Below are 72089 nucleotides of genomic sequence, written 5' to 3'. Positions count from 1 at the left end.
CAAACAGGTGAGCTGCATTGCTGAGCGATCTCCCAGTTAAAGACTAACAGAATTTCGTAATTCATAGTGTAAATCGTTTGTTTCATTATAAAACTATTTTCTTTTTTGGCTACTTAAATAAAATTACTTGAAATGAACTATTAAATTTCGGTGTAGCTCTGTTGAACCACCATTACTTATAAGTAGTTTTCTTTTACTCAGACTATGTCTTTCTTTTAAATTTGTGCACTTCAGTCGCATGTGGATTCCGTGCCTTTTGAGGGGTTGTGTTACTGAAGTGTGTGCAATGTTATTTTCGTAGTGAGTTCGCATATCTTGATGTCTGATATCGTCGTGAGCGTAAATCGCGGCGTCCGCCATTAGCTTTTGGGCTGCTTGTTTGCTATTGGTCTAAACTTCACAGCAATGGCGATTTGAATATAACAGCTGTCAAACCACGGATGTTATGTTTACATCGTATTTAGAGTTATGTTACCACACCTTCGCGACTAATAACTTCGTTGTTGATGATTACAGGGATGCACAGTCTAATCCTAAATTGTTTACAGCATTAGTGACAGAATTGTGTGTGTTTTACATTCTCCACATCCACACAGTTCAGAAGTAAAACGAGTTCTTCTGGGGCGAAACAGTCAGACGTGAACTGATTTGTTATTTATGACAATACTTCCTATAAATATTCGCGAAGTATGCCCCAGAGAACCGTTTTCTCCACAAACAGTACGTTTTATATGATACAGCGCTTGCTGGAGTAAAAGGAATGCATTGTAGTCTGTTTATTATCTTTGTAATCAGGCGGCAAATTTTGAACGAATATTTAAGTGTGCTAGAGCCATCTGAATTGCTAACAGGTAAAATCTCAACTGAAAACTATATCTCTCTTTCAAAAGCTATTCCAATAATCAGACAGCCAATGCTAACTGTATCCAAAAGCAAGTGGGTTACTACGACAGTGTAAGAATTACCGCAGCATCTGCACAACTCACAAATAGCTAGGCTAGGATTTATATAAACAGAACAATGCAATTGCTACCTTCCCAGCCCAAGATTCAAAACGACACCATTTATGAATCCCATTCATTCAAAAAATGTTGTTGCATCCCTAATTATAGAGTTAAAGCACGTGATAGAGATCTCAAGATCTACTTATCCCACCGCTGTCGATAAGGGCCACAAGTAACAATTTGAACAAAACGTCAGTAGTTCCTTATGGGCTTCTTTCGATTAAGAATTTTCCAATAAAAATCTACTGAAAAGCAGTCGTCAGAGTATAAACCTGGAGGTCCAACGAGATTTTTGGAAAAAATCTTACCTACAATGCACAGAGAATCCTATACAGTTCTGGACGAAAACTGATAACAGTTACCCAGGTCTAACTGTCGTGGCAAAAAAATATGTTGCAACATGTGCAAGTTCAGTTCCCAGTAAGAGAATCAAACAGGATTAGTTATAAATACATAAAGAAGCAGACTAAAAGGCCAATTGGTTAATAAAATAATTTTTCTAAACAAACCTCTACGGCAGTGCAGTAATGGGAAATGAAAATGGATTCAGATGAGCCACATTTTTTTTCCCCTTTCTACTATAAGTAAATGTATACAAGCAGTATCTGGGTGTAATAGAGTATAGCAATTCTACTGTATTTTATGTCAGTATACACACGTTCAGACGACATAAGGTATTTTTTCTTGTAAAGAAAAAAAATTTTATTTCGTGCAAGATCTGTGTTTTTAAAATAACAATTCTATGATTTTTGTCTTCCTAGAAATATACTACCACTTCAGTAAAAATAAATGGAAGTGCTCGAAATACAATTCGAAATATTTCTTCCTTGCACATGCTGAATGCAATGATTATGACTGCCGCAGCATACTGCTTCATTGTACAGAAGCTTCGAGCAGTCTGTCAGCGAGTGCAGCACCGTCAACAACTTCTCAAGAATGCCCGAGAAGTTCTCCAGAATTTGCCTTAGCATCGCTTGTTTCTCGACACCTGGGGCTTCTGGCCAAACGCAACCAGGAAAATCCAAAGTGGTACAGTTTAGAAAGTGATGCTGCTGCCCTCCCTGCTCGCTCTCACTCTCTAGGAGGTTAGAATATGTCCAGAGTATGGGGTGCATGATTTCCATACGTCACAGCGCCACCATCCAGTTCCAACTGTGGTCACCAGCTGCCCTGATCAGTCATCGTGTTTCATAATCTCACACACCTGTCCAGTTGCAGTGCATTTGTTGACATGTCAGCATGAGCTTGGACAAAACGAGCAGGGCATCATTGGTGAAGCTCCATTACCAAAACAACATTTATACTGAAGCTGCACTTCGAGAATATCGCCAGCTGAAATGACTATGGAAGGATCCTCTTTCTCCGCCTGCTGTGTGCAGCATGATGAAGTTCGAATTAACTGGTGAACTGAGCAACGCTCCGTGAAGAGGCTGACAACCATAGGTCGTTGATGAAATTAGTGTTGCTATGGGAGACAACGCTGCGCACTATTCCCGATCGTCAGGCAGCGCGAGTGCTGTGCCACTGTTAGTTAACGAGCATTTCACTCTCATTTAAAAATATGGCCGAAAGAGTCAGCCCACAGGAACTGTGAAATGAACCCTGTCGTTCAGGACCGTGTGCCACAAAGGGCGCAGATTCACCACGAGATGGGGAAACTCACAGGTGTCTATTGTCTATTGAGGCCTAAGCGCTGTAGTGCGTGCGTGGGACAGCCGTTTGTGGCTGAGGAGACCTAGCAGTGTGAGGAGACCTAGCAGTGTTAAATATGGTGAACCTATGACCCGCTTATAAAGGGAAACATTTATGGAAACTATTTAATTCTGTAGTAATGCAGGGAATCAAGAGACACTAATTTTAATCTGCCATCCTCCATAAATTTTCATGGTGATCCCAATAAAACTTGAATGTTGATCATATCTGTAATACTTTAGCATTTACTGTCATAGTGAAATTCACACGTTTCGTAACGAAGACCTGAGTGCTAAAATCTGAACGCTATAGTCAAACTTAACGACCGACATTTCATATAGAAGCGCATCATTGAAATGACAAACGCTGTAAATATCAACTCTGTAACTTTCTTTGTTTAAAAGATATAGTAAATTTAAATTATAAATATTTTCAGTTGAGCATCAAATCATCATTTCCTTCACACAAAACATATTGAAAGATGACAACATGACACCATTGAATCATTAGGTAATAGAATACTTGTTGTAAAGTTTAGTGCATAATAGTTACTTTTGTTCTTTATATATTTATCAAAAAGCACATTGGTGCAAGGCTACTGGCCATGACATTCAAAGTTAGAGGGAAATTGTACTGGATGTATGTAAAATAATTTAACAATGGATATTATTGTTACTTTATTTAGCATGTGAAAGTGCTCAAGCTTTGATTATTTGAATATGTTTAAATGTAAAATAATGTAGAATAAGCTGTAGCCAATCAGATGGACGGCTTCAGTCAGTTGAGCGAGAGTATTCGGCGCGCGGGAAACGCAGCTGGGGATGGACAAAGTGGACAGTGCTGGTGCAGATGCGAAAGGGGACAGTTCGGCTGGAGACACCAAAGGGAACAGTTCGGATTGAGATGCGAAAGCGGACAATCCGTCTTTGTGCAGCTAGGAAGTGAAACGACTTAAAAAATTTCGCGTTATGTGTTATCACAGGACTTAGTCTCTGAGCGGTGAGCAGCCATGCACCTGGTGTGAAATCTAATTTTTCGCATAGATAACTTGTACATCTCGATGAGATTGTAAATGATCGAACTGTGTCAAATGGATATGCACTCGAGTGTAACAGTAACTCTAAATATGACCACTTTCGCTATTAGTTTGCTTTCTGAATAAAAATTATTCTAACCAAATCTCAACTGTGTGGTGTACATCATTTATGGGTTATTAATTTAGTTCCCAATATTATTAATACTCTTATTATATGTTATGTTAACTTTGTATTTCGCAAAATTGCTATCAGCCAGACAATTTAACCAAAGGGTCACAAGTGTCTAATTTAGGGCGTGTAATTCCACCACATGCGGTTCAACCCCTGAGCCAAGACATTTCGACGAAGAGGAACCGCATGTGAGCCAGAACATCTTTGGGATGTTAGCTCGTAATTGAGGGCTCATCTGGGATAAGAATTTGGAAAGTGTTAGTTGAGGGATAACAATCTTGCAAAGTGTTGGAACAGGATTGGATTTTGGAAAATGTTAGTTGCAAAATGGACCTCTGGAAAGTTTAGAATTGGATTTGAATTCTGCAGAGTGTTTCCAAAAGTATTATCTGAACTTCAATAGGCAGAACCTCTCGCAAAAGTTAAATGTGAGATCGGTTCAGGACTGAATATTAGGTTCCTTTAATAGTTGTGAAATTACAATAGTAATTCTCAGAGTTAACGACATTCTTGACCTACGTCCCAATTTTGTGGCAGTTTATCCAGTTTGCGTGGGGGCTCTGAGCTACGAATTTTGCAACAGTTGTGTGCACCAAGTTTTAGCAGTGGTTAGGAGTATTAAAAAAATAGTAACGCAGAAGAAGAGGCGACATCAAAAGCATGTGGTTCCAGCCAGCAGCAGCATCTTCAACGGCGATTTATCGCGCAACGGCGGTTGCAGTACCACAGCAGAGGCTACGAGATCTTCAGCGTCGGCTTCCACTGCAACATTAACAGCCGAAGGATCCAGGACGACAAAGCTAAGTACATGCGCTTATACTGAGATTATGTATGGCTCTGTAGTTCAATCGCCAATAATAGACATCACTAATATTAAGCAGTCAGCCAGTTTGCGTGGGTCCGAAAATTCTGGTGAGCCGCTTACCCAAAGTCGGAGTGGGAGAGTGTTATCAGGCGTGAATTTATTAGAGCAAGTAGTCCGAAATCAGGCAAGGGAGATGAATTTGGGGGAGACACGATGTCGCAATTAATGCAAATGATAAGAGGATTGGGATCCAAAACTGACTCTGTTAAAACCGATATGGGATCCAAAATTGATTCTGTTAGAACCGATATGGGTGACGTAGATTTAAACATTGACTCTGCTAAAACCGATATGATTGACGTAAATTTGAAAATTGATTCGGTTCAATCTGGAATAGCTTCGGTTGTGAAAGACGAAGTAGGTAAAATGGCTAGTGGAATCGAGGAACTGATAGAAAATTAAAAACCGTTCGAATGAAATGGGCAAATTACTGATGAAGTTGGGATACTTGACTGTAAGGTAGATCAAGCGGAGAAAAATTTCAGTGATAAGGTGGAGAAGTTGCAGGCAGATCTGGGAGGCAACGTAAGAAATTGTATGAGTAGGCAAGATGCTCTAATGGCTGAGACGACAGAGGCTATTAGCAACTGATCCCTTCCAATAGGTGAAGTGGAGAAAGAAGTAGATAAAATAAAGGAATAAGTAGAATCTGGCATTAAAACTGAAAATAGTGAAGTTAAAAAGCAGATCAATGAAATAAAAAACGAACTGAGTTCTTTAGCTGCACGTAAAACCTCTATAGTGATCAGTGTGCTGTGGATGAACTCGGGATCGGTCAAATGTTTTGCTGACAACGGGAAATATCACCCAGTAAATTTTCTATCAGCATGCAGGGATGGTTTTGTAAGGGGAATGTCTGACGAGGAGAAGATAAAATTCGTGAAGAGACATTTGGAAGGTGAGCTGCAGTCGTGGGCAAATATACACAGTGATACATTTACTACCTACGAAATATTTGAAAGCTGCTTACTGAACAAGTTATGGAGTGAAGCAGAGCAAACATGACTCCAAAATGTGTTTCTGAATGGGCCAACATTTAAATATGGGAACGGCTCGATGCGAGAATTTTGTAAACGTGAACTTGGAAGATAAATGCATGTGAAATGTCCATTGGGTGTGCTTACTGAAGTTACGACGTAGAAAAGGCGGTTACCGGAAAATTTGCAGTGGGATCTAGTGCACAGTCTTAGGAACTCAATAGAAGAGTTTTTGAACTTTGTACAAAAATTAGGACGGGGGTGAAATTTAGCCTGCAAAGTAAGTGGACAAATAATTTTCAGAGTGGAAATCATAACTACAGTCAGAGTAACTACTATGAAAGTCATCTGGGAAGTTATCAACAGAATGCAAACAACAGTTTTGATATGGGAGATGGTAGCAGGAACACATCCAATGATAACTTTCAAAGGAGTAATGGGAACGGATGCTTTCGTGACAGGGACCGACACCAAGAACGTAGATTTGAGGGACCGTCACCTGGCGAAATCAACCAGCGTAATGGGAGATCGGGAAACTAAGTTTCGCAGCATCTCAGGTCCGGAGATGGCAAAATAAACACGATGAATAGGGTGTGAGTAAACGAAAATATGATAGGTGTTAAGAAATCGGAAGAAAGGTGTCAGAATTTTGAAATGAAATTAGAACGAAATGAGAATCAAATAGGTAAATTTTCAAATCAGATAGTACATAATAGGCGTAATTCTAAGATAATGAAAAATGATGATAGTGGCGATGACAACGATTTAGGACTAAATGATTTGTTTGATGAATGTGAGGCAAAAGAGTGCATGCATGTTAATATAATCAAAGATTCTATGTGCCAAAAGGAGGCTGAGGTGGAGCTGAATTTGATGGAGTTAGATGGTATAGAAAATTCTAAAGAAGTACTAATCTGCGGTAACAATTATAGTGATGTTGTTTCAGGTGATATTGTGATGGCGAAAGTTGTTAAGGAGGTTAATAAGGGCGGTGTAGCATTATTCTCATCAGCTGTTGATGAATTTGTGTGTGTATTGGTGGATATTGGTGAATTATTTTGAATTATTTTTGAAGGAAGGTAGTAATGATGTTTTATGTGCTGAAGTTACGGAAGTTGAAGCTGCTGGTACTGATACTTCAGAGGAAGGAATCTGTGCATATCTTTCTACTAATGGAGGTGATAGATCTGTGGATCTTTGAATGTTTGTTTAAGAATGAATGTGGATCTGAATTTGATGTGCGATCTGCAGTTAATGTGGCGCAGAAACGTGTAGGAGAAGAAAAGGTATTATGCTCAGGTTTAAATTAAATTGCAGAGGAATTTAATGCTACTGTTGATTCTGAAATTGCACGGCACTGTACTTACAATTTATGTGATGTAACAGCTGAGGATGGTGAAACTATGAATCGTTATCATATTGGTGATTTGTTGACGGAGGTAAATGACGTTTTATGTAGCGCGTTCTATCATGTATCAGTGGCTGTTGAAAGTCCTGTTTGTGAAAGAGTTTGTACTGAAGTGGAAGTAAAAAGTACCGTAGTGCTTTATTTCATGATAATGATGTTGTAGCTACAAATGTCGATAATTTTAAGGGAGAATACAGTGAGTTTGATTCTAATATAGAAAGTGATATTTGGACAGAATGGTATCTTAAGGAGGAATGTGATTTTACTGTAACTGGTTGGCGATGGTACGGTAGAACATTACGATCGTTATTGCCTCATTTGTGGACTCGAGAGAAGTTTGATAACGAGAGGTCTAGAAGGGAGAAAAAATGTAATTGGGGCGAAAGAAGCATTAAGTGAATTATTTTGGGACAAGTACGAAATTGAGGGGTGGGTCGAACAGGATATGTATACTCTAGAAATGGAAGACAAGGGGAAAGTAGGTTAAGAAATAAATGTATCTGTGTTTAGATTATAAGATTATTTGGAGGGGTAATTTGCAATGTTTTATTTCAGGATTTATTTTGGCTTGTTTGCTGTTTCGTCACATAAGGATTTTTTTGGGCACAAGGTCTGTGCAGTTATAAAGAGATAGTTTAGACGCACATTTGGGTGTGAGGAGGTTGGAGAACTCGAATAATTGGTGAACGGTATCAACTCAAAAACCAGTGCACAATATCCATATAAATTAGGTTTTTGGGGGTATATAAGGGATTTATTTACGTGTATGTATGTGTTATGCTTAAGTTTTTGGATGGTTTTATGTTTGTTGTATTTTCCAAATTATAAGCTATGGTCGCACCAATTTGGGTGCATGGCGGTCAGAGAGATTTAGAAAATGAAAATTAATAATGCATACTTAGAAAGAAAGATGTATGTTTATCTCCTTATATGAGAATATTTTGGGGGAATAATTTATTGCTGTATGGAGTAACGATTTGTGTACGCAGCTTCATTGCACGAAGTTAAATGAGGGGTGAGATTTTTTCATATTTGTTGTTACTTTTGAGTCTAAAGGAGTTATTTAAATTAAAAGAAAATATTAATTTGCCGATGAAGTCGATTGGGAATCTATCACGAGGTGCATGTCTCTAGTGGAACTTGTACGATAGCGATGGAGTGCATAGCCGTACAGAATTTCGGCAGAATCATTGAAGAATTTACGAGAATCTTGCAAACGCTGTAAATGAATTGTTTACTGTTTAGTTTAGATCTGTTTATATCCATTCCACTGGGGGAAGCGTTCAGTGCAGCTCCTGGGTGGTTTCGGAAAGTGTTTGTTTTCTGGTATCTGCACCCGATTGGAATGTCAACAGATTTTGTCCCGCAAGACGATGGTGATGGAGTGTAGAACCATACAGAATTTCGGCAGGGTACTTGGCTCCAAATCTCTGGAGCGCCGCTGGAGACATCGTTGTGACAAAGTAAAAGTGAACGCAGTGGCGCTGATAATTCTGTGGTATTTCAATAGACAGTCGATTTTGATAAATGTGTAGTTTTATTTGGCATTTAATTAATATGCTGCAATTCATAAACCATGTTAGATATAAGTTTCTTTAAATTTAAATACAAATAATTACACTATTGATCTGGCGCTTAGGATATTTATGTTATTGTATTATAAAATTGTGTCTTGTAAGTTTGGGTGCTACTTCATAACTTATATGGCACGCCAACGTATTATGAAGTGGAGGTGTGTGAGTTAACGAGCGTTTCGCTCTCATTTAAAGATACGACCGACAGAGTCAGCCTACAGGAATTGTGAAACAGACCCTGTCGTTCAGGACCGTGTGCCACAAAGGGCGCAGATTCACCACGAGATGGGAAAACTCACAGGTGTCTATTGTCTATTGAGCGCTGTAGTGTGCGAGTGAGACAGACAAGAACCTATGTCACAGGCCGAGAAGACATAGCAGTGTTAAATATGGCGAACCTAAGATCAGCTATAAAGGGAAACCTTTATTGAATCTATTTAATTCTGTAGTAATGCAAGGAATCAAGCCACAGTAATCTGAATCTGCGATTCTCCATAAATTTTCATGGTGATCCCAATAAAACTTGAATATTGATCATATCTGTAATAGTTTAGGATTTACTGTTAAAGTTAAATTCACAAGTTTTGTAACAAAGACCTGAGTGCTAAAATCAGAACGCTTTAGTCAATCTTAACGATGGACATTTCATATAGAAGCGCATCAGTAAAATGGCAGACGCTGTAAATATCAACTCTGTAACTTTATTTGTTTAAAAGATACAATAAATTTAAATTATCAGTATTTTCAGTTGAGCATCAGATCATCATTTACTTCACACAAAACACATTGAACGATGACAACATGACATCTTATTGAATCATTAGGTAATAGAATATTTGTTGTGAAGTTTAGTGCATAATAGTTACTTTTGTTCTTTATTTATTTCATTGGTGCAATGCTACTGGCCATGGCATTCAAAGCTAAGTAGGAAATCGTATTGGTTTTTTGTAAAGGAATATGACGATGGATATTACTATTACGTTATTTAGAACGTGAAAGTGGTCAACCTTTGATTATTTAAATATGTTAAAATGTAAAATAATATTGAATGAGCTGTAGCCATTCAGATGGACGGCTTCAGTCAGTTGAGCGAGGATATTCGGCGCGCGGGATACACGGCTGGCGACGGGCAAAGTGGACAGTGCTGGTGCAGATGCGAAAGAGGACAGTTCCGGCTGGAGGCACCAAAGGGTACAGTTCGGATTGAGACTCGAAGGCGGACAATCTGCCTTTATGTAGCTAGGAAGTGAAGCGACTTAAAAAATTTCGCGTTATGTGGTATCACGGGACCTGGTCTCTGAACGGTGAGCAGCTACACATCTGGCGTGAAACCTAACTTTTCGTGTAGATAACTTGTATTTCGCGATGAGATTGTGAATGATCGAACTGTGTCAAATGGATATGCACTCGAGTATAACAGTAACTCTAAATACGGCCACTTTCGCTATTAGTTTGCTTTCAGAATAAACATTATTCTAACCAAATCGCAACTGTGTGGCCTACATCATTTATGGGTCGTTAAGTTAGTTCCCGATATTATTAATATTCTTATTATATATTACGTTAACTTTGTATTTCGCAAAATTGCTATCAGCCAGACAATTTAACCCAGGGTTACAAGTGTCTATTTTAGGGCGTGTGATGCGACACTTGCGGTTCAACCCCTAGACGATATTGAGCCAAGATATTTCGATGAAGAGGAACCACATGTGAGCCCGAACACCTTTGGGATGTTAGCACGCACCACGGCAGTTGAACATCCTGTGGTCCACTGTACAGAAGCTGCATCGAACCATTCTCAAATGGTATCCGAAGAAAATCCATATCGTTCTGCAGCTTGCACCACAGTATGCACAATGACATGTTGACTTCGCTCTCCACTTTCTCGCAAGGATTGAAGTTGAGGAGGGCTGGCCCTGTACCATCCTATGGGCAGATGAAGTTCATTTTCTCTGACGGGTGAAGTGAACACACACCATTGCTAAGTGTAGGGATCTCCACCTTCAGTCACTGTGCATGAAGTTCCTCTGGATGATGAACATGTCGCCGTATGATGTGGGTTTATGGCTGTGTACATCATTGGCCCATTATTTTTCGGACAGGCTGGCGCTCAAGGATCAAACCGTGCCGTGTGACTGGCCAGCGGTACTGCGATATATGCAGACGCGTTGAACTCTACAGTTTTCATGCAAGATGGGGCCCCACTGCACATCGCTTGTGAAGTTCATCTGCTTCTCCGAAACACACTTGGAAACAATCGAATTATCAGCCGATCAACTGATCTCACTCCCTGTGATTTCTGGTTGTGGGGCTACCGGAAGGACAGGTTTTATCTGGTGAACATTCACACATGTGCTGACCTGAAGCATATCAAAGAGGTAGCCAGCATACTTATGGACATGCTTCGTTTTGCTGTGCAGAATGCAATCCTGCGCTTTCAGACGCTTCCGGACACCGATGGGCGCCATATTGAGCCCGTTTTGTAGCAGTAATGGTGCCGGTGTGTAATGGTATGATGTCCCATAGCGCCACATTAAAAGCGTTTCAGTTAAATTGATTCTGCATTATTTCTCTACCCCATATTCTTGACATTAATGCTACCAAGTTATGTACTCATATGGTATTTAGCTTCTGTTTTATAACATGTTAAATAGGGAAAATTTAATCTTATAACCACCCGGTACATCTGTGGTATTGCCAATAAAATCCCTTTAAGCGCTTACTACATAAAATATGAAACTCGCTTTCTGATTTTCTACTTTAAGGAATTAAACTGTTCGAGGCAAGAATTACACTGAGAATTGCTGAAACCAGTGCTCCGCAACAGCTAGGCTTCACAATGATGCTACTAGTCTAGAGGTGTGGATCCGTGAAGTTAATAGACTAGAGGTGGTGTGCATTTTATAAGCTACCGGATACAGTTAATGAGTCACACCCCCATGGAGGAATTTTGCAGAAGTACGCATTTGTACAGATGGGACACACGGACTGGTAACTACGATTCTGAGCAAACGACATTACTGGTATTGGATGAGACAAGGATTCCTATGTGGCTTTCTCATACTAAAGTCCTGTCACTATTCTTTGACTATGTAAAAACTGAGGTTGGAATCATTTTACCGAAAGTTTTCACATCAGAAACCTTTCTTTAACGCGTGGACGATTTCAACGGGAGCTCCGAAAATGACGAAAATGTACATGGCACGTAAACAAGGCCTGGAGGGAATACATAAATATTAAAGTAAGAGGCCGAGAGAAACAAGTTAAGGCGTACAAGATCCCCACGGCTTTATTGTGGGAGCGACATGCTTCTGCACTTCAAATTATGCTCCCTGCTGAAATAACAAATTTAAAGCGTGATTCTCGTACAGTAGAGTTTGTAACCCACTTTCTGGAAAACAGTGACCATAATACGCACTGCTGGACGAATTGTTACTCACTGCAAGCCTGGATGAAGACGAATTATGCATATCGAAAGAGTGCATCACACTTTCAAATATACATTACCGAGCCAAAGAAACTGGTACACCAGCCTAACGTCGTGTAGGGCCCCCGCGAGCATGCAGAAGTGCCACAACACGACGTAGCATGGACTCGACTAACATCTGACATAGTGTTGGAGGGTATTGACGCGATGAAAACTGCAAGGCTGTCCATAAATCCGTAAGAGTACGTGGGGGTGGGGATCTCTTCAGAACAGCACATTGCAAGGCATCCCAGACGTTCTCAATAAAGTTCATGTCTGGAGAGTTTGATGGCCAGCAGATGCGCTTAACAACAGAGGAGTGTTCCTGCAGCCACTTTGTAGCATTTCTGGACGTGTGTGGTTTCGCATTGTCCAACTCTGTCAGAATGCACAATGGACATGAATGGATGCAAGTGATCAGACAGGATGCTTACGTATGTGTCACCTGTCAGAGTCGTATCTAGACTTATCAGGGGTCGCATATCACTCCAACTGCACAAGTCGCACACCATTACAGAGCCCCCACCAGCTTGAAGAATCTCCTGCTGACATGCAATGTCGATGAATCTGTGAGGTTTTCCCCATATGTCCATCTGCTCAATACAATTTGAAACGAGACTCGTCCAACCAGGCAAATGTTTCCAGTCATCAACACTCCATTGTTGGTGTTGATGGGCCCAGGCAAGGCATGCAACTTTGTGTTGTGGAGTCATCAAGGCTATACAAGTGAGCCTTCGGGTCCAAAAGCCGATATTGAAGATTTTTCGTTGAATGGTTTACAAGCTGACACTTGTTGATGGCCCAGTATTGCAATCTGCAGTAATTTTCAGAAGGGTTACAGGATCCTTTTCCGTCCTCTGATCTTGATAACCTGCCATTGTAGCAGCAGTAACCGATCTAACATCTGCGCCAGACATTTGATATCTTATACAGCCTTTGCAGACCGCAGCGCCATGTTCTGCCTGTTTACATATCTCTGTATTTGAATACGCAACCAAGATGGCCGCCGAGTCAGATCACGTATTTTCTTAGTCCGCTAAAAGAACTTATTTAAGAGGAAATAGTGTCAAATTAAAATTTTCTTGGTTTTGTATACTTGCTGTGGTGTCCGTTCCTGTCACACAACTGAATATTAGCGTCCCAGCAGCGCTTGTTCTTGAAAAAACTAGTTCTTTAGCTGAAGCCCCGATAATGGCGACATAACCCGAAATTTTGCGTGACATAAACACAAAAAATTCTATTCAAGTTTTCTTGATAGTGCAAATTCGTTTAAAAAAGACAGCTACTAGTTTCATCAGTGTCTATTGTTGCAATAAAAGTGTAATTAAACGTTTCTAAATAGTATTTAACTGACACATTTCTTATTGTTTACTAATTAGATAGACGTGAACTAGGCCTAAATTTTCCGAGTTATAAACGTGAAAAACCTGACCAAACACGCCTGATAACGTAAACTCTCTAAAAGCAAATTAATTACAAATTCATTCTTCTGTCACTGTATCTCTAAATCAGTACAAAAACAACAACCACCGCACGTAAGACCTTTCTGTCGTTTTTTGTTTACTCACACCCAATCTCACGTCCTTGACAAATTTAAAACATTCTTTAAACTTAATTATTCTTTCGAAACTGACCATGAGTGAGAAATGTGAGAGCTGTTATAGGGTAGTGAGTAGAGGGATTTGTTGCCAATCTTGTAGGACATATTTTCACTGGGGTTGGGGGGGGGGGGGGGCGGATGCAGTGGGGAGAATGTTGGAAGAACAGAAGAGGCTCTCTCCTGGAACTGCAGAGTATTCAGTAGGAACATTTTGATTAGGGAACAGGAAAGGAAAATCTGTGCCTTCAGGCACAGTTGGAGGAAGCAAGGAAGGAACTCATGAGAACCAAGGGAGATAGGGGGGAAAGGCAAACTCTTACTGCAGAACTACGTCAAGGGGTAGAGGATCACGCATTTATATTAGAAAAGAAACACAGTTCAAATCAAGACATGACCTTAGTACAGTAAGTGAAGACAAAACAATGAAATATCAGCTATTGAATTAACAGGACTTGATATCACCAAGAAATTAATCATTTTGTGTGTGTATAGATCTCCCAGTGGAAGTGTGGACACTTTTCAATAAGTTAACAGAAGTTCTAGATAAAGTCTCAGTGCGAAGGTCAACATAATTCTGTGTGGGGACATTAACATCAACACTAATATCATAAATGAATCCAGCAGCACCTTCATAAACATCTTTCAAAGTTTTGGCATGTCCCTATTGGTCAATAGTGCAATAGTGCTACAATGACTTCATCAGTAATTGACCAAATGGCCACAAATATGGACAGGGGAAAATGTGATGTACTGTAAAAGATCTCGGACTATCAGATCATCTCTGTCAAATAACAACACTAAAATCAGGCATCGAATCATTCCCTAAACTAAAAGCCTACAAACGACATCTATCAGAAATCAAAATAAAAGATTTTTCAAAAGAACTAGAAAAACAAAGCTGGGATGAAGTGTATAAGGAAACCAATGTGAATACGAAATTCTCTAGATTCTCCACACTGTTTAAATTGAACTTTGAAAAGGCATTTCCAAAAGTATGCATGTGTGAATCAACATCCCACAAAAACAGATGGATAACAGCAGGTATTAAGAAGTCCTCCCAAACACTTAAACACTTCAGTTCCACGAAAAAGATTCGCAATGATCAAAATAAAAGATTCTTCAAAAGAACTAGAAAACAAAGCTGGGATGAAGTGTATAAGGAAACAAATGTGAATATGAAATTCTAGAAATTTTCCACATTGTTTAAATTTGAACTTTGAAAAGGCATTTCCAATCCAAATTTCTATCATAGATACAAAAAGATCTATATGAAGGTGCTGATTGCTGCAAAAAAAGTCATTTAATGACAAAGTAATATATAATGCAGAGAATAAAAGCAAAGCAGTCTGGGATGTTATAAGAAAGCAAATGGGGAGAGGCAAACAAGTGCAGAATAACATACTGCTAAGGGAGAAGGATAAGGTAATAAATGATCCACAACACTTAGCAAACTATGTAAACGAGCATTTTTCAAGTATTGCACAGAAGTTACAGCAAAAATTCCCCCAAACAAATATAACACCTGTAAATAATGTTGCACTAAATACAATGATGTTACTTCCAACCACAGAGAATGAAGCCAATAAAACTGTTCAAAAATTTAAAAAAATAGAGTGTCAGTAGGCTTAGATGAAGTACCAATGTATGTACTGAAACAATGCATAGGAATTATACAGGGCCCCTTAACAAATATAATAAATGAATCCTTCACATCAGGGACATTTCCAGAGAAGTTAAAACAGGCAAGAGTTGTACCTTTGCTTAAGAAAGGTAATGCAGAAGACATAGAAAATTAATGGCCCATTTCCCTGCTGTCAGCATTCTCAAGAATAATAGAAGCAATTATGAAAGACAGATTAACGAATTACCTGAATAAATACAATCTTTCAAGCGAATCACAGTTTGGCTTCTGAAGTGTCAAAAATACGGAGTCAGCCATAGTAGAATTCACAACAGTAGTACTCGATGCTCTTGGTAAAGACTCGATGCTCTTGGTAAAGATGAGTGTGTCACAGGCATATTTTTGGATCTTTCTAAGGCATTTAATACAGTCGACCACAAGATTCTATCAAATAAATTAGAAACACTATGAATAAGAGGGGTAGCTACTGACTGGTTTCGATCTTACGTAACAGATACGGTGCAAAGAGTAGAGATAACACATACTTCAAATACATCTAAACATTTAGTAAAACACTTATCAGAAATAAAATACATTAATATAGGGGTTCTGCAAGGTAGCATATTAGGACCAATACTGTTCCTGATAGACATCAATGACTTTCCCAGTGGTGTTACTTTTGGTAAAAAATTTCTCTTCGCTGATGACAGCAATATTATAATCACTGAGAAAACATGAGAACTCCTTTCCGAGAAAGCAAATGAAATTCTCAAGGAAGTTTATGATTGGTCAGTAAGCAATAAAGTGACATTGAACATAAAGCACACTAATACCATGAATTTTAGTTTGAAGAGGAAAAATGACAATGTTAAATTAAATGTAGATGGCACCTCTATAGACTGTGTAACAAATGCAAAATTTCTAGGAATGAATGTTGCTTCTCAGTTGAAGTGGTGCGAACACATGTAGGTACTTGCAAACAGAATGTCAGAAAAGAGCCGTAAGAATAATAACCAAAAAAACTAGTTGAGCTCACTGTAAAGATCTGCTCAAAACACTGGGAATTTTAACTGCTCCATGTGAATACATTTACCAGTCAGTTGTACACATCAAAAATAACATTGGTAATTACTGCACAAACAGCTCTTTCCACAACCATGCAACAAGAGATAGACTCAACCTACATTTAGCAAGAAAAAATAAACATAAAACTCAAAACAGCATTTTCTACCAAGGAATAAAAGTGTACAATAAATTATCAAAAGAGATTAAAGAAATTGCAAAAATTCACTTATTTAAAATGGCAGCTATAAAGTACCTGTTATGCAATACATTTTATACATTGAAGGATTACATAGCTAAAACAGAGTAGGGGTTTGATTAAAAAAATCTTATTCAAACAAATAATAATAATAATGATTATAAAATATCCAACATTCCACATAACATCTTTACTTTGTGGCGTCGATAGGTCATATCGACCATGATTAACACCATCTTTGGACTCTAATTGCTCTGTTGAGCCTCCATGTTAGTTTTTAGTTCTGTTCTGTATCTCAAGCTGTGTTTACATATTTGACGTACTCTCTATGTGGGATTTATTGGGAACAGTTATTGAATTCGACCGATAATCGTATCCTGTTCCCACACTGGTGACCCTGAAGTTTCTACGTCTTCTGCGTCTTCCGCACCGGGTGTTGTAAATCAACAGGTTATGCGCATGATGCCATGGCTGCCTCACCCAATGCTTTGTTCGAGGATTTGGAGGCCCAACTATGACAACCGGGCCACTCCAATCCTCTGCCAATGGTCGGCTCTCCACTAATCGACAGTGATTCGCGATCTCCAACCAAGTTAACATCAAATTTTGTTGTTCCACAACAGTCGAGTGCTACACCGTTAACTCAAACAATGGACTCAGGTTTCATGTTGCCAGACTGTGCTCACCAACATTTGAAATGTGAAGTGGATAATTTTCAGAACTGTGTAACTACCTATCGATCATGTAATTTTCAAAGTGATCTACATTCGCACATGTACTTTGACTTTCAACAGGCAGCAATGTCGGTTACAGTCATGCCGTGTGTAACACCGCCATTTGTGCAAAACGCACACGCTATCAACCACTATGAACCTATTCCGGTTTTGCCTCACTCACAAACTAATGATGCACATTTTCATGCGTCAAATTCCCCTTGCTCACCCACCAGTCCTGTTGCTCAGTTTTTCGACCATGTGGGCTCGAGCACATCTTACGGCGCATCGCCTTCCAAGAATGTTTTACCGCAACAGTGTGATCTTTAGCAAGTTTCACCCGTAATTTATTGTCTGACCACACAGGGTGTGTTCCCGATGTACACAGAAAGCCCACACTGTTGTCACACAAAGTACCAACCCACCACCCCTACCCCCCCCCCCCCCACAGGCACGGGGGTGGAGCCCAGATTCTGACCATTAAGCCCCTCGCCTCTCCCACAGTTCCGCCTGTGTCTACCATGCTAGCCTTCCACATCATTTCTAGGGTGGACAATTTCAAATCTGTATCTTAACCTCCGGTCCAGTTTATGGGACCGCCACACGTGTTGTGCAACTGCTTGTTCCCACGGTACTGAATGTGGCAGCCATATCATGTTTTCGTGACACGTCAAGGACAATGCAACCCGCCGTTGCTTCGGACGTACTTGTCAATAACACACCTATGCCTAGGGCGCCATGCTGCAGTACAGCCCCTCCTACCATGGACCAGCATGCCTTCCAAGATACACCGAAACTGCCTTCATCCACCCCCCTGGCCGTCTGCTGAAGTGGCCCCCTTTATATGGGGACAAACCCGTATCATGGTTTATGCTTGTGGCGCATCTGTTCGAGTTACATCATGTGTCCAACGACAACTCTAAATTCCTATGTCTCGTCACGCACCTCCATGATCACTCAGACTTAATTTGTGTACTACTCCTCTTGCCACCACCTCCACCGAAGTACGAGTTCACAAAGAAAACAATATTGGACTGACTCGCCTGCTCAATACATGAATAAATCATCAAGATCTTGTATGAGGAGCACCAGGGGGACCGAACCCCATCACAACTGTGGTGTCACCTTCGATTACTTGTGAGTGAACATACGATGCCGGACGTTACTCTGTGGGCGGTATTGTCCACCAAGTTACCTACCGACCTATAGATTCACCTGCTACCGCACTCCTTTGAGTCAATCAGCTCTCGTCTTCGCATTGCAGACCAGCTGTATGCATTGCTATGACAACACCAACCAGCACACCGCTCACCACTGGTTTCCACAACTGCTCCTGTTTACCAGCCATCTGTGGGCAGAGGCAGAGCTCGCTCCACCTCTGCGCTGTCTACACTGCCTGGCAGTATCCGCTCACTCTCTCCTCCGTCCGAGCACTCATGAATCATCCACACACCATACATGCCAGTACACATCCTGGAACAAATCAATGAGGACAAGCCTCCTCCACTGCCGCAGTCACCACCGCCACCACCACATCCGGCTCATCCGTATCGTTGGTACCGTAAAATTTTCGGCGATGATGCCAAGAAGTGTCGATTACCTTGCCAGCACCCAAACGCCGAGCACAGGATCTAGAAGACGCCAAGTCCTGTGGGAAACCAATTCTCGGTATGGATTTTTTGTCACATTACAAACTCTCTCTGAACATGGTTCAGATCTCCGTGCTACATCATCCCACTGACACTCAGATACTGTGCTCCCGCACTTCTGTTCCATGTTCTGTTTCTCTTGCGACATGTGAGATAGCAAGCGAATGCTCCGCACTAACAGGCGACATTGTGACCTGCGTCACTAACCTACTGTCAGAATACGACTTGGCGGCACAACTCCGCCAGAAAAACGACGAGCTGAAACAACGAATAGCACACACAATGAGCTCGTCGCAGCTTGTACCTCGCTGCTGAGACTGCAGGCCACAGTGCCATCACCTAATCGTGTTTCTCCAGCAGACACAAGCTCGGACACTCAGCAGGTTAGTCGAAAAACATTAATTGCATGTGACGATTTGCGTCTGGTAGACACCGCACCCCCGACAAGCTCGCCACATTCAGTGCCATGTGTTTCAAACAGTGCTTCTAATGACAGTCGCGTGCACAATACGACCACGCCCACCGCATAGGCAGCCGCCCCGCGTATTGATAAACATGCCCTCTCTCTCGGGCGCCAGCCACATGACTCGGCGGCCATCACTGTTCCCCGTGCGATGCCAACGCCTCTCTCGCCCGCGCCGGTTACCCATGACAAGGCTGACAACAGTCACTGTGCACCCCGACCCGCTCCGTGCTGTGCGTGCAGCCGACCTCTCCAAACAAGCTCACGCTGCGCTCACGTAATAGGCATGTGACTTTCGTGCTGCCTTTTCCCACTCGTGCTAACGGTTACACCTCGTTGCGCCCCACTCCTCCAAAAACTTCACGTCAGGACATTGCTCAGAATCGTGCGCAGTTCTCAGTTCCTTCCGTCACTGACGGAACGACACACATGATAATTACCACTGCCAGCCATCCTATCAGGCACAAGGTTAGACGCCTCAACCCCCTTAAGTTGCGTGCAGCCCGGCAGCAAATTAACAAACTTTTGGAGGCAGGTATCCTGCAACCATCGGACAGCAACTGGTCTTCACTGATTCACCTGATCGCCAAACACGACGGTTCTTTCCGAATGTGCAGCAACTACAGACGCTTAAATGCTCGTACCATCTTGGACAATTACCCAGTGCTGAACATAAATGATTTCACTCATATCTTATCAGGCGCCACAATCTTCAGTGTTATTGACTGTAAATGCGCCTATCACCAGATTCCTGTAGCACCAGAAGACATTCCAAAGACAGCTATTATCACGCCGCTCGGTTTGCTCCAACACAACTTCATGCTGTTCGGCCTGATACATGCGGCACAAACATGGTAACGTTTCATCGACTCAATCTTACGACAGTTCGACTTTTGCTTTGCATATCTGGATGACACACTCATTTTCAGCAACTCAGCTGAGGAACACGAAAATCATTTATCCAAGGTCCTCCAGACCTCGAACTCCAATGGCGTCGACATCAACAAGGACAAATTCCAATTGCGCCAGTCTTCTGTCACATTTTTGGGTAACACCATCTCCACAGACGGAATACAGCCTCCTAAATCCCGCGTGCAGGCCATCATGTCACTGCCGTCTCAGGCTACTTAGAAAGAGCTCTGACGTTTCTTGGGTACAATAAATTACTACTGCCATGCAGGCTCTGCTGACAGACTCACTGTCGGGCAAACAGACTTCAAGCCTAAACCAGTTTGCTGGACTGAACCTATGCTGGAGGCCTTCGAGGCTCTAAAAACTTCCTTAGCTCACGGCGTGACACTCGTCCATCCTGACCCGTTGGCCGAGTTATTCATCACTCCGGACGCCAGCGACATCGTGGTGGGGGCAGTACTACAGCAATGCAAAAGCGACACGGTCTCTCCCCATCATTTCTGTCTACAGCTCAGAAGAAACGGTCCGCTTTTGATAGGGAACTTCTGGCGGTCCATGAAGCCATCAAACACTTTCGCCTTGATGTCGAGGGCCGTTCTTTCTTCATCCTTACTGATCACAAACCACTAGTAGATGCTTTCTGTAACCCTTCCTCGAGGATCCACCCTCTCGTCATTTCCGACACTTTGATTTAGTCTCTCAATTCACAACAGCCGTTCGCTACATCAAAGGCACAGAAAACATCCTTGCTGATTTTTTCTCACGGATCAATACTGTCTCACGCATCATTGACTTATCCAACCTGGCCACTCACCAGGCCTCTGACGAGGAATCTCAAGCTCTCCTCGCAAATCTTCTTGTGTTTACCAAAGCCAAGTTCCCCGGTGTTTTGGACGAGGTGTGGTGTGATTCTTCTACTGGCACCCTGCGGCCATTGCTCCCACCCACATTGCGCCGGCAAGTCTTCGACACCTTGGATAACCTTGCTCACTCTGGCATCTGCACCACCACACAGCTCGTATTTGAGCGTTTCATTTGGAAAAATATTAAACGGGACTGTCAGACCTGGGCATGCAGCTGTGTCTCCTGCCAATGCAACAAAATCGGCTGCCATACCTCCCCTCCACTAGGCAAGTTCGACATTCTGCAAGTAAGATTTTGTCATGTACATACCGACCTTATCGGTCCACTACCACCATCGGAAGGCCACAGGTTTATATTCTCCAGAATCGACCGCATGTTTCACGGGGTGGAAGCTGCTCCTTTACCCAACATCACCGCTGAAACCTTGGCCAAGGGTTTTGTCTCCTCATGGATTGCCAGGTTCGATTCCCTGACCACCATCACCACCGACCAAGGTCAGCAGTTTGAGTCTGCCCTGTTCACCATTTTATGTAACATCTGCAGCATTAAAAAAATTCATACAACAGCCTACCAGCCGCAAAGCAACGGATTCGTTGAACAGTCGCACTGCACCCTCAAAACTGCCCTCAGGTGCCATGTCTGCCTCTGGTCTGAGGCGCTTCCATGGGTGTTACTCGGTCTCAGTTCTACCTTTAAACAGGGAACCATCTCTGAATTCGTTTCTGGGGAGAACCCAGTCCTACCAGGGGAACTTATCCTGCCTCAAGCACCCGAGGATTTTGCCCCCTCACCGTGTTTCATTAGTCACATGCACACTCACTTCAGACATGCACAACTACACCCGCCTATCAGCCATTCCCCACTGGACACTTACGTGCCAACCGCACTCGACACTGGCTCCCACGTTATGCTCAGGGATGATTCCGTTAAACAACCCCTGCAATCACCCTGCCTCAGCCCCTTTTAAGTACTCCAGCGGGGCGAGACAACGTTCGACATTATGGTTAAGGATTGTCCTCAAACTGTTTCATTAAACAAGCTCAAACCTGCTTTCATGGACTCCGACGCCCCTCTACCATCTCAGTCAAACCCTCCTGACGACTTTTTCGCTACGGAGCCTGAAAATACTTTGTCTTATCCCACGGCGCTGTTTCCTCCAACCCATGATTCGTCATCGCCATTCGCAGGTTTTCCAGGTATGTCGCCATCCACCACATGTGCATGTTTCGCCGCCACTTCACCGACTGCGGAAACTCGCTCTCCCACATTCAACCTGTGCTGCAATGTGCCACCACACCGCGTGGACGATGTGTCGATCGTCACCTTCGATGACCGATTGCTCGTGCTCCTAACAGACACCGGGGCCTTGCTCTCCAATGGGCAGTTAAATATTAGTGTCGTGCATAGCCTGTCCTTCCCCAGCGAGTGCGACCTGTCAGAAATTCGCGCGTTTATCTCCTCAGATTGCTCTATCTGCATTCGGGGCAGGCACACCTGCACCTTGCCACACGCCGTTCCACAAGCATGCTCTCAGGCCGGCCAACGCATCGTCAGCCTCTGCTACTTGACTGACTACGAGGTGAACCTGCCACCAATCACTCTGCCTCTGCGCACCGTGTCGACCAAGATGGACATCCCCGTTGTACCCCTGCTGCCTCGCACGACTACTACCAACGCCGACACCCACTTGACCTCCACTCAAGCCTTACAGGTGGTACTGTGTACTGAGGGGGGGGGGGGGGGGGGGCTGTGTGGCGTCGATAGGTCGTATCGACCATGATTAACACCATCTTTGGACTCTTATTGCCCTGACGAGCCTCCATGTTAGTTTTTAGTCCTGTTCTGTATCTCGAGCTGTGTACACGTTTATGACTAACTACGAAATATATCCCTATGTGGAATTTAATGGGGACAGTTATTGCATTCGACCGATAATCGTATCCCATTCCCATAACTTTATGTTTTTTTCCTTCTTCTTTCCTTTCTAGAAATTCTTACCCCCCAAGCTATGCTAGCACAATACTAACACCTCTTCCTCTTTCTGAGCTCAAAATCTCACTCATTATGGAGGGATGCTGACTCAGTTTTTTCAGGACAGCAAATGGGAAGCTGTACAGAAAATGGCCCAGAGATCACCAGTGTATGTGTGTGTGTGTGTGTTATGAAACAATGTGTGTATAGTGTGTGCAGTGACTGATATGCCATAAAAATATTCTGATGAAAGTATCAAAGTCAATATCTATGTACTTAGGTACATAGTAAGTGCTGGTGATGTCCTGGATGTGTCCCATATTTATACAAATAACTGAGTCTAGTAGAGGGCATTAATGCTAGGGAACATGAGTAACAATTATTGTCAATTCAACAGTTAAAATGCAGTATGCACAGTCTTTTATTAAAATTACTTCATATGGCAAAATGAGCATCTGAGTGAGCAGTGTGGCATTACATTATTTAATAAGTTATTTGTAAAAAAAGTATTGTATACCAGGAGTAAATCTAACGATTTCTCTAGCTACAAGTCTGTAAATATATGTGTGTACGAATTAGCTTATTTTAAATTGATCTAAATTTGTAAATACTTTGACATGTCCTATATCCTTGTAAAAAGAAATCTACGGATGAATAAACCTACTACTACTACTACTACTACTACTACATACCACTTTCTTTGGCGCTTCAGTGTATCTAACTGGAGGGGAAGCGTACTAAGCGTCTTCATAAAAGTGTTTTTGCGTTTATGACTTTCGTTAAAGATAATTTGTTTGCCCAGCTAATAGTTATGACAAAAAGCATAAATAAAGTGCACCAGTAGACGAGGACCTCATTGCAGAGGAAGACAGTTGTTGTAAAGTGCCATCTGAATCAGAAGCCGTGGAAGTTTATTTGACCAAAGACAATCAAGTGGGATGCAGCTGTAAACTGATGCATCGCGACTGCAAAACTTGCATACATAGATATTCGTGCTCATGTGCCGATTAGAGCGTAAAATGGAACGTGTGCAGGCATGTACACAGTGTATGCCAAATGAGTGGCCAGTCGTTCTCAACCTCTGACGTTCACAAAAAATGACGAAACACATGCCGTAGCAAGCAACTATCTTTCCGCTCTGAACGAATGAGGTGCAACACTGGTGGATATCAGCAAACATCACACCTGTAGTAAGGTTGCTGTGATCGAAAAGATAAAATTGCTTCTGAGCTATTAAGGCCCGTCCACACGCAACGATCTGTCTGCGCAAATGTCTGCGCACAGCACATCTGCGCAGACAGATCGTTGCATGTGCACAGAAGATTTGCACCAATCTGAGGTGTGTGCAGACCTGGAAGTTGGAGTTGGAGGTTTGAGCGAAACCTCTCAAATCTGTGGGTTCAAACTACATCTGCGCAGACAAGTTGGAGCGTATGGACAGGCGATCGCTGCAAATCTGGCGCGAAACAGCTATTTGCTCAGTCTAGTGTTTGTATTTGTGCGCACAGGGCATTAAAATGGCTGATACTCGTCGGTGTTCTCGAGAGTCTGTGAGCGAATTCATTGAAATATATAGAAACCACCCATGTTTGTGGAAGATTAAAAGTAAAGAATATAGTGGCCTGAGACAAAAAGACAGCAGCATGCAATGCTCTAATTGAAAAATTGCGGGCAGTTGACGCCTCGGCAAACAGAGAAACGGTAATAAGAATAATAAAAAAAAAATCGTTGCGAACTGGCGAAATTATTTGCGGATGGATGTCGAAACTTATAATTATCTCTTAAAGTTTGTAACCCATCATATTATGAGAAAAAATACTTGTATGAAAAGGGCAATATCTCCTCATGAACGGCTGGCGGTAACATTAAGATTCCTAGCAACAGGAAGGAGCTACAAGGATTTGGAATTTTCAACTGCAGTATCGAAACAAGCGTTGAGTAAAATAATACCCAACACATGTGACGCTATTTACGCTGTCCTGAAGGATGAGTTCATGAAGGCAAGTCAAGTAAATTAAGTCTGTCAGCGAACTGTTTACCGAAAAGAGTTATCCAAAGTTCAGAAATCTAGAAGATCTGGTGTAAGAGTAGATCGAGTATACCAGCCAATGTTATGGTATTTTGATCTGCTTGGCTTTCTTAGTGATCAAGAAACACCAAGACCAAGCAGGAGTACAATTGAAGATGAAATTGGAGTGTCAATGTGCCAGGAAATGGAACATGAGGTAATGTAAGTAAAACAAAACAGGTTCGCCCTGCAACTAACTCTCGCAGTAAATGTACGTGAGAAAACTGCTTTTGCTTTAGCAGCCACTGTCTACACCATTTTGACCGCTTTCTCTGTTTCCTGCGGTTGGTCTGAATGTTTTTTGCAACACAAGTTGCGAACACAGACCACAACAGAACTTCCTCCAATTCTATATTTCAAAATAACTGAATTAAATTTTTGACGTTTACGGAGAGCGTACTCGCTTGCCACTGATATTTCTTTTCTACACCGACAGATAGCGGGCGAGTAGTAGATTGGGTTTTGTGTCGTGTGAACACACCACATTTGCACCGATCTTTTGCATGTACAGACAACTGCGCCGATGTCTGCGCAGCAGATCGTTGCGTGTGGACCGGGCTTTAGGCTTAACCTGCGAGACGTAGATGCTATCGAAAAACATGCAGCTTCCATAAAAGTAACGTTAACTGCTCTTCATTCCGAAACATGATAAGCACTTCATTCCGAAACATGTCAGACGAGAAAAATCATTCCTCAACGAAGACTGTTTTCATCAAAGCAGAAAACAGTTATCCTGCACATCCCCTTCGCAAGGCCTAATACAACGGAGAGTCTTTGTTGAATCATCGGAATGAAGCAACAGATGTTTCGCCGGATCACAACACAAACGTCTAACAGGAATAACGGATAAGAAAGATTACATATTAACTCCTCGGTGTACTCAACACAATGAAAGCTTGACCTTTTTTCCCAGATCGGTACACTGTCCATTTTCTCATAGACTTTAGTTGTGATAAAACAGCCTAGAGCAGTATTATCAAGTGTTTTCTATTTTACTTCTGTATTATTTGCATTATAGTTAGGCATGGATGTTGCCCGGGAGGGGGGGGGGGGCTGTCTGTGCCAGGTGGCAATTTCGGGGAGGGCCAAAATCATATTCTTGAAGGAAAAAAACTTGTTTCACGAAGCGCCTAGCACCCAGCGCACGTTGGTCTATCGATCATTCATATTATTTTGAAGTGCATCCCATTTGGTTTTTGAACATTTTTGAAGACATTGTAAGTTGATTTCTCAACGAATCATAAGTTGCTTTTTGAATGCGTGCATAGTGTACGTGACGTCTCTGCCGAGAGAACCTCTGTCGCATCTAGGAATACAAAGCATTACCGTAGACAAAAAGAGGCTAGGACTATACGAGCTGAACCGAATAAACCGAACGTGTGAATGCCAATCGCTGTTTGTCTCTATGGCTAAGTGGGCGTGCGAATGATTAGCGTTATTATAATTATTAGTGATATCGATAAACTCAGACTACCAGTATGGAAATAAACGTCTAACAGGAATAACGGATAAGAAAGATTACATATTAACTCCTCGGTGTACTCAACACAATGAAAGCTTGACGTTTTTTCCCAGATCGCTACACTATCGGTTGTACAGTCCCCGGTTAGCAGCCGCTAGGTTCTGTTCTCGGAATAGCGAGGGAAAACGCATTGTACGAACACGTAAAAACGCCCTACCAGAGAATAAATGAGGGATACCAGTGATTCTTGTGGGGTTAGTGAAATTAACTGGAGGATAAGTTTTGACAATGGCAGGAATAGTTACAGAATTAGAAATGCAAAGATTCACGGTAAATGATAAAGAATTATTTTTTCTTTATTGAGTTTCGATTCCCCCCGAAGGGGGCGGACTGGCAGCGGCGTAGTATGCCGCTCTTCAGCCTACAGACTTTGTTTTAAAAAGATGAAGATAATAAATAATAAAAACAGGCGATAAAATCGGAGACTTAAATGGTAACATGGCGAAAAAATCGTGGAACTTAAAACATAGAACAAAGGGATGTTGATGCTAATAAAATACATATGAAGCAGACAGGTAAAATAATAGGCAGGCAATTAAAAAACACGGCGACAGTCTGGTTTCTGTTCGCAAAAGACATAAAATTCACACCCAGCGAAAGCATGGTTTCTATTCGCAACACTTTGGAAAGACGAACAACACTGAACATTCACTTGAACACTACACTAAAAAGTTGACAAATATGACATACCACAGCCAAGAGCAGGTGCGGGAAACTGGACAGATGATGGGAAAAACGAAGGGGGGGGGGGGGGGGGGGAGGAGCCGATGGAGAATGAGGTCCCAGATGATACAGAAAAAAACACTATAGCTTAAGTAACTGTAAAATTACCAGAGTATTACAAGCACAAAAACTTTTAGTCACTTACTAAAATCACATCCTGCAGTGGAGATACATAAAACAATTGTGCCAAAGGCGTCGTCGTAGTTAAAACATCATCTCCACTTATACAACATAATTATGGACAGAGGGTTGATGCGAACACAGCATAGCATCATTACCTCGCCTGTGAACTAGCGTGAAGAGGGTGTGAAAGCCCTAGGGCAGACAGTTTTACCGAGAGAGGGCACTTGTGGTTCTTTCTCAGTTCCGATGCTACGTTTTTGCCATTGCAGGATTCTGCCTGTTCAGGTGTATTTTACTTCTGATGAAGGTATATTTAGATATTCCGGAACCGTAGTCAAGAATTTTAATAAATCTGTATCCTGCAACTGTTTGGCTGTTATTATTTACTGTGAAGAATTTCAACAGTTGCTTTTTCAGCAATCTGAAAGATGCAAAGATTGTTTGTTACAACGAGGTAGAAGAAGAAACGGGGACATCACACAAATCATGTGGAAGAATATGACGATTCCAAATTTATGTGAAAATTTCGGACTATTACTACTTTTCGATCTCGTGTTTCAGAGAATGGAGAGTATGAACGAAATGTGAAACTATTTCCTAACGTAAAACTTTTTGCTTGTAGTGGGCCTAATAGGCATTTCATGTTGGTACTTTGTGAATTGTATTCTCTCGTGTTATTCATGTAAATGAGGTAGTTAAAATGACCTTCTGTGCCAAAATAGTCTCTCTTATTTGGCATGTGTTACAACTGCTGCGATACTAGAAAGACCAATTTCGTTTTATCCAGCAGACAGTGACAAAATAGACGTAATCATATCGAGAAACCACATTAGTTCAAATGGTTATGAGCACTATGGGACTTGACATCTGAGGTCATCAGTCCCATAGAACTTAGAACTACTTAAACCTAACTACCATAAGGACATCACACACATCCATGCCCGAGGCAGGTTCGAATCTGCGACCGTAGCTTTCGCGCGGTTCTAGATTGACGCGCCTAGAGCCGCTCGGTCACACCGGCCGGCACTACACTAGCTTGGGTACTATTTGTATTAACAGCTTTTACACTACTGGACAACGACCTAAAGATTGAAGAAATGTGTACTGTCTTGCTTGTCTCTTGTCTTTACTGGTTTTATGTTTCTTATATTTAATTTTGTCACACAAAAGAGATTAGCTAACAGACAATAAAGAGTGATCGTGAGGTTTCTTTTTTTATTATTTTTTTTAAAGGGGTGGTAGGATGTCAAACCGGCCGACTGGCAGCAGGAGAGGCACCACAGAGGATATTTTAATTTCCACTGTCCTGAATGTAGGTTTGATGGCTTCCATTATGAAATATAAACGTTTGAATTCCACAGAACGAAATAAGAGTGTCGTGCGATAGAAGAATATCGTGTGAAGAGCCGTGGCACTGCACTTTGGCACACTTAAGACCAAATGACACGACTAACATTTCCTCGATCATAACTGTTTTATACAGCAAACTCTTCAGAAAGATGTGCGCAATAAAACGAAAATATTTTGGAAAAATCGATTTTTAAAATAATTTATGATGTACTATCTCAAACGCTCCTGTTCGGAAATATCGTAGATCTGGGGCTGAATATAGTATGGAAACTCATGAACGTCTCTCCAAACGCATTAAGTATGGTACAAGATCGCAGGCCAGCAACATTGATTCCAGCTACGCTGTCGCCACCAAACTGCGCGACTTGTAACTGTTCGGCTGTCTTCGGTGAGGTTCGCGAGCGGAGCCCAGGACGCCGTCTGTCAGTAATCAATAGTGATAGCCCGCTATGTAATGACACACGTCCGGCATAATTCGACAGTGAAATACGGAGGTGTGGCTCTAATCCATATCTCTTATTTGTAAGTGAACAAATATGTTCTTGTAATCGGTGGGACAGGCAATCGCTCGCATGCAATACCGCCCGTTTGTATGTTGTTTTATTATGTTCGACCGATAGCCACACCAAGCGGACTTACACCTGTTGTGCACCAAGACTTTACGTCGTTTTTGTAAAATGGGGTACGAAATCAGCTTTTTCGAAATATTGGGTACAATATCCTTGATCACAACTAACAGTTCCCAAATTTCGCTGTATATTTACTTGGAAGAGATATACTTGAACTGTAGCCCGAAAATCGTTGCAAATGTACGAAGCGTTTCAAAGTATGCTCTTTACACCAAAATGTGTAACGAAATTTGGGAACTGTTAGTTGTGAACGATGATATTGTCGCCAATAATTCTAAAAAGATCAGCCTTACAGTTGCCGATACAACACTGCACAATATAACGCATTCCCGAAACCTCAGTTTAGGTTTACAATTCATGTGTACTATATATGAACTGAGAAAGAGATTTATATGGACAAATAATTAAAATTTAATACTACTACACAGTATATCTCGACACTTGCTCGGACTAAAGTTATGTATTGGACCCCCCCCCCCCCCCTCCTCCTCGACTAAAATCTTTGTTTTATGTCGGTTTTAGCCATAAATGCCAAAAGACTGCTGATAGTATTTGGGGGTCAAGGGGAAACTAGTGTTGACCATTGCTGTGTATCCAATATTTGTTTCGTATCAAACCCATAAACTGAAAGAGAATCAGCAGGCTTAGCATAAAGTTATTTGTTTACTGTTCTGTCTTGTATAACAACTTGATCATTGGCAAATAACATCATGTTAATATATTTATTCATCCCGTTATTTATACCTGATGATGCCCAGTTAGCCATGCGGTCTAACGCACGGCTTTCCGGACTGGAAAAGAGCGCTTGGTCCCCGACACGAATCCGCCCAGCGGACTTGGGTCAAGGTCCGGTGAGCCGGCCAGTCTGTGGATGGGTTTTAGGTGGCTTTCCATCTGCCTTGGCGAATGCAGGCTGGTTCCCCTTATTCCGCCTCAGCTACACAATGTCAGAGGTTGCTGAGCAAATGAGTTCTCCACGTACGTGTACACCACCGTTACTCTACCACAGAAGCATAGGGGTTACACTCGTTTCACGTGATACGTTCCCCGAGGGGGGGGGGGGGGGGGGGAGGGCGGAGGGCGGAGGGTGGCCGAAACGCACAATAACCCTGAAGGAGTGGTTCGGTGTGGGGTGGCGGAGGGGTGATATGGACTGCGGTAGTCGCCGTGGGGTTGTGGACTACTGCGGCTGCAGTGGGAACAGAACCTCTCCATCATTTATAGACTCCCGGTTAACATACAATACAATATACCTGATGATGATCTGTTTCTTTTCCATTTGCTGATCATGTTATATATATAGGCTAGATACTGAATAATTTTGGTGACAAGCTACACCATAGTAGTACTTGTCAATTTGTTTGTATTTCAGATGTTATCACTTTACTCGTGTCAGTGCTAATTCTGATGTTCACATACAGGCTTTTTGCGACTTGGATCAGGTGTTTAGGGATTCCCATTATTGCTCATAACTTGTCTCTGTAAATTCTGTCGTATGCTTTTTCATAATACACAAATGCAATTCAGTCTGGAACCGCACGACCACTACAGTTGCAGGTTCGAATCCTGCCTCAGGCATGGATGTGTGTGATGTCCTTAGGTTAGTTAGGTTTAAGTAGTTTCAAGTTCTAGGGGACTGATGACATCAGATCTTAAGTTCCATAGTGCTCAGAGATATTTGAACCATTTTTGAACAAATGCAAGGTGAGTTTCCAGATTAAATTCTCATCTCTCATGAATTACCTGTTTCAGTGCAAAAATGTCCTGTATACATGATCTCCCCATCTGGAAACCTGCATGTTCCTCCACTAAGATCACACCAGTGATACTTTAGAATGTTTCATTTATTATTTTTCTGTAGATTTTATAAGCAATGTTCTGATTACTTATGCCCCTGTTGTTGGCTGTGTTACTTCTTTCATCTTTCTTACATATTGAAATGAGCTTAGCTAATTTCTATTCTTTTGATACCTCATATTTTACCCAGCACCTGTCAGAGAGGTGTAGTTACTTAATTCTACGAGACATTCTCTGTGTTTTTAATCGGTTTGGTATTTATTCCATCTAGTCCTGGTGATTTTTGGTTTTTCATTTATTTTAAATTGTCTTCGATCCTGTCAGATCAGTGTAGTCTATTCCTCGCAGTTGTTCTTTTTTATTTGTTTCTTTAATTTCTGGTTTGTACCATAGTTCTTTATAATGTGAAACATAGTCAGATGGTTGTATTACATTTAAATTTCCGGGTCTAGTGCAGCAGGGGATACAACCTGTCGGCTTTGGACAATGACGTCACAAGTCGCCAGATAGCAGTTTACCATTTTCGCTTTTGCTGTTATGTTTCAGTTTCGTTTTTTTACTGATTGCTTAATAAAGTGGATCTGTTTATTCTATCTCGTGAGATTTTTTTTTAAAAAGCCAAAAAACACTTATCAGCCACTGAAGGGAGCTACAACACTAAGAAGGATCGCTTCTTGATTGGCGACTTGTGACGTCAATGTCCAAAGCTGACTGGTTGTATCCCCTGCTACACTAGTCCCAAATTTCCAGTATCTCTTTCTTCTTTGTTGAAATGTTTCATTAATTTGGATGCTGTTTCTTTTCTCCCATGGATATCATGTTCAACTCAGCTTGCCGATGTGTCCCACAATCTCCTTTTTGTTTGTTTGTTTATTTATTTATTTTGTCATTTGTCTGTAGACAAATTTCTTTATGTGGACGTTGTCATTACACACACACACACACACACACACACACACACACACACACACACACACACACACACACTTATACGCATAATTTATAATAGAGGCGTGTAAGATAATGGATAAAACAGGATATACATAAGAAATTCATTATACAAAAAAATAAACACGATTGATCACTGAATTATACAAGGCAGAAAGAACAGGCTTTAAACGAGAGAAATGAATCATAAGACTCCTCTGATAAAATACCTTGGCTTTAGATTGTGTGGAGTAAATTACAAATTAAAATTTATTGTGTTGCTTACACATTTACTCAATCCTCTTTGTCTACATTGTAATTGGTCAATCTAATTATTTATTTGTAATAATTTTATGATACATAAATTCTTTAATGGATTAAAAACTATTTTTAGTAAGTATCCTTTAAGATATGTTTTAAATTTGTAGAGTTCCTTGTGTCTTTGTTCACTGTTGATAGTTTATTATATATCTTGAATCCTTGGTAAAACAGAGTGGTTTGACCCTTTGCTCCATTCATTCTGTCTAGGCAAAAGCGATCACTTTATCTGGTTTGATGATCATGTATGGAGCTGTTGCTGCATATTGCTTTTATTAAAAAAAAAAAAGTTTGAAATATGTATTCACTTGGAACTGCCAGAATACCCCATTTTTTGAATAGCCCAATGCAGTGGGCACTGTTTTGACTCTTGCTTATTGTTCTGATGGCTCATTTTTGCAGTTTGAGCACATTTTCCACATTCATAGCATTTGCACCTCAATCCCACGGGCCATTATTTTGTGGAGATCTGGGGAATTGCCCCAGTTACAATACCTTAACAACCACTTATCACAACAACCAAATAAGTGGCCAGTACCGACACCCCACTTGTCCCACTATGACACACACTAATTGCAGATATATGCAAGGGTGAAGGATATACTTGTGTCACAGCATTCTACAAGTATTATCATCCAGGCCTTCCAATGCAAAAGGATCCTAACCTAACTTAACCTAAAGTCTGCTAATAAGGGACACTTTCATAATCCCTGAAGTATAAAGTACGTGTGGTCCAATGCCTATTACTACTGTGGCATTAACAGAAATGGTAAGTATTGGCATTAGCTCCTGTCAATTCATGACTACCTTGAGGACCACCAGTGTCAACCTGTAGCCTTGCTAATCAACTCCAAAGCTGTTAGCTTGAGCTACATAGCAATTAAATTCATATTAATATATAACAAGCAGAATGTGTGGCATCATCAGCCCTGCCAGCAGTTGCATGGCTAATCTGTGCAGTATGTAAAACCTACAAAAATTCAGTCAATAAGTACAACTCAAATGAACTCAACAGCAGTCCAGCTGATTGCAGCAGCACCTAAAACCAGTGGTAAATTTAAATGACATACAGCTACAATGCAGACGAACACAATGGGTACCCAACTGATCTATGCAGCACTTAAAACCCATGAATATTCAATCAGCAACTGCAAAGACAACAAATGAATTCAACAGCTGCCCAGCTGATCCGAGCAGCATCTAAAACCGCTGGTAAATATAATCCACAAACAGCTAAGAAGCTAACAATCACAGTGGCTCCCAGCTAATCTGTGCAGCACTTAAAAATACATGAAAATTTAATCACAACTGCAACAACCCAAACGAATTCAGTAACTGCCCAACTGATCCTTGCAACACTTAAAACCACATTAACACCTGAACACAAGTCGAAAGAATTCCCTTCAAGGAAATGAAAAGCCAGCACAACCACCTCAAGGTGGCCCACAGCACAACCCACTGAAGCACGCACTCAACAACTTTCCGCTTCCGTGCCACCACCGGAGCTCCACATGTCCCCTGACCAATACAGGAGGGTATCACCTGTTTGCCCTGTGTGCAACAACTTAAACCAGCAGGTCTTTCAAATTAAACCTGTAGTTGACTTGTGCCAAAAGGAGAGATATGCTTGCAGCAAGTACCATATGGCACAAACTCCAGGGCACAGAATTTTTGGCCTGGCTAACTTGGGTAACCTAACCTGCTGCAACCAGCTTTAACTGAGATATATGATCCTAATTACATCACTGTGCTGCAGTCCAAGCAATTGAATTTTTGACAGGTGTCAAGAAATTGATTATTGAAACAGTTTCCTGAACTGTAGTAGTGGCTTCTTCATGATCTTGTCAATAGCCCTACTTTTTGCTTGATAATTCTTAACGAACACCATCCAATATTGATTTACCTGCCACCCTACAATGTATTTCTTACACTGCTATCAATACACACTACGGATGTTACCCTAAGCGGCCTTCACCTGCTGTGCAGTTATGTCAGCACTAATCATATCTGGCAATGAATCTGTTTTGCCTAAGAGGTTGCTGAGGGGCGAATTGGCAGTAAAAGTAAACATCCATTGGGCAGCAGTTGCCTGAGGGGCTTTGTGCCTGGCTATGTTAAAGGCACTGAGCCAGGGCACTGACTGATCCCACTTATTTTGACTGTCATGATGATAAGGATCAATGCTGCCCAAACATTCTGGTTAACTCTTTTGGCATATGAGGGGAGTGGGTAATAGGGTGTGGTTGTAATGTGCCTAATACTCAAACTAAAACATAGACTTCTGAAAAGATTGGAGTGAAAAGCAGTTGTGTTGTTGTTAACAAGTGTCCTACTAGGCTCAAATACAACACATATTTGTTGCAAACCCTGCACCGTGAATTCGGCAATAGCACCCTCGGTGGGAGATAACCAAACAAATCTGGAAAACACATAGAATCACCATAATATACTTGTCCATTACAAGTTGTAGGCAACAGCTCAACAAAGTCCACATATAATTTATGAAAGGGACTGCATCTGGGTTGAATGCCAGAAAAATGTACCTAGTGTTTTGCACTGGCTTACTCGTAGGACGAATCTGACAATTTCTTACTTCACCATTAATTTCTTTATCTATTCCTTTCCAAATAAACATGTTCAGATTTTTCTGAGTCCTTAAATGACCAAGATGTCCACCTACCAGACATTGATGAAAGAGTTGAAATATGTATGATATTTCCATCAACTCTTTCTGTACAGCACAACACATTTTCCTTAAGTGAATAGGGTGGCACAGACACACTGTTATGTAGCTGATCCTTAGCACCTTAATGGCTACAGCTTGGTCTTGACTCCCCAATCCCTTCACACAATGGCAGAAAGTCTATTACAATTAAATTAAGTTGTGAGAGGCATATGCTGTTCAGTTGTTTCCTGGTTAACCAATCTACTAAGACTGTCAGCAACATGATTTTCAGTCCCCTTAATGTGCACAAACTCAAACCTAAATGCTAATATCCATGTAGCCCATCACACTATTCGCTTGTTCTTAGTGTTTTCCCAGGATCCAGCTGAATGCCTGGTTATCTGTCTCAAGTTGAAAAGTAATATATTTGATATAATAACGAAACTTCTCCAGTGCAAAAAGAACCGCCAGCACTTCAAGCTCATAAAATGAGTATTTCTTCTCTGCATCAGATAATCCCCTCAATGTGTATGCAGCGGGTTGTTTATCTTAATAGCACATACAATGATTTTTTTTAAAACTGAGCAACGCTGATATTGGAGCCGAGGCGAAGGCCTGAAACACAGCTTTTTGTGCTGGACACCACTCAAATTTCTGCTCCAATCACTTACGTGATTCAGCAGGGCTGCCTTTTGGGCTATTTGAGGGACAAATTCCCCTCCTCACCCACAGAAAAAAAGGTAAGCTTGTAAAACTGGGAATGGCTTTGACGTCGGTAATTCTTGGACGACTGGGAACTGCATGCAATATCTTGGGATCGACAACTAGGCCCTAGACAGACACTATATGGCATAGAAACTAAATTGGTCTCTGTGCAAAGTTCACCTTACTGGATTAACAGTCAATGCTGCAATATGTAATCTACCAAAGATGTGGTTCACATGACCCCAATGCTCCTCCACAGTCCTATAAACAAGCACATCATCCAGATAGTGTAATGCGAACTTAATATCTGATAATTCTGCTGCCCCAGTGGTGAAACCAAGTGGCATCCTTGCAAAGTCAAGTAAATTCAAGTCTATAATAAATTCAGTGATTTTCATAGAGTATGTTGGTCACTTGCCTCAGGGCTCCTGGGGAGGGGAGAGGAAGATTGGAGGATGTGAGAGGGGAATGTTTTATTGTTTCTCTTCCAATACTTCCCAAGTCACAGGTGTACACGGCTTGTACTGATTAACTGCTATGATACAAATTTTGACACGGAAGTAACGTGGATTCACGAATGTGCATTGTAGAGACAGTCATCTTCAGACACTGTCCATATCCTTAACAAGGAATAAAAAATTAAATTAAGGATGATGTTATCCAACATAGTGAGTAGAAGAAGTATGACATACAAAACATTTAGAAAACATTTGTGCCTCATATTATGTTATATGGTTGAATATAAGTACAACTGCGATTCTCCCAAAGGCAACACAACAGTTCATCAAGCAGTTACTGTGACACAACTTTGTGGACAGTGAGGGTGGCAGCAATCTGAAACAGAGAACATTCTACACATCAGAGTCCATCAAACAAAGCTGATTGCTCAGCTGTGTTGGTAGGTTACATAAAGATTTAACTACAAGAATACTTTGTGCTTGATGAGTAGCACATTTGTTGAATACTCATTAAATGTGAAAACAAATGTTAGCACCATTTTAAGAAGAATACAACTGATTTGTAGGCTAGTTCGTTGCTGGGGGTGAAACTTGAGTTTGTGAATACACATTAGAAGTAAAACAATGATAAAAGCAGTGTGTGTAAGCTAGTTGCCCAGCATGAAAAGAAGGCCAAGTTGATTTCACCTCCTTGATTTGACGGCCATCTTTTCTGGGATGTAAAAAAGGAGCCTTGTGGATCAACAGAATGAAACAAATAGACAGACTTCCATATGCAGCAAGATATCATATGGTTTGTGGTGGGGGTACCTGTCATTTTCCCACTTGCTGTTCTGTTTGTGAATGGTGCGTGGGAATGTCGATTGCTGATAAACTGGCCAGAATTGTGAAAGAACAGAATAAAATAAAGTCTTAATTATACATGTATGCATAAAGTTGCTTTGAAAATTGGGATTTAAGTATGGATACTTGGAGCAACTTCACTATTATTGACTAGAAGTGTCCATAAATTCTCATATCCAAATAAATGTGTTGCTGGAAAATGTTTTTTTCAATATGTTGTAGCAGCTGTAAAGTAATATTTTGCCGATCAACCGGAATTCCATTTCAGGAATGGATCCAACACAAGTGAAGAATAGGCTAGAGTTTTACAGTGCTCCCCCCCCCCCCCCCTCCTCTCCTCCTCAACATCTTTACAATGATCTGTAACATAGTCTTAGGTCTAAGAGCATGAAATGTGCCAGCTTGGTTGGGAGTTAGCAAAGCTTATGAGTGGGTATGCAAAGTAAATATTTTGGTAACAGCCTTATCTGTAGTGTAGTTTGATGTTTATGTTTGTGCCACCTTTAACATACTTCTCATACAAACTGAAACTGCAAGATAAATTTAGAAAATCTGTATAATGGTCTAAAATCCAACAAGTTTTTTGGTGTATATTATGTACACATACTGCATATCAGCTGTGAAAAATGTAAAGGGTGTGGGGACATTACATAAGTCGTACCAAAAAATGTTGTGTAAAGTAAACTGACATGAAAGGACACTACATAACAAACTTGGTGTATTATTTTTCACCAGAAGGCACAATCTTTCACTGCAAAGTTGAGAGCTTGTCAAATTTCTCTTGTAACCACAAAATTAAGTAACACATGAAAATTTGTGCCATGGCTGACTGAAATGATGATATGGACAGCACAATGGACTTGCATTCAGGAGAACAATGATTCAAGTTCCTGCCTGGTCTTAAAGACATAGATTTTCCGTAGTTCCCTTAAATTGATTAGGATAAATGCTGGGATAGTTCCTTGCAAAAGACATCCCTACCCCGATCAACCAGCCTTTCACTCACTTCTCCACTTCATTGTGTTCCACAAACATCTTCCTCTGCCTGCACTAGAGTGAATTTACTTGTGCCACATTCCATCAAGTTCCCTTGCCACCTCTCCCACCTGGCCATCAGTCTCTCTTCCCTCCCAACCCTCCCTTCTCCTCCCTAACTGCTTTCTCCTCCCACCCACTCCACTCACCACAATCCCCCCCCCCCCCCCCCCCCCCCCCCCATTTTGGGCTGATATGCAGTGATAAAGTAGTTTTTCTTTCTTCCGTGTGAGTGTGACTGTGACTGACTGGCTGTGTGCCCACCATTTATGTAGTTAACCCTGAGAAGGACATTGTCCAAAAGATTTGCAACATTTTTAGTCTCATTCATGTGCTTTTCGAGTGTTCAATGCCTCAGTTGTATGCTGTGTGGTTACCATTACTTGCTTCTGTACAAGAACCAATTAAGATGTGTATCAGCAAAGTCACTATGGTATGACACAAAATTTACAGAATTCTTATTTTGAGGTTTGAGAAGCTGGAAAAGGTGATTTAAATAATTCTACTCCATACTGTTAGGTTGCCAAGAAAATGACATGCAACTTTTAATGGGATGTCAGCTGATAAACATATGTTGTGAAGACTGATAATGAATGTAGTGGCTAGGAAAGTTAGAGAAAGACAAAATACATTTAAAGTGGAGTCCTAGTTTTTATATTACTAGGATGGGGAGGGAAATTAGGCATACAGTTTTAAAAGGAATGTTACTGACATTTACCTTAAAGCAATTGGATGGGACTTGAATCCAGTTCTTTGTGAATGTTAATCCATTTCAGTAATCATTGTGTGAAGCAGAAAACTGTTATGCTGTTGTACACACTTCTGGAATTTACAGAAAAAAAATTCTGGAAAGATATCATTCTCATATGGGTATAACTGAACTTGTTCAACAACTGTAAGTAGAAGTCAAGGTCTTTTTCTATGTAAAGAAACATAATGGCAGGGCACAAAGACTACAAGCAAGACACTAATTGATATATTGACAACATATGCCACAATATTATATCAAAAATGTGATACAGTTAACAACAAGAAAATATTTTATCTTACTACTGGTTTGTTATTTGATAAAAATTAAAAAATTGTGTTAAATGAAGAAATGTCTCTGATAATGCTTCTATGATTGCATTTCCACAGCCCATATATGCAGTGTTTCAGACTGCTAAATTCCTACCTGGGATTGTAGTACACAGACAAAAAAGCCAGTGGAAAACCACATGAAAATGTGAGAGCAGTTGTATGGAGTTAATGATCATTTCCCAATCTGTGAATGGTTCATTAAGGCAGAACTAAACTCCCATAGTTTCATTAAAAAAAAAAAAAAAAAAAGTTCCTAGCTCAAAAGCTGATGTGGGCCAAGTAACAAGGTTCCAGTTTAGGTGGGCCTGAGAGAGAGAGAGAGAGAGAGAGAGAGAGAGAGAGAGAGAGAGAGACTACAGAATCAGTTTTTATAGAAACGTAAATTTATTTGGAAAAATATAGAACAAAGCACAAGAACAACACTAATATTGTTTTCTGCCTGACATTTGACATCTCATTTTTGCTACTATCTTCACTGTTTTGGAAGAAAACGTAGTGGCAGTAATTACTTTCAAAACTGATTCTAGGGTAAAATCTGAAGTTACAAATTTATTTTCTTTCATAATTTAAAGTAGATGCTCACATTGATAAGTATACCCAGATGTGGAGATAATTTTATATGCAAATTTTCCAGTGTTTTCAAAATTGGCAGGCAAATATTCATGAAATTCAGATACGCCAACTTCATAAAATTTTGTATTCAAATCTGACTTGTACAGGAAGGGAATTACCACCATTTGCATTGATCACTTACTGATTTAATATTTAGTGCAGAAATTGAAGAGATCAAAGAAAACTAGTGTTTCAGCAATTTACAATCTACAAATGTTGATTTAAACTTTCGGAGACTCAAAATTTTTTATGGATGTGTTTTGTATGGCAGTGTTTCACGTGATAGTAATGTGAACACTATTAGGAAAAATATTTTGCTGCTCACTGTAAAGATGACATGTTCAGTTGCAGATGGGCACCTTTTATTAACCTGACAAATTCCACATCATTACGAAGTGTCGTATTCATGATCTATGGAACAAGTACTAATCTAATCTAGTCTAAAAAAGACTGTTGCACATTTAGTTTTCAGTCAAAGTTCTCATCACACACCTCACGCACACCTGATTGATGTTTCTGGCAGCTTGGACTGGAATGCAGCTGTTTAAGGAGTTGGGCATTCTGACTAATGATTCACAGTACATTATCCCCTCACAAAGTTTGTTGTAAATAATCCATGACAGTTCAAAAGGAATAGTGAGGTAAGGTAAATAATTATAATACCAGAAGGAAAAATGAAATTTCATGTTAAGGTTGTTTTAAACACAAAAAGGGGTGCCGGTGCTGCAACAAAAATTAGTGATCACTTACCCAGTGATATGAAATGTCTGACAGAAAGCAAAGAAAAATCTGTAGCAAACTGAGTGTTTCTACTTGACAACTCCTCCTATTCCGTAGGAGAATTTCTATTACTGTAATGTGTAGAAGATGGTGGGTAGGAGTTGCTAACTCATCTGCATATCTTTTTTCTTTGTGGGAAAAAAATCTCATAGAAATCTTCAGAATGTAAACGTATGTACAAATTAATTCACGATGTAAATGACTCATTCCACATCATTACGATCTAGCATGTTAAATGATCTATGGCATGTAACTAACCAACACCTGTCACGTTGAATGAAAGTAGCAATCTGGAGTGGAGTGGAGTGGGGTGGGGAAGGGGGAGGATAGCAGGGTACAGGTGGGGGGGGGGGGGGGGAGTGGAGAGAGGAGAGCTGCCTGGCAGAGCATGCAGGATTTAGATGGAGCCATGACAAGACTGCTAGGAGCAGCATTGGGGGGGCTGTAAGGCAGGTCGGGATGAGGAGTGGAAAAAGAGAGGAGCAAGGAAGGAGAAAGATGGGAGGGTGAGGAGGGGTGGTTTGTTTTGGCAGAGGGTGGCACAAAAAAAGGATGAGGGGACGTGAACATGGAGAAGGTGTTAGGACAGAAAGTGTTGGATGGAGGGTGTGGGGACAATAGGTCACTGTAAGTTGAGGAGAATATGTTCTGTTAACTCCCATCTGTGCAGTTCAGAAAAGCTTGTGGTGGAGAACAGAATCCAGATAGCCCAGGTTGTGAAGCAGCCATTGAAACAGTATGTTATGTTCAGCTGCATCTTGTGACACAGGTTGGTATATCATGCTGTTGACCACAGTTCAGAAGTGGCCATTCATCCTGGTTGACAGCTGGTTGGTAGTCATACCAATATAAAAAGCTGTGAAATGATTGCAGCAGAGCTGGTATGGCATGGCTGTCTTCAGAGGTTTCTGAGCCTCTAATGGGGTGGGATAAGCCTGTGGCAGGACTGGAACAGGGTGGGTGGATTGGGCTGGTCTTGCACTGGGTCTGCCACCAAGCCACTTATTTTGGAATCAAAACTGCAGGTCAAATCCAGTTAATATGGTGGATGTTTGCAATAATTGGAACATCAGTTCCAAAATTTTGTCCACTGAAACTATGCAGGTGAGCACCCATGCATTGTTGTGATTGAGGAGGATATTTTTATTTTTTAATCCCTTAGAGGGTCATGGCTCTTTCGTGTATGTCAAGGGGGTTGGGATTGGGAGTGGCATAGGGATGGACTAGGATGATGGGCTAGGATGTTATGGAGGTTTGGAACACCACTAGTAGTAGTGTGAAGGATCTTGGGTCATAGGTCCCTTGTGTCGGGCCATGATGAATGACGTATTTCAATATATATATATAGACGCACACAGAACACAATCCTATTTTAACTCTATATAATTTTCCTAGCCTTGGTCCAACGTTTTGAAGCTATACAAAAAATTCCACCAAGCCACTTATTTTGGAATCAAAACTGCAGGTCAAATCCAGTTAATATGGTGGATGTTGCAATAATTGGAACATCAGTTCCAAAATTTTGTCCACTGAAACTATGCAGGTGAGCACCCATGCATTGTTGTGATTGAGGAGGATCTTTTTATTTTTTAATCCCTTAGAGGGTCACGGCTCTTTCGTGAGTTTGTGCGTGGTGCACAAGAGGCCCCAAGCTATTGCAGTCCATTCTTCCTTCCCAGGCTGCATTTCTTTCCACGTGCTCTTTCCTTCCTCTTCTCGCTCCTTCACCTCTGCCCCTTCCTTCCCTTGCTCGGTGTTCTTCATGATGTGGACCTGGCTGCCCAACTGCTTTCTTGTATTCCTTCTGGATTTTGTTCCTCTTGCCTTTTCACCTTTTCTTTTTTGGTATTTTTGGTCTCCCTTTGTGGTTTGACCTCCACTTCTAAATTTTCTCTCTGTAGTGTGATCCATGTGGGGAAGAACTCCCTCCCTAGCATCTACGGTGTGCATTCCTCTCCCTCCCTCCTTCCCCTCTTCCTTTCCTGCAGTAGCCCTGTCCTCTCTCCCTCCCTCCCCTTGCCCCACTAAGTCACCATTGTGTGTTGTAGCCAGTACATGTGATGAGGTTATTTTGTACCCATCTGGCTGAGCCCGCTGACAACTCAGGGATCACACCTCTTGATATGTGAGCTGCTGCCTCCCTTTGTATGCCTAGGAATGGTTGCTCATCATTCTGGGGCATCAGAACTCCTGGCAACGACCACCATGTCGGATGGCTCTTACCACAGCTGTGTGGCAACCACAGGAAGAGGACGACGGTTCAAACCTGTGTCTGGCCGTCCTCATTTAGGTTTTCTGTGATTTCCCTAAATTGCTTCAGGCAAATGCTGGGATGGTTCCTGTGAAAGGGCACAACTGACTTCCCTCCCCATCCTTCCCTAACCCGATGGGACCGATGACCTAACTGTTTGGTTCCCTCCCCAAAATCAACCAACCAACCACAGGGAGAGCCCCTTATCAGAGTTTATAGTATCAGGGCAGATACTTTGCATATGAAAAGCATTAAGCTCCATAAAACTGGCCATTCTTGTATGGTTGTTTCCTCGGTTGGCAGTGGATCATTTAATACTGCTTGTTACGACCCTGCGGTCTTCTTCTTGTCTGGCTGCACCCTGGGAGGAGGGCCAGGCTCACTGTCTTGGGGTGAAACACTTTCCTTGCTACCTGGTGTATGCTAGGACTGATGGGGTCACTTTCATCACCACAAAGCCTTTACTTTCTGTGGAAAATATCAAAGACAAGTTTGGCGAAGTTGAGTCTCTCAGTAAGATGTGGTCGGATCTGCTGTTGATCAAAACTTCTCGTGCCACCTGATCTGCAGCCATTCAAACTTTGACCATCTTGGCAATGTCTTGGTGTCCATTACTCATGACCAGTCTTTGAATGTGGTTCAGGGAGCCATTTTTCATGGGACCTCATCCTTAAAACTGATGAGGAACTCCGGGCTAATTTGGAATGACGGGGCATTCATTTTGTTCAGTGTGTTCAGAATGGTCGTAAGAACAATCGTATCAATACTGGCATCTCTATCCTGGCATTTGAGGGAGATACCCTCCTAGAGGTCAAGGTTGTGTGTTATAAGTGTGACGTGAAGTTATATGTCCCGCCACACGAGACATTTTCGAGATTGGTATTTCACATACGTGTCTTCCTGCTGTATGGAAGACCCTTTATGCAGTGAATATGTACACCCACTCCATGAGGGGAGGCCGTGTTGTGCCACCCGTGTATATTAATTGCCACAACTGTAACACTCTGTGCTCGCCAGATTGCCCAATTTATAAGAAGGAAAAGAAGGTACAAGAGTATAAGCCCCTTGATAATTTATCCTACACTGAGGCTCATCAGAAACATGACCATCACCAACCTATGTCAGTGACATCTAATTTTCCCTCTATTATGTCCTTTCCCCCTACTGCCTCCTCCTTACCCCAGTCCCACTCCCCTCTTCTCTCCGCTTCCCTTGCAGTTCCTGCGACCTCCCTTGCAGTTCCTGCGACCTCCACTACAGATGCCACTCCCCCTGCCCAGCCGGAGAAGTGTCCCTTCTTCAGCACCTGCCGGTGAGGAGGCTCCCTCCCAGGACCCCTACTCCGGCATCCCCCAGGCTGGAGGTCTGTTGCCACAACTCAGCCACGGGACCAATGGTCCATGCACCCCAACAGGTACCATCACCCTCTTTGCAACTTGAGCCTGATCTCTTATTTACGGATGTCAAGTCTTCTCATTGGTGACTCAGCAATGCAATTGACTCCAGCTCGTTGACCTCACATTTGGATCCTCATTATATGCTTATTCAATGGAACAATAATGGATACTACTGTCACTTACCCAAGTTGCAGTCCCTTATTTCCTTTTACTTGGCAGCTTGTGTTGTTCTACAGGAATCTCATTTTACTGATACTCATCGACCTTCTGTGGGTTCTGTCGGAACCAGGTCAAACCTTTGAGGGCTTCCGGTGTCATTTGCATGTTGGTCTGTACGGATGTTGTTGGTACCTGGATCCCCCTTCGTACCACATTGAAAGCAGTTGCCATCTGAGTCCACTTGTACTCTGTGATCACAGTTTGCAATCTCTTGTCTCCCTCCTGACCAGCCAGCTACACCTGTTGCTCTAATTGCCCTCCTTCAGCAATTCCCCCCTCTGTTTCTCTTCCTTGGGGATTTAATGCCCATCACCCTTTGTAGGTCAACACTTTCTCTTCTAGTTCCCTTACTCATTTTAGTGCCGCCTACGTCACTTTCTCTGCCACTGATCTTTCACTCACTTCCCCTCCCTTGTTCTTTCCTTACACTAGTTGCCGCATTGACCTCTGTGATAGTGACCAGTTCCCGTTCATTGGGCTTTCCATTGAGCTGATTGGCCTCTGTGTACCTCCCAGGACATGTTTACACCTTCTTTGTCAGGTTGTATTCATATTGTTCGTGATCTGTCCGATAAGATAATTTGTCCCACTGCCACTGCCTTGCTCGAAAGATCCCGTTCGCTGCTGACCAGTCCTGTGGCAGAGCACGGCCATTGCCAATGCTGTCCATCTTCACCGTCGTGCCTTACATCTTAAATGGCAACTGTCCTCAGCTGGGCTTATTACCTTTAAACATCTTCTCCTCAAAGCCTGTTACCTAATCAAACACAGCAAGTGGGTGTGGTGGGAATGCTTTGTCTCCTCTCTAGGTTCTTCTATCCCTTCCTCTATAGTTGTAGGATACACTGCACACCCTCAGAGGTCGTCATCGGAAGTCTTCCATTCCAGATCCTGCCCCTCCAAGTGGCCTTTGTACAGATCCATCAGTTCTTGCAGAACACCTCGCGACCCATTTTGCGATGGCGTCAACATAGGCATCCTGTCCAGCCATCTTCCTCGTCCGGAAACAGCAGGCTGTAGCTTCCCACCTGTGTTTTACCCCATGTCAGGAAGAATCCTACAGTGAACCTTTTACAGAATGGGAACTTCTTCTGGCCCTCTCTTCTTTCCCCAGTTCAGCCCCTGGCCCTGATTCCATCCACCACCAATTGCTTCAGCACCTCAGTACTTCACAACAACAATCTCCCCTCCAGGTGTTAAACCTTATTTGGCTCCAAGGCATTTTCCCCTCTCACTAGAGAGTCAGTATTGTGATTCCTGTCGTTAAGCCTGGCAATGATGCATTGTCCTTGATAGTTACTGGCCAACCAGTGTCCCATGCAAGTTATTTGATCGGATGATGGCTCACTGGCTCAGTTGGGTCCTGAAATCTTGGGACTTGTAGTCTTGTTACCAGTATGGCTTTTAGGAGGGATGGCCTCTGATCAGTCGTCTGCTTTGATTGGAAACCAGAGTTCAGCAGGTCTTTCCTTAGTGACGCCATCTTGTCACAGTTTCTATGACACAGCTTGGCACCCTCACATCCTACTTACACTCCACGAGTGGGTCTTCTGGTCCCCCCTCCCAATTTTTATTCACCATTTTCTTTCCCACCAATCGTTCAGAGCTCGTGTTGGCGGCACCTTTCTCAGCCCTCTGCAGACGCAGGAGAATGGCATTCCACAGGGTTCTATATTAAGTGACCTTATCCTCATCACTATTAATGTGCTTGTGGCCTCTGAGGGACCGTTGGTCACCCCTGCTCCATATGTGGACTAGTTCCCATTCAGTGGCCTCTGTGGAGCCCAGCTCCAGGTTGCCATCTGGTGGATGCGTGGACACTCTTGCACGGTTTTAAATTCTCACCCCTGATGTTGAGGGTGGAGCATTTCGCCACCCTACTACTGTCCATCCTGATGTAGTACTCTACCTTGATGCCCAACGCTTGACTGTGACCCCTAGGTCCAGTTCTTGGGTCTTCTTTCTCCAACAAGCTGAATTGGTTGCCCCATATTCGCCTTCTGAAGGTTGGCTGTTTTTGTAAACTCAGTCTCCTTTGCTTCCTTGCCCACACCTCTTGGGGTAAGGATCATTAGACTCTTCTCTGTCTGTATTGGGTGTTAGTTCTGTCCCTTGTGGACTATAGTTGTTAAGTTTATGGGCCAGCTTCTCCTTCCACACTCCTCCTCTTGGACACGATTCACCATCACAGCTGCTGTTTAGCCACCGGTGCCTTTCAGACTGGCCCTGTCAATAGTCTTCAGGTTGATCTGGGATCCCCCCTCCCATTTCAGTTGAGTGGTCCCAGCTCCTGGTTTCCTGTGCCATCACTACCTGCTTTTCTCGCGCTCACCCCCTCCTATTCTATTATTTTCATGGCTTGGGGACATCACCCACCCTCTGCACACCTACGGGTGGGTTTACCAATTGGGCTCCGCCTTGCTTCTCTTCTCCATGTTTTTCATCTCTCCTCCTTGTCCTCTTCCCCACATTCTCACTTGTCCACCGAATCTTGGTTAGTTCCTCGGCTCCAGATTTGGTTGGATCTCTTCTGGGGTCTGAAGGCCTCCATCATTCCATTGGTGTTCTGTTGATTATTCCACCTGCTCTTATGGGAGTTTCAGGATGCTATTGTTTTTACATCAATGGCTCTAAATCCACCAATTACGTGGGATAAGTCTTCACATCTTCTGTTGGCACGGAACACCATCTCTTGCCTGTCATGTGCGGTTTGTGTACCGCAGAAGTGATCAATATCTATTGGGCACTCTGCGTTATTAAACATCCTCCCTCACCTGAATTTTATTATGTACAGACACAATGAATGGCCTTCAGGCTATTGCTCGGTGTTTTTGCTGCCACCCCTTGGTCCCCATCATTCACAACTTTCTCGCTGATCATGGTGCTGCTGCTCCTTGGGGTTTATTTCCTTTGGTATCGTGGCCTAATGGGTATCCCAGGTAATGAAATGGCTGATTGTCTGGCTGGGGGGGGGGGGGGGGAGGTGGTCCACCAACCCCCGTTCTCTGTGACCCCTCAGCAGATGGATTTGCAGCCTTACGCCAAATCCCTTTTTGGTTAATTGTGGGCTGACTCTTGGCGGAGGGGTGGCTACCCTCCATCCCTGTCTAATAAACTTCATGCAATCAAGGAGAATCCCACCATGTGAGAAGTGGGATTCTCTCTGCCTCTCCTGGTGGGAATCTACCATCCTCTACTTTGTATCGGCGGTACTAGATTGACGCATGGTGATTTACTTCACACTGAGCCCCCCCCCCCCCCCCCCCCCCCCATGTAGCTGTGCGGAATTGTCATAGTGATTTGTATTTTGCTGAACTGTCCCCTTTTTGACCCTTCACGCTAAATACTCCCTCCTACCTTTCTTGTCCCAGGTGTTATAAGCAGATGATCCTTGCATGGTTACATCTGTCCTTGGTTTTCTTCAAAAAAGTGGCCTTCCAGGTTTAAGTAGCTGAATTTCCCTGTAGAATTGAAGTCCCTCTGTTAGTGTTGGCATTGGTTATAGAGGCCTTATCCTTGCCTCCCCGTGCATCAGGTTCCCCCGCACCTTTTCTCTGTGTTTTGTTTTGTCTTGTCTCTTGTGCTGCTTCGTTTCCCCTTTTCTTATGTCCTCTTCTCCTGGAGTTGCTCCTGTTGTCGTGATTCTGGTATGATGGGGGGATCAGGAAGGGTCAGCAGCGGTGCTGGTGACCCAATGCACAGAGCATGACTGGGGCATCCTTGCTCTTATTGCACCCCCTGCCCCCTCTCATCTCCTCTCCTGTTGATTCCTCTTACTGCTGCCCCAATGTTCTTTTTACTTCTATGTTTGAACGTTTTCCGTTCCCCTTGACTTGGCTGTGCTGTTTGTGTAGTTCCTCCCTTGGTTCGTACCACTTCAGATCATGGGAATGATGACATCACTGTCTGGTCTTCTTCCCCAACCAGCCAACTGACGAAGATGTCTTTTTTAAATAAGTATGTTTGTCCTTGAGTTATTCACTCAACCAGTGCAATAATGATGCATAATATTTGCCAGTAATTGTTTGTTGTCCTTTTTCCAAGTAATTGGCGTAGATGATACTGTGAGCATCACAGAAAGCAATGGCCCTCATCTTGCCAGCCAATTTCACTGTCTTTGCCTTTTTTAGAGCCTGTTTGCTTTCAAAAACCCACTGTTTTGTTTGTTTCTTAGTCTCTGAAACATCTAGTGTATTCATGTTTCGTCCAGAGTTATGTATCAGTGCAGAAATCTGACAGGATTTTGATGGAAAAGTGCCAAAAATATCTCAGCATTGACCACAAGTTGTGTTCATTCTCCACTAAGAGCAAACATGGCACCCATCTTGCCAAGATTTTTTTTGCACCTAAGTTTTATGCAAAACTGCTTGTGGCTTCAACTATTTCATGCACTTGATTGATTTGTTAATAACTCAAAACCATAGTATATATTTTGAAACCATTTTGAGGGTAGTCACTCGCACTGGATGTCCCAAACACTATTTTTTTTTTGTGGATGTATGACCATATTTAAATTCATTTACCCAGTTTTAAACAGTTTCAAACAGAGGGGCAGATGTGCTGCGAACTTCACCCAACTCAGCTTTTATCTGTTTTGTTGTTAAGACTTAAACACAACTGTTTCATCACTGATTGAAACTCAATTTTTTCCATGTTACAAATTAAATATGAGCTTGTTGTTTAAATCGACTGGGACAATGAAATCAAGCAATGGATACGGCTGCAACTTTACCTGCCCTCTAGCGACGGATGATGCTTAGTACCAACGAACTGTTTCAATATTAGGAGTGGCATCTCTTGGATTTTGTAGGGGTTTATGAACGATCCCCATAAAAACTGAAAGCCAGATCAGGAAAAGCCATACACCTAACCATATCCAATATTCTGAAGGTGCTAGTTTATAGTGTATTGGGAGAGACTGAAGATTCTTGAAGAATGGGTAACTCTTGTAGTGAGATAGAGCTTTGAGCTTGAGTGTAGCATAATTGTTGTTTCATTTCTTACTAAAGACATGCATGGTCAAGGTGACAAGTTTAACTTGTTACACAGTGACACTCTGCTAAAGAATATCTTAATTCAGTCACAGCTTCTGAATATTTTTACACTGTGAGGAGCATTGTTTATTAACATTTTAAAGTATGTGACAAAATATTAATTCCTGCTGTTTATAAAATTAAACTTTACATTAAAGCATTAACAATTAAGTTTTATGGAGCAGTATGTTGTGAAACACTTAACTAAGGAAATAACGTGATTGTGGATGGAGAAGTCTCCCCAGATGCAGCCAACAAATCAGTTCTTCTTGTTAGATATTCAGTGAGTATAACAAGATAATGTGAACAATAAAAAAGAGGAGGGGGGGATAGAACAGAGGCTGAGGAGGACAGCCAAGAGGGGAGGGTGGATGTAGATTAATGGGCTGAAGCGGGAGGCAAGGGTCTTTGGTGGAGGTGAATTTTGGATAGGAGCTAGCAGAGACTGAAGTCAGGATGACTGTGAGGTCGAAGTGTTTGTTGCAAGGACAATTCCCATTTACTTAATTCAGTGAAGCTGGTACGGGGAAGTTGAGGGGATCCAGATGGCAGGGGTTGTGAAGCAGCCATTGAAATACAGTCTGTTGTGCTCAGTGGCATGCAGTGTCACTGATTGGTCAACTTCACTTTGGGCTGAGGTTTGATATTGGCCATTGAAGCAAATGGACAGTTGGTTGGGGGTCATGCCCACATATATGCTGTGCAGAAGTGACAGTAGAGTTGGAATATGAGAGGAATACCTGCACGGGTGGCCTTGCCTCTTATTGGGGACAAAATGCTTGAGGCAGGAATGGAATAGGCCAATAATTTTCCCTCTTCCAGGGTTATGCATCTCCTAACCATCAGCAAGGATAGTGGGTCTCTGTGGTCATAATTACTTGCTGAATTAAAGGTAGTAGATGACATCTTAGAAACTCATTATGTCAAACAAGTTTACTGTTACCTGTCACTGTTTATTTCTACAACACATTTCGGAGGCGTAAACCTCCATCATGAGGTGGATTTGAGTATAAGGGGCACTCAAACAACAATGAGAGAGATGAAAAAAAAAGTAAACAGCAGTTTACTTTTGAAATAATAATTGCCATAACTGCTAATACATTTGTCCCACTGTGAGACAAGATGGCAATGCCTTCATAGAAAAATGTTTGTGAGTGCCTACAGAACCATGATTGTACCCTGGCATGTATCTCTTTGTATAAGCTAATCGACTGCCACTAATGTTTTTCTTCAGGGCACCTAAAATATGGGAAACACATGTTTTGACTGTTACAGAAGTTTTGCGGGAATCCCTCACATGTTCTCCATACAGTCAGAGTCTCTCCCTATGCGATTTCTATATTTATAGAGCCCTGAAGAAAGGCCTTTGTCGCCGTCGATTTGGTCTGGACAAAGAGGTGTGTGTCTGATACAGTGGTACAATCGTGGTTCCATAGGCAGCTGTAAATATTATTCCATGAAGGCATTGACCATCTTGTTTCACTGTGTGATAAATATAGTAACAGTTATGGCAATTATTTTTGAAATAATAAATAATTTACTTTATTCCCATCTGTCTTGTTTTCATTTGACTGTCCCTTATAGAGTAATATGGCATATATGTATTGTGTTATAACTTTGTAGTAACCTGTGAAACTGTCTCCAATGGTCACGGGCTCCTCTCTGTGTCATGGTACCCCACGCACACCATCACACTTTGCGAACACTGAGGGAACAAAGGTGGCACCTAGAAACTAATAAGTGCACTTATATTAGCTTTGTTCCCCTCTGACTTAGGCAAATAATTTCAGAATTTGCCTTAAACCTGTGGAGACAACCTGTATGCTCAGTATACTTCTGTGTTTCAATACTGTTCACATTGTTGTGAGTATTTGGGTGAAATGCAGTTCATATAGCGGAACTAATGCAGCCGTAGCTCAGTGTATCAGCAGAATTAAAACTCATCTCCCAGATTTCACTTTCTCGCATTTTAGTGCTGCTTCACAAGAAATCTATTCAAAATCCTTCCATTTGCTATCAAATCTAGGATCTCAAGAGATTTTGCAAATTCTTTTTGTGAATTCAATCAGTTTTCCTTCTACTTTCTTACGCTTTGCAATTTCGCAGCAGCTGAAAGTGGTTTCTTTTGCTTTTGTGTGCATCCTTTGTACAGATCACTAAACACTTTACTTTGCATGAGTGAAAATATAGTTCCTTCAAAGTGTAGTTTGTCACAACTAGACGGATGTGTAGAAAACACAGGCTACTACGCTGTCCAGTCACTTTAATGTTACCATCTGTCGAAAGCTTGAACAACCACTTTTTGCAGTGTTGGACATCCAGAAACAGAGCCAGTGAGTTTCTGGAAGGTACCGACTAGGGTCTGGAGCCAGGCCGACTCCAGTGCCATAGTCATCTGTGCTATGTTTCTGGTTTAGAATCCATGGCACGAACAGCCCAGTCAAGGTGGTCCCACCGATTCCCAATTGGGTTTAAATTGGGGAGTTCGGTAGATGGTAGATGCCATGGTCCTGAGGAAAAACAAACTGCCTGTAAGGCTGGACATGGTCCCCGTATATGTGTGATGGTGGATAACTTACAGTGCTTAGTCACTCAGCAAGAGAGAGTACAGAACTGAGCTTCATTAAGGTAGTTCACACTGCATCTGTAATAAGTCCAAAATTCTCTCATCCTCAGCATGTGATGTTATTTCTATTCCAGCTGTCTGAAGTAAATGTCCAAGCAGTAGCTGCAAGGGTAGAACTCAGAGAGGAACACCAGATGCGAAGAGCATTTTGGGAAAATTAGACTGCCTGGCAGGACAAATTCCAACAGCTAGAGGAACAGTTTTCTACTTACCGAGAAGAAAAGGACAAGGTTTGTTCAGTTACCTTGCCAGATAATTTTTAGGCTAGTAGCACTTATTTTTGTTTGGGAATGGTTAGTTGTTTTGTACCGTTTCTCCTTTAATTTTAATTTCATAAAAGTATAATATTCTTGGTTATTTTCATTCAGAGTGTGCTTATGCAAAGAATCCACATGTCCTTTCTATTTTCAGGAATATTTTAAATACAATTTAATTTCCAATGTGTTAAAAATAGCCATTCAGGTCATGAGACATGTACTTATTTTATTCGTTCCAAAATAAAAATGACATAACATGTTTGTATCAGCTCAACATAAAATTCTGTAACAAAACTGAGCTGGTATTAAGTTTTTAACTGAAAGAAGTCCTTCACAGTTATTGTTTTCTCTGTGGTCTTTTCCTATTGGGGGGGATAGCAATTGATGGATGATGTTAAACACGAGCTGGACACACATCAAAGACACCATCATACTGCATTGCTGGAGGCACCCGAAACAAATATTAAAATTTGCCAGCACCACTGTATTTACAAATATCCCCCTAGACAGGCAGTCAATCTACCCATTTATAAACCAAGTGTTTGAACCTTTTCAACTCGAAGATGAGATGGCCAGCAAATTCTTGAAAAAAATTGAGCACTGGATCCTACGTTTCAATTACATTCAAGCCCCCATAATTGTATGGTACTTTTGCAACCCCCAGATGCCTACACTCTTTAATTGTACTGTACAATATTTAAGTGAGAGATAAAGAGATGAGTATTGTGACACAAATGCGAGTGTGTACTACACAGTGATTATTTTTGAAGTGTAATTTCACTTGGAATACTAATTTTATTGCAATAGTTACAGGAACTTCCACAGTTGTGTGAGCAACTGAGGGATGAAATGTTCTACCTTGAGCCCCAGAGGCAGATATCAGAATTGTCAGACCATCACAAAATAGCAGAGAGGCAAATAGTTGGCACAAGCCATCCACGGTGGCTTCTCATGGAGGAAGCACAGCTGGCCAACATGGTTGCCACAGGTGCAAGCACTGTACTACATTATAATTCATCATCATATTCTAAGTGTTGTATCGGATGACGTATTTATAATAGTTGAAGGTGATACTTGTTGATCTTGTATCCCTTCTTTTGCTACAAAAATGAGGCCACACAACGCAATGTGATTTATTTAGGTTTTCATTGGGTAATCAAGTAAAACTGTATCTTGCAGTTTGTAGGCCTGTAAATTGTATCCAATTATGCATATAATTTCCAGCCTTCGTGCATGCTGCAGCGTACTACTTGATATTATGAATCTGATTACAGCATTACAATTTTTTTATATGACAGGGAAGACTACACACAATTGTGGGAGGAAGCACTAACATTTGTGTGGAAACGGTATGTAAAATAAACAAGAAAAACATTATTTTACTCCCTGTCAATATCCAAATTGAAGTTAGGACAGTTGTTGGTGTTGCAACAACTTTACTTATCACAAGTTTCATTTTTTAATGCTATGATAAAAGCTTACTCTTGTATATTTATTGATCAGCTGTTGCTGTTCAAGCACTAGTAGCTGGAAAGGACATGCTTATTATGATACAATGTATATCTAAATAAAAGTGTTAAAAAAAATTATGTTAAATGTTGCAAAGATCTAGATTGTTGGTTGAGATTTGTTCTAAGTGGAGGAAGTGTTAATCATTTTTGTAACAAATCGCCATCATTATACAAATATACAGTTACCTAACTTTGAGTAATTATTTATTTGTGTGTTCTGCATGGACAAATACAAGGATTTGTTTTTGCATAGTTTACATATTGATCATTTCCCCTTATAACATTGTGGGAAACAATTATATACAATAGGCCTACAGATAAAAAATTATGTTCCTTTTCTTTTTTTTGGTACATGTAAATACTATTTATACAAATGAAAGTATTCTACTCCTCTGAGAGGAATTCCTTAATACTATATAGCACACTGGACTCGCATTCGGGAGGACGACGGTTCAATCCTGCGTCTGGCCATCCTGATTTAGGTTTTCCGTGATTTCCCTAAATCTCCCCAGGCAAATGCCGGGATGGTTCCTTTGAAAGGGCACGGCCAACTTCCTTCCCCGTCCTTCCCTAATCCAATGAGACTGATGACCTCGCAGTTTGGTCTCTTCCCCCAAACAACCCAACCCTTTAATATTATAAAAACACTTATCGCCGAGGAACTCCTTCAAGGCAATTTCAAAGCAGCTCCCACTTAAGCTTTTTAATTTTTTTTTTCAAAATTTGTTATAAAATTTGATCCCCATGTAATAGGGGCTCTTGTCAGCACTTTTTGTATTTCTTTCTTTCCAGGTGATAATCATGGTAGCTCCTAGTATTGTACATGTGCACTTCTCTATTTAGATGATTGTACTGCTTGTATTTTAGCATCAGCTGAACAGTTTTATAAATATATAGTGATGGTAGTGTTAATAGTTTCTTAATTTTGAAATTGGCTTTGTAGGACTCATTATATCTAAGCTTACACTGAAATGATGTCTCCATAGGCACAAAGAAAAATCTAAACTATGAAAACTGCACTTCATGTCCATAGGATCATTCAGTTGGGCTGTCAGTAGCAAGTGCTGAATTTTTTGAGAATGTAGGCATGTTGTCCCATTTAACTTTGTTTCCTATTGGAGTACAGAATGCAAAACATTCAGACTCTTAGTCTAGTTTATATTAAGGATTGTTAATGTGCTTTAAAGTAAGGATGTATAAGCCCATCGTATTTGTGTATTGATGTAGGCCTAGTAATTTATATCTCCACTGAAATAGGGTTTACCACATCAGAAATATTATGTATTGTGCACATAAAGATAAATTGGTTTACTACAGGTAGTTCTGTTAAGGATTGTGTAGTATAGTTCTATTAATACTAGAGCTAATTTTAAAAAAGAAATTGTTGTATGTCATGTGTAAATATAATGATGGCCTGGGTGTTTTGTACTTGTGAAAGTTTTAGAAAAAAATAAAACATTGTTGTCGTAAGTTTGCATTCATTTATTACAACTGTTATTATAATGCAGATGAACATTGAAAGCTTTGTTACGACAATCAAATTATTTTCCCATTCCATTTTTGTGTATCTCCTGAACATTGTGATGTGTAATCAGTGCTTCTGCAACCAGCAGAAAGTTAACTGCTGACCTCCTGGCAACAGTAAGTCACATGGAGTACATCTGCCCTGATGCTCAATATAAGCTCCTAGTAGCACTGTTAACAGGTAAGCAATGAAAGAATAAGTATAACCAGAGAAAAAGGCTCTGTTCACAGCTTTAGAGCAACTGAATAAGTGTGTGTGTGTGTGTGTGTGTGTGTGTGTGTGTGTGTGTGTGTGTGTGTTATTCGGCTACTCAAAGCTCCACCTGTACAGCAGCAGACTAGCTCGCAGGTGGGCAGACCGACCTTGTCTGAAAACTCGAGGCAGTTCCTTCCTTTGTGCTTTTACATCTATAATAAATGAGCTTCACATTATTGGCCTTGTCAAAATAATATGGACACAAACTTGGCATTCAAAACAGCAAAAGTGCTGGTAATTATCAAGCCATACAACAGTAAGTAGTAGCCACTAAAATTTTACACAATTATTTGAAAAACTATTTCAGTTCAGATATAGATGATGGAAAAAATAATGGGCTCTTAAATTTTCACCCAACCTACTTTTTGAGGGTAGGTAAGAGATGTTATGCTTCTTTTGCTAATAAAACCAACCTTTGTCATTTCCAATCAAGTAAGTGTTGGCTGGCATCATCTTGGAACAGCCAAGGATCCTGAGAAAGATGGCGGTACCATTAAATAACTGTCTGAGACTCTCACAGAAGTCATCAGTTACACATCTTTCAGTGTGACTAAAAAACTCAATGAAAACCATAATACAGCTATTATGGTTGGAAGAATATTGTCTGGACTGTATAATTCTGTGGTGTTGTTGTATACATAACCATGCAGTGGGGGACATTTATAATCATTGGAACATGTTACTTGTTTCCATTGTTAGCGCTCCACAAGTTGTGATCATGTGATAGTTGGAGCCTCTTCTTTGTATTTCTCTGTGTTAAAAGACGTGTGGCAATAGCAACTATGATGATGGAATGTTTTGTTTATCCTGTTTCTATCACATTCAATTCTCTAGATACATGTGGAGTTCATAAGTAATTTTCATGATATTAGTCTTTTAATTGGAGATAGGGGTTACTATTGGTGATTTTAAGTCAGAAAATCACAGTAGCTCTTCTCATTTCCCAGTGCACATAACTATACACACTGGGCAAAGTGTTAGTGGCAGGATTTGGACAGTTTGGCGGGGGGAAGAGAGAGGGGGGGGGGGGGGGAGAGGGGGGGAGAGAGGGGGTGGAGAGAGAGAGGGGGGGGGGAGAGAGAGGGGGGGGAGAGAGAGAGAGGGGGGGTTGCAAAACACATCTACAAACAGTGTGTTATTAGCGCTTTAAGGCAATTTTTACAGATGTGATGAAAACGTACACTATTTTTTTTAACCTCATTTGTGTGAGCATTCAATTACTTGATTTACTCACTTGAAGGGGATAACACACCATGTTTAAGACTATCTGTTCTTCCAGTCTAACTGTTGTCTGTCCATTTGAGAATAAACTAATTTTGATTTTATTTGTAACATCATACTAAACTGTTTTACTGAATGTACTAAATTATTTTGTCACCAGGCAATTTACTGCAGAAGAATTTCTTGCAAATGAAGTAGTAACATAATAGAATATGCTGAATTAAAGCTTTCAGAAATTTTCACAAGGGTGTGAGAAAAATAAGGGGACACATTTGAATATAACTAGGGATGAAGGCAAAACAGAAACTTGGGTTGGGCAGATACCACCTTTCTGCAGTTAAAATTGCAGGCAGTGCAATAAATAACAGAGAAAAAGTTACAATAAGAGAGAAGGAAAGTTGCTACTCATCATATAGCGGAGATCCTAAGCCATGATAGGCACAATAAAAAGATCCACACAATTAGTTAGTAAGATAAAAGCTGAAGGAAAATTAATACAAAAGGAATTGCAAAATTGTTTACAGAATGCCTGCAGAGGAACATAATTCTCCAGGATTGGATATCACTATAATTATTATTATAATGTGAGTGTATACCTGTCCCTTTTTCCCCCTAAGGTAAGTCTTTCCGCTCCCGAGATTGGAATGACTCCTTACTCTCTCCCTTAAAACCCACATCCTTTCGCCTTTCCCTCTTTCCTGATGAAGCAACCATGGGTTGTGAAAGCTTGAATTTTGTGTGTGTGTTTGTGTTTGGTAGTGTCTCTATCAACATACCAACACTTTCGTTTGGTAAGTTACATCATCTTTGTTTTTAGATATACTATAATTATTATACTTCATAAGAAAGGAAACTCTAAACTCTGTCTCAACAGACCCTGAAGGGGCACCGGTAACAACCAACCGCTGTGTCATCTTCAGCTCAAGGAATCACTCAATGTAGACATGGAGGAGCATGTGGTCAGGACACCACAAAACTGTCCGTTTTTGTGACCTGGAAGAAAGAACATAGGCAAGACAAGCTACAGACCTCTCAGCCTCCTCTCTGCAATGGACAAGGGATTCACTAAAACTGTCAACAACTTTGTAGAAACAACAGTAGATTTTAACCAAGCAAAGGAACAATCTGTCTTTAGAAGATAATAAATCACAATGGACCATTTGCTAACCACAAAATTATGTAATGTAGCTCTGAGCATGAATTATCACCGTGTCAGAGTTTGATAGATTTTTGAGAAATCTCTACTAACAGCCTAAGAAAAACGTGGTACTGATTCAATCTGTGTGAATATATAGAAGAATAAACATATCAGTGCTTACAGCTTCCATTTGGCTTCATTAGGATGGAAAGAAATTTAAAGTTGAAGGATTAATAATTTGATGAGTAAAGGCAACAGCCTGCTGAGTAGTGCTGGTACTGAATCATTGACAAGCGTATCAACAAGAGTGAAAATTATGGTTGGATTGGAGAAGCACGAACTGCACAGTGCAGGGAGTGGCACTGGTGATCTGGTTCCATTCTCATTCGGGAGCAGGGGACGGGCACAGAAAGACGGTGAGTGCAAGGTGAGTGATGGGCAGTGGGTGTATGGCAGTGGCTAGTGGAGATAGAGGATTTCCCAGTACTGAATGGAAAGATGAGTCTGGCACAGATTTTGGAAAGTACATTTAGTTTCAATCTGCCAGTCACTGTTTTATCATGTTATTTTGGGATAGTTAAACAGTAATTAACACTCTGAAAATAATTTTATTTTCTAGAAATAAGTATCACGTATTGCTCCCTACTGACAAGCAACAATAATTATTACCGAAATGATTTTCAGTAGTTGTAGAGGAACTTTTCAGGTCTTTGATCCGGGAGAACTGAGTACATCACAATGGAACATATCTGTATCATCTTCATTTTGTTGCTAACAATGTACTTAGTCTGCTGTTGAATTAAACTGCAACAACAAAGGAGTATCCTAATATAGAAAGTTCAAAAGTGGGTATGAAAATCAAAGTAAGACTAATATAATGTGCAGCCAACATGCTAAAAACAAAATAGTAGCAAACAACACTGAACCCGTTGAACCAGTTTAGTTTTTGTATTTAGAGCAGTTTAGAACCACAACTGTGTGGACAGTGAAATACACGACAGAAGGGTAAAAATGGTCTGGAGTGTTTGTGGTTAACTACATAGTTTTTTCTAAATTAAGCTTCTATTGTGTCTGAAAAGAAAGTTTACAGTCAGTGTATTTTACTTGTTTTGATGTTAGGAAGTGGGGTATGGACTTTTAAATGAAGAAGCCATTCAAAAAGTGTGTCAGTCAGCAAGGTGCATGTTGGTAATTATTAGGAGAGACAGGAGAACAAACTAGTGGATGAGGGAACACATTAGAATGGAAAGTGTAATTATGACTCAAATGAAAATTAAATGAAGGTATGTGGCACCAAATATGTGCTAGATGGCCAAAGGATGTTCCAAGAGATAAGGAAACACTAAGACGACAACTTAATGGAAGGTGAGTCCACGATGATAAGAAATATGCAAGAACAACATGGGTGCTTGTAGCTGAAGAATGTAATCCACATATGAGTGTTGAGGAGGCCTTTATATAGCAGTGGATATCATGTAGTGTAACGAGAATTATACGTATAAAAATTTTTTTTCTTTATGAATTTAGATAAATTAATAATAGCAATGTGTTGAATTTCTTTTTCGATTCTTTTCGTGTCATGTTAAAGAAACTGTGAGCAACTTTTGAAACGAATATTATTATTTATGTTAGATTTCAAATAATGTGGTAATCAAAGGAAAGTGTATTTAATATTAAAACTATTGTAAGATGTGAAAATTGTAATTTATACACTTGGTCCATACGTAGGTAATGCATTAGGATATGTGTAGTAGAAAACCTGTGGTGAATACCCTACCTGTAGGGGAGCGGGAAAAGGTGGAGGCAGGCGAGGCGGGAAAACGCACACTGGCGCGGTTCGGCACAACGGGCTCAGTAAGACAGTCGGAGGCGAGCAACAGTCGGAAGTACACGTACTGTACCGAGGAGGCTACCCAGGAAAAGTGGATTCCATTGAGCCTCGGGTGAACCGATTCCGACAACTACTTGGCATGGCTATATTCTGAGGCACAAAATTGGAAAAGTTACGACGCTAAGAAGATGGAAAGTGCCGGTGTTGTGTGAGCCTTAGCCGTGCTTGTATGTGTGCCGTGCTGCCCGCTATCTCGCTGCCCGCCATCCGCCGCACCGACTTGCACAGGTCAAACATTTATTTCATCTTTAGAAGTGTATCTGTGTGGACCAGTGTCGAAACTGTTTCTAACGGTTCAATAATAATGTGACTTTTACCAGAATTGCTTTAGCCATGACTTATCCTGATCACTGACCTAGACAGGATCCTTACCTCGTATTATGCAATCCGAGTATCCTAAACTGAAAGTTTAATGTTAATGTTAATGAGAATTATCAGCAGATTAATCTATGCCATAAAGGGATCTAAAGTTCTGTGTGTTGTTGCAAATGTTGGTAAAGAACAAAAGAGTTTTTTTTTAATTGAGTTAGCGATGTTATTTAATTAATTTGAGACAGAAATAATGACAGTTAAATTATTCAGAAGTAAGACTAAAGAGTAGTTATCCAGAGATTGATAAATTTTGAGTGTTAATTTGCCTTCAGTACTTAACAGTTTCAGTATAACCACTATAACAGTTTCAGGGCCCCCCCCCCTTTTTTCTCTTATCCATTCGTTTAAACCTTGATGTGTACTGCTCAGATTTGACCAGTAAAGCTAAATTCTATATTATACCTAAGTGTATTAGTGTTTTTCCATCTTTAATAGTAACATTGTATATGTGCTTTCAAAACTGCTAATTATAGGGTAATCTATGCCCGATTTCAGTCTGCTCAACATACAAAATGTAGTTAGTAGTAATCATTACTGTGTGGTGTTGTGTAAATGTAGTTCGTCCAAATTAGTACAAAAAGAGAAAACTTTAGTTCAGTGGATTTTTCGAGTTCCAATCTTTGCCATATAACGCATCATTACTACGCCTTACTATGCTTGTACATGCACCCACTTGTACAAGGAAAAACTCACTAATTGCCTAAGTGGGCTGGCGACCGAATTGTTAAATATAGGTAGCATCTACTGTGTGTATTTCTTGTCCATGCGAAAGAGTAATTATACTGTACATTTGCTTGATGCATCACTGTGGTTATTGACTGAATATAAGTCCGATTTTGCTTCTATTAGGTACACGCGGTCAACTAATGTACTAAAATCCTTGTTTATAAGGTGAAGCCCGTGAACTTATTACAGTACAGGCTTTATATAGCTAACCTACGTCCGAGCAGGGCGGTAGTGTTACAAGTGGCTTCCCGGTGACAGGACATCCATCTGTTGTCGGTTACAAATTAATGTAAATACCGAACAGTGGATGTTTAGTGGCACGAATAGCAATAAAGTTCAGTAAAAGAAACTGCAGTGTGAGCCAAGTATAAGAGTGTGGTGTAGTTGGCATTTAGTATCGACAGAAACGTAGGCAGGGTAGATGCGCCAAGTGAAATGGAGAATGCGGCTGGCAGTAGCCGGAGTTTACGCGGCCAGATAACAGATGGCGTTAGCGAAAGACAGTTGGCGTACATACAATACCACGAACATGTCAATGAACAGATTGAAAGGTTGAGATCGCCTCGAACACAGCAAGGGACAAAACAGGAAGCAGAGGATGACTTTGTAGATGATAGTGGGTATGTGAATGAATCCACTGACATGTTTGATTCTCAACAAATAAAGAAAGAACCGAAAGAAACTTTTGAAGTAGGATCGGAACACACCGATTCCGTAGAACAAAACAGTGTGAAAATTTTAAGCATGAATGATTTATTTGAACAATTAACCAAACAAATTTCAGGACAGAGTGAGCAGATCAAAACACAGAATGAACAGCTCAAAACACACGTTGACGAACAGCTCAAAACACAAAATGAGCAACTTCAAAAACAAGTCGGCAATCAGGTTAATCAGCTTAAAACACACGTTGACGAGCAGCTAAAAACACAGAATGAACAGCTCAAAACACACGTTAACGAGCAACTCAAAACACAGGTGGATCAAATTAAAGCACAGGTTGAAGGACAGGGAATTAAAATTAGTAAACAAATAGAAAAAGTAGAACAAAAAGTGGGTAATTTAAATTCTGTGGTAAATACTCTGAAATTTGAAATTGATACCATTAACAAAAATATGGATACTATGCAGGAGGAAATTGGAAACATTAATAGTAGATTCAATGTTGAAATCCTCAACATCCAAGAGAAAGTAGAACCTCTGGTGGAAACTAAGGTAGTCGAAAAAGTTTTCGGTCTTAAAACTGAGATCGTAAACGAATGTCAACACGGGATATCGCAATTGAAAAAGGTAGTTTCAGACACTGAAAGGGATTTAAGCAAAAAAGTATCCGGATGTGTTCAAAATTGTGAACAAAATACTACGAAAATTCAAGGCAAAATTTTCGATCTGGAGAGCAAAATTAAAGATAGGCTTGGTGTTGTCTGTAATGGAACACCAATTACGAAGCTGTTAGAAGGCGAGGAACGCTTCGATCCAGCCAAGAAACATAACGGGTGGCATCCGTTGGATTTTATCAAAAATTGCGAGAGAGTGTTTCCTGAGCACCTGTCTGATCAGGAAAAGATAAACGTTGTAATTAGCGCCTTAGCGGGTGATGCTAAGCGCTGGGGAATAAATTTAAATACCGAACAAATGACGTTCGAAGAATTTAGGCAGAGATTTACGGAAGAATATTGGTCTGAACAAAAGCAGGACCATTTATGGCGGGAGTTCATCATGGCCAAACAGCATGATAACAGGGGCAGAAATTCTTTGAAAGATTTCTGTGAGTATTGGTACCGAAAATTGACACACTTAAGGGGTAGAAGATCAGATTCAGAAATTATCTGGGAGCTATATAAAAAACTTCCAGAAGATTCAAAGAGGTATGTAGGAAGCAATCATCGCAGCTTCCAAGCATTTCTCGAAAGAGTCGAAGACGAAGATCATTGGCGCGAAAGTCGTGCCAATTACCAAAATTTTTGTAACCGTAATAACCGAAACAATGACGAACGAAATGACGGCGATGGATTTCGCGTCAATGTAATACAGAGAGGAAGAGGCAGAGGAAGAGGCAGAGGAAGAGGCAGAGGAAGAGGCAGAGGAAATAATCCAGGTCGCGGTAGAGGGTATACCGCACAAAATAATAACGACGCGGGAAACTAATTTCCGCGAACGTTGCGGGCCAAACGGAAGCGGACAATACATACCGGCCCCGATTCAAGAAAAGATACCGGACCGAGTGTAATGTAATGAGACAGGCTAGGAACGAGCATGGAACGCCGCGACGTGTTGTGGCGAAACAAGCGTCAGGTGCGAGCCAGAATGAATCATCGCTGCCGCACAGAGCGCTACATGTTAACAGGCGAGTGGAGCATCAGAGGGCAACGTCCCAGCCTAGCCGAACATCTGTTCGGAAAGAAGCCGCTAGCAATACGGCAGCAGTAGGTACGAACGTAGCAGTCAGAGCTAATGAAAATTTTACGAGTGATAATTCCGTGGCAAAGGAAACAATAAATGAGACTGTGAGTACACAGAGAGGTGCGGTTAGCAGTGTTTGCAATGAGATAAAAGGCGAGGATGAACTAGCAGAAGTAACTGATTGGCGTGTGCAGATCGATGATCTGTACAAGGGCCTAAAGCAATGTGAGTGGGAGGATTTTAAGGAGGAGTATGAGGCGAAGAAATTAGTTGGTGGAAAGAGAGATAGTAGGGACGTCCATAAAGTGACGTGGCCCAAATTTGAAGAGGGGAGAATAAATAGCGCCGCGCAAAGTACGCGTGCTGCCAATAGGATGAAGGTTAATGATAGGAAGGATTTGGAGGATGAAATCCTCCGCATTGATGAAGAAATAACTTCTGCTAGCAGGCCGCCAATAGTACAAGCTGCTACCGAGAGGCACCGTGGAGAAGGGGTAGATGATTACCTGAAAGTAATTAAAGTCCACGAGGATTACACCGAATATGAAGTCACAGTGGATGTGAATAAAGCTGAGGATGAGGCCGTTTTGCCAGAAGAGGAGATTGAATTAAAATCTAAGCCTGACGACAATACAGAGGAAGAACTTAGTGCCTGTCTCAGAAAAGCTTTTGTGTTAGAACCTGAAAGCGATCCGGAATGGTCGGATTCCGACAATAGTTCGGATGATGAAAGATACACAAATACAGACGAAAATGAATGTACTAACTCTCCCTATTGTACAAAAGTAGCGTGCTTAAGTGAACCTGATGTTGAGGAAGAGAGTAGTGATGACTCTAGTGAAGATGAATTTTCAGGTGTAAAGGAAAATGAATATACTTTTACTGAAAGAGGGTATCAGAAAATCAGTGAAAATAATAGGGATGCAGTTAATTGCGGTATTGTATCTAATGAGGAAGAAACTTCAAAGCAAAATCCAGACGTTGAGACCGAACAAAGAAAGAAAGAACCACCAGACGACTCAGGGTTTATTTAGCAAAGAGTTCAGGTAATTGATAACTTTGAACTTCCGGAACCCAAGAAACCGCCAGATATATGTGAAGTGAATGTTAAAAGCATATCTTGGGACGATGTTATTGTCGACCCGGATTTGCTCAAGGAAGACCACGGTAACGAAAAACATTCGACGGTTAAACAAACTATAATACCAATTGAAATTTATAACGTGGAATTGCAAGTACTTCTTGATACTGGGTCTCAGATAAGTGCAATTTCTCAGTCATTTTTCGAACATATTTGTGATAAGCCTGGGCTAGTAATTATGTCAGTGACAGGTGTAAAAATTGTTGGTGCAACTGGTAAGGCTAGCAAGCCGGTAAAGAAACAGATTTTGGTTGAATTTAGTATAAAAGGACAAAACTTTGAACATGATTTCTTGGTTGTGCCAGACTTGAGTACTGAAATGATTTTGGGGATAGATTGGTTGGATAAAGAAAAGGTTATTATTGACTGTAGCCAGGGAGTGATCAAAATAAATAGTACATTTAGGAATTTGGAATTAATTTTTGAGGGAAGTGGGAAAGTGTTTGATTCAGAAATTGATTCTTTGTTGTTGGAGATCGACCAAGGGAATGATGGGTTGACAAACAAGTACGAGGTGTACCATGTCCAGAGAATGTTAAATGAGAGTGACGAGCAGGGGCAGGAATTTAAGGGAATGGTGGAAAATTTAGAGGGAATATCTCCCGAACAGAAAGCAGAATTACTTGAAATTTTAGATAGTAACCGCCCCGTATTTTCGGACAAACCTGGCCTAGTTAAGAATTTTGAATACCAGATTGAGACCATAGAGCATAAACCTTTCTCCGTAAGACCGTTTTTGATACCCATATCAAAGAGGCAGGCTGTTCAAGTGGAAATAGATAAAATGATAGAGTGGGGGGTAATCGAACGAAGTAGCAGCGAGTATAATAGTCCCCTTATCATAGTGAACAAAAGGGATGGGGGAGTGAGAGTAGTTATCGACGCCAGGACTTTGAACAAAATTGTAAAGAAGGAAATAGACAGACCTGAAAATCTGGACGAAATGCTCCAAAAATTTTATAACGTGAAGTATTTAACCAGTCTGGATATGACAGCCGGATACTGGCAAATCCCATTAAGTAAAGAATCCCGTAAATATACCGCTTTTCTATTCGCCGGGAAATGCTATCAGTATAAAGTAGTGCCGTTTGGGCTTAGCACTTCTGTGGCAGTATTTATTAGGGCACTGGACTTTGTGTTAGGGAGAGAACTGAGTTCCCGGCTAACCATTTATGTAGACGATTTACTGATTGCTACAGAAGCATGGCAAGAGCATTGCGAGTTGTTGCGGAAAGTTTTTGTTGCTCTACAAGCAGGGGGCATGACACTTAAGTGGAAGAAATGTGAATTTGTGAAATCGGAAATAAAGTTTCTGGGGCACATTATTACCACAAACGGCATTGGCAAGGATCCGGAAAAGTTAAGTGCAATATCAGGATGTCCGGCTCCTAGAAATAGAAAACAGTTGAAAGCCTTTTTAGGTTTATGTGGGTTCTATAGAAAGTTCGTCATGGGGCAAGTTTTTAATAGTCCTCATCTGAATAATTTACTTAAGAAAAATAGTGCTTTTGTGTGGACTGAAGGGTGCATGAGAGATTTTGAAAAATTGAAGAACGAACTTTTGAATGACAATATTTTGCATCACCCCATACTATAGGAACCTTTCCATATGAGTACTGACAGCAGTGCTTATGGAATTGGTATAGAAGTTTTCCAAGAAATCTGTAATGACAAAGAAATCGAACACAGGACTATCGCATTTGCAAGTAGAACTCTAACAAAATACGAGAGGAACTACACTATTTCGGAAAAGGAAGCTTTAGCCATTATATGGGGGCTAAAGAAATTTAGAAATTATCTGTGGGGCCATAAGCTCATCATACATACTGACCACAAAGCTTTAACTTTTCTTAAAGATTGCCGTTTACTTAATGGTAGGCTGACTCGTTGGGCTTTGTACCTACAACAATTTGATTACGATATTTACTATGTTAAAGGTACTGAGAATTATGTGGCAGATGCTTTATCTCGATTGCCTAATGGTATGAGTGAAGTGCCAAATGAAAATGGTGAAGAGGGTACTTTTCAGATAAGGTATATGAAAGAGGTTTCAGGAAAGAGGAAAATGGAGCAGATATGTAAAAATATGAGACACCATCAGAATGAGGATTCAACCTGGAAATCAGTGAAGGTAAATTTTGACAGTGTACAGTATCCTCAAATTAAGAAATATTACAAAATATTTAAAGGCATTTTATATAGGAGGAAAGATTTAGCCACTGAGGAATGGAGAGTATGTTGGCCACACCAGTTTGATACCGAGGTCATAGATTATTTTCATTTAGCATTGGGGCATAGTGGGCCAAAGAAGTGTTTGGATAAATTGAATAATGTAGTAGTGATTGTTGGTAGTGTCAGTAAGAAGGTAAAGGAACGAATTAAGTCATGTGATGTCTGTTAAAAAGCCAAAGTGCCGAACAAAACTAGTAAGGGACCAATGCAAAGTATGTTGCCTGAAGACACCCTAGACTTATTATCGGTAGATTTATACGGTCCCCTCCCAAAGACTTCGGGGAATTGTGCATATATTTTGGTGATATTGGAGGTATTTTCAAAATTTGTGAAATTATACCCCTTGAAAAAAGCAACAGCAAAAGCTGTATTTAATAGGATGATCGAATACTTTAGGACCATCGGGAAACCCAAAGCAGTACTATCTGACAATGGACCCCAGTTCATATCCAAAATTTGGAAAGAAGGAATGGAGAGAAATGGTGTGGAGGTTAAATATATCTCAGCTTATCATCCTGCTAGCAACCCGGTTGAAAGGTACATGCAAGAAATAGGGAGATTGTGTAGAACATACTGCAGTCACAATCATAGAGCCTGGGGCAGGTTTATGTCGGATTTTGAGAATGTCATGAACACATTACATCATGAAACTACAGGATTTCCACCGGAAGAAATTTTGTTGGGCAGAAGTAGTAAAAGTTTAATTGAAGAAAAACTAGAGTTTCCACCTTGTACAAGTTTGGGGTTGGATCAAAAAAAAGAGTTGGTGATAAAAAGGGCAAAGCAAAAAGCTGAATCTAGATCTAAAAGACACAACAAAAATTTAAAAGTTTCAAAATTTAAAATTGGAGATTATGTTCTTTTAAAAACCCACGAAAAGTCTAGTGAACTAAACCATGAAATTTCAAAATGTAAATATATTTATAATGGACCATATATAATACAGAATATTCCACACGACAATGCTTACTACCTGATCTACCCAAAATCCAAAAGACCTTTAGGTGTAAGAAATATTGTGGACCTGAAACTGTATGTTCCTAGGAACGAGTAAATGTGCTGTATCTTATGCTGAACCCAAGTTATTCTAAATGTATCTAATCTTTGTAAATGTCTGTATACCCTTGAAAGTGTGCTAATGTAGTTATGTGAGTTTCAGAATACCAATTGTACTGTAACTATAAAAATGTATGGAGAAAAGGACTGAAAAGAAAGGATAAATGCTATCAGCCAGATAAAAGATGGGACTGTCAAAATGAAAATGGGCAGTGTATGAACCATAATATGAAGGACTGCCAAATACCAATGAGGGCAGATAAATAATCGATGGAAAATTGTAAATGTGATCCAGGAGATGTCACAATATGAAGTGAAAAGGACTGCCTAAATCCGCATAATAGGCAGCAAATATGTGTAATTAATTTTCTGAATATATGTGTGTGTGTTTTGTTTAGTAAGTAAGAAAATGGACTGCTATTCAAAGCAAGCAGCGACAAATTATCTTATATTGTATACAAAATATGAAATTGTTTTTGTAGTTAAATGTTTGTATTCCAGAATTTTAAATTATTTCTTTGAGAAATTTAGAAAAAATGAGTAAATTGCTATTTTAGTGAGGTTATGATGGGAAGTTGGACTGTGCAAAAGGCACTTGAGTAAATGACAAGTAGTTATTCTTGAAGTGTTAAAGAAAAAAGTGTAAACCTATATACAGTGAGCAAAAGGAAATATGTAGTGTAAATCTATTTGGACAATTAAGTAAAGATTCGGAACCACTGTATAATTGTAAGATTTAGTGTTCCCATAAAATTTGAACTTAAGAAAATTTTCTGGAAACAGGGGCATGTGTAACGAGAATTATACGTATAAAAATTTTTTTTCTTTATGAATTTAGATAAATTAATAATAGCAATGTGTTGAATTTCTTTTTCGATTCTTTTCGTGTCATGTTAAAGAAACTGTGAGCAACTTTTGAAACGAATATTATTATTTATGTTAGATTTCAAATAATGTGGTAATCAAAGGAAAGTGTATTTAATATTAAAACTATTGTAAGATGTGAAAATTGTAATTTATACACTTGGTCCATACGTAGGTAATGCATTAGGATATGTGTAGTAGAAAACCTGTGGTGAACACCCTACCTGTAGGGGAGCGGGAAAAGGTGGAGGCAGGCGAGGCGGGAAAACGCACACTGGCGCGGTTCGGCACAACGGGCTCAGTAAGACAGTCGGAGGCGAGCAACAGTCGGAAGTACACGTACTGTACCGAGGAGGCTACCCAGGAAAAGTGGATTCCATTGAGCCTCGGGTGAACCGATTCCGACAACTACTTGGCATGGCTATATTCTGAGGCACAAAATTGGAAAAGTTACGACGCTAAGAAGATGGAAAGTGCCGGTGTTGTGTGAGCCTTAGCCGTGCTTGTATGTGTGCCGTGCTGCCCGCTATCTCGCTGCCCGCCATCCGCCGCACCGACTTGCACAGGTCAAACATTTATTTCATCTTTAGAAGTGTATCTGTGTGGACCAGTGTCGAAACTGTTTCTAACGGTTCAATAATAATGTGACTTTTACCAGAATTGCTTTAGCCATGACTTATCCTGATCACTGACCTAGACAGGATCCTTACCTCGTATTATGCAATCCGAGTATCCTAAACTGAAAGTTTAATGTTAATGTTAATGAGAATTATCAGCAGATTAATCTATGCCATAAAGGGATCTAAAGTTCTGTGTGTTGTTGCAAATGTTGGTAAAGAACAAAAGAGTTTTTTTTTAATTGAGTTAGCGATGTTATTTAATTAATTTGAGACAGAAATAATGACAGTTAAATTATTCAGAAGTAAGACTAAAGAGTAGTTATCCAGAGATTGATAAATTTTGAGTGTTAATTTGCCTTCAGTACTTAACAGTTTCAGTATAACCACTATAACAGTTTCAGGGCCCCCCCCCTTTTTTCTCTTATCCATTCGTTTAAACCTTGATGTGTACTGCTCAGATTTGACCAGTAAAGCTAAATTCTATATTATACCTAAGTGTATTAGTGTTTTTCCATCTTTAATAGTAACATTGTATATGTGCTTTCAAAACTGCTAATTATAGGGTAATCTATGCCCGATTTCAGTCTGCTCAACATACAAAATGTAGTTAGTAGTAATCATTACTGTGTGGTGTTGTGTAAATGTAGTTCCTCCAAATTAGTACAAAAAGACAGAACTTTAGTTCAGTGGATTTTTCGAGTTCCAATCTTTGCCATATAACGCATCATTACTACGTCATGGTGGATAGTAAACTCGCTTGGCAAGAACACACTGCACATTTATGTGTAAAACTGTCACGAGTCGTAGTTTCTGAGGAAACAAGCATGTAATAACTCATTGGTATGTGCTGGTGGTATATTATTCACTGTTCCACAGCCACATTAACTACAGCCTGTTACTATAGTGTCACTCTACAGGCTGCAAAGCAATAAGGATCATAACCTGTCTCATGTATGTGGAAGAAAATCATGAAACATTCACCAACAGGAGTGATGTCCACAATTATAATACATACAGTAAGGGAGACAGACATCCCAAGCTGTCAACTCTATGCCATAAGACAGTTTCCCTCTGGTAGCTATTAACATGTTCAACCATCTACATACTAAAATGCAATCCTTGGACTTTGTGTGGTTTTGAGGAAAGACGTCACATCGTCGTCGCCTATCATCTTTTATCTCCTCTTTCCTTTCAGTCTTCTCCAACAAACCAATCCCTCCAAAACATCTGGTAGCAAGCACTCCCTTCTCAATGAATGTCCCAACCAGTTCGTTTTCCTTTCTTGTACAAACTGCAGCAGACATCCTCTCTCATGAAACCTTTCCAATACTTTTTCATTACACACTCTTTCCATCCAGCTTATTCTCTCCAGTCTGCTCCACATCCACATCCACATCTCAAATGCTTCTAACCTTTTTCATCCCCTCGTTTCAGTGTCCATGTTTCTGCCCCATATAGTGCCACACCCCAGACAAAACATTTGCCAAGCCTTTTCCTTTGACCTTTATCTAATTTACCACAGAAGAGTCTCCTCTTTCTGTTGAATGCCTCCTTAACTATGGCAATTCAAGTTTTCACCTCTTGGTGAAATCTCAAGTTTTCAGTTATTGTGCTTCAAGATATTTAAACGCACTTACTTGGCTAATGGTGGATTGTCCTATTTTAATATTGGGCAGTCTGCATCTTGTACTGATGACCATACTCTTTCTTTTATTTTTTTTATTTTATTTTATATTTTGCTGTGTTTATTTGCATCCCATATTCGACACAAGCTTCATTCAGATCTTATAGCATGTTATTCAATGTCCGCTCACTTTCTACCACTAATACCATGTCATCAGCAAATCTAACACATTCTATTCTCTTTCCACCAATACATATTCCTCTTTTCCCATCTAAGCTTTTCGCATTAATCTCAAGGTATGTGTTAAACAACAGTGGGGAAAGGCAACAACCTTGTCTAACACCTCGTCCAATTCTCCTTCCTTCTGACATTTCATTTCCAATCCTTATCCTTACTTTCTGGTGTAAATATAGATTCTGTATCAGCCGTCTCTCTCTCCAATCTACTCCTTTCCTCTTCAAAATATCCAGCAGCTTCTTCCACTGAACTCTGTCAAAAACCTTTTCTAAATCTATAACAGGCCAACAGCATCTTTTTCTCTTCTAAGTCAGAACTGCTCTTCTGCAATCCATCTATCCAGCTTGCCATATAGCCTTCTATTCAACATTATCAGCAAGACTTTAGCTGCATGAGAAATTAGACTGATGGTCCTATGCTCTTCACACTTTTTAGTGTTTCCTCTTTTTCTCTATTTGTATCACAACTGTTGCAGGAAAGTCCTCAGGCCATTCCCCTTTGTCATATATCTCGTTACAGAGGTAGACTATTTCTTTTATTGCCTTCTTTCTCAGACTCTTCAACAGTTCTGCTGGCAAATCATCAATTCCACATGCCTTCCTATTCT

General features: G+C 40.9%; 1 long non-coding RNA gene across 1 annotated transcript; it reads left to right on the top strand.

Annotated features, from left to right (window-relative positions):
* Positions 1–29426: 29426 nt before the first annotated feature.
* Positions 29427–54588, top strand: LOC124544987. Its single transcript, XR_006967581.1, has 3 exons — positions 29427–29556; positions 52484–52639; positions 53474–54588. It is a non-coding gene; the product is annotated as an uncharacterized LOC124544987 (long non-coding RNA).
* Positions 54589–72089: the final 17501 nt, after the last annotated feature.

Source organism: Schistocerca americana, chromosome 8 (genome assembly GCF_021461395.2).
Source record: "Schistocerca americana isolate TAMUIC-IGC-003095 chromosome 8, iqSchAmer2.1, whole genome shotgun sequence".
NCBI lineage: Eukaryota > Metazoa > Arthropoda > Insecta > Orthoptera > Acrididae > Schistocerca > Schistocerca americana.
The sequence above is the reverse complement of the archived record's forward strand: the minus strand, read 5'-3'. Positions and strand labels throughout refer to the sequence as shown.